The 72,089-nt window shown below is 34.0% G+C and overlaps 3 protein-coding genes and 1 long non-coding RNA gene across 4 annotated transcripts; all 4 read left to right on the top strand.

Moving 5' to 3' along the window:
• Nucleotides 1–19,679: 19,679 nt before the first annotated feature.
• LOC146745990 (synaptogenesis protein syg-2-like) lies at nt 19,680–26,556 on the top strand. Its single transcript, XM_085498869.1, has 6 exons — nt 19,680–19,746; nt 20,831–21,181; nt 21,272–21,535; nt 24,693–25,019; nt 25,754–26,050; nt 26,192–26,556. The coding sequence occupies exons 1-6, from the start codon at nt 19,680–19,682 to the stop codon at nt 26,554–26,556; spliced, it is 1,671 nt and encodes a 556-aa protein (XP_085354995.1).
• Nucleotides 26,557–31,877: 5,321 nt separating this feature from the next.
• Nucleotides 31,878–34,241, top strand: LOC146745991 (tyrosine-protein kinase receptor Tie-1-like). Its single transcript, XM_085498870.1, has 6 exons — nt 31,878–31,922; nt 32,846–32,968; nt 33,191–33,302; nt 33,418–33,514; nt 33,609–33,708; nt 33,799–34,241. Exons 1-6 carry the CDS (start codon nt 31,878–31,880, stop codon nt 33,844–33,846), a joined length of 525 nt encoding a protein of 174 aa, XP_085354996.1. The 3' UTR covers nt 33,847–34,241.
• An 8,071-nt stretch (nt 34,242–42,312) lies between these two features.
• On the top strand, nt 42,313–47,192 carry LOC146745992 (protein turtle-like). Its single transcript, XM_085498871.1, has 7 exons — nt 42,313–42,349; nt 42,817–43,146; nt 44,090–44,380; nt 44,523–44,822; nt 45,140–45,331; nt 46,294–46,593; nt 46,882–47,192. The coding sequence occupies exons 1-7, from the start codon at nt 42,313–42,315 to the stop codon at nt 47,190–47,192; spliced, it is 1,761 nt and encodes a 586-aa protein (XP_085354997.1).
• A 1,821-nt stretch (nt 47,193–49,013) lies between these two features.
• LOC146745993 (uncharacterized) lies at nt 49,014–49,437 on the top strand. Its single transcript, XR_014929555.1, has 2 exons — nt 49,014–49,082; nt 49,216–49,437. It is a non-coding gene; the product is annotated as an uncharacterized LOC146745993 (long non-coding RNA).
• Nucleotides 49,438–72,089: the final 22,652 nt, after the last annotated feature.

Consider the following 72,089-nt stretch of genomic DNA (forward strand, 5'->3'; position numbering starts at 1 on the left):
TCAGAGGCATATCTCCGACAATATTGATCAATCAAACTTATTTCAAACATCACACATACAATCGTTTGATGATCAATTTCAGTATAGCTAAATGGGGTTCATTTTAATGTTAAAAATTCATGAAAATCAACCATTCCGGAACAGGATCTCGGTTGTTTATAGGTCAATTTTGTTCAAACATGGTATAAACATTAGACAATATGGTGCCCGGATGCAAGTCATGATAATCAAAATGACCGACTCGTGGCCATTTTGTTACAGTGAATGCCGTTTTGAAGCCATATCACTGACATTTTCCTTGCTATTTATGTTATTTATTTGTATTTATGTATACGCAATAATATACTAATAATAGGCCCACTGGAATCATGAATGGGCCCTTAGAGTAGCCAGTCATAAACAACACCCACAGATGATTTTTTTGAATTTTGAGTAATGAAGCATGTGTTTCTGTGTTAGTATTGGTCATACTATATATTTCTGTGTATTAAATTCAACAGCAATAAAGATAACTGTCTTGTAATTGGTTAAATTGTTAAATCTTGTTCATAATAGTCTTGTTTTTGTTTGTGCTGTTAAACATGAGCTACGAATTTCTGTGTCATGATCGTTATTTATTAACATTAAATTCACATAATGGCAATCTTGAAAAAAATATTTTGGCCACAAATCCGTAAAACATCTCTCCCCGCTTTTTATTTTTACAATGTACAGTATAACTAACTTCTATTAGAATAATACATGAATATTATGTGTAACTATGAAAATAGTGGAAACATTGTTCTAATTATTCTATTTTCAGTTAAACCTGATAGTGCTAGTTTGTCTGGTTATACTGATGGTGTTACCAGTGGTAGCAATCTACTGTTAACATGTACAACAACAACTAGTAACCCATCAGCTACTATACTTTGGTACAGGAATAATAATATAATAGATGATAACGATGATAATATCAATATTGGGACTCTAACTGAAACTAATGGTGACTACAATGGCAAGATATCAGAACAACAAATAACAATAACAACAAGAGCTGAAGATAACCAAGCAGAGTATAAGTGTAAAGCAAGGAATTCACAAGTCACTGGAGATGTTAATTCAAATATTAAAGCCATTACAGTGTACTGTGAGTAATAAATTATTGACATTGTATTGTCAATTAATACATTTTTTACTACAATGTGATCACGCAGCTTCGGTTGTATGAAGGTCAAATGGCAGCTCATGTGTGATATATCATTTCGTAGTACTCACAAAATAACTCTTTCCGAAAATAAACAAAAGTGCGGGTGCAGTATACTTTGTTGTACACAAATATTGTAATGATAGTTTACAAGTTAAATGAGATTTCAGCATAATACAAAACGATAAGACCGTCTCACATGGCTTTATGCAAAATCAAAGAATTAATGTAAGCATGTTATAATGTAAGTGATATGTTCCAAACTTTTGAAGACGAACGGGTTGCAGATAATAACAGACAATAGACAATAACAGTTATTATTATTGTTCTAATTACTTGGACACAGCAAACTATAAACCCCCAATGTAATAGTGTAATCCTAGAAATTACAGAGACGCGGTTTAGTAAATTAGTACACACATTTCACTGTATGCTCATAAGTTACATTATGTCATAATTTTGCGGTATTCCTAATATTGACGACGTTCTCGGTATTTACAAAATGCAGAATGCTTTTGAAATTCGTAGCGATGTCGATGTCATAATTTACACCTAACGCTGGCCTGTCTATACCAAGTAGTTAGTTCTAGTATATGTGTAGTGAGTGATACGGTTATTACTATGTACTCGGACGCTGTGGTCGCACTGACTTACACTACAGTCGATATTCCAGCTGCTGTATTATCTTTCTGCATAGTTTACAGTAATCTTATATTATCACACACGTAAATACTTGCAAATGACCTAATGTGAAGTTTAAAGCAAGGAATTCACATATTACTGCTGATGGTTAGAACGTACGTGCTTGTTTCATTGTTTATTTGTCAATTGTGATGATGAAAACATTACAATCAACTTCAGAAGTAAAATTTTGTTCCATCTAAAATTTGTTATAATTCTTTCAATTCATTTATAATCAGTTTCTCCAGTCTACCCGGATGGATGCAGTACATTATTGTCTGGTTACTCTGGTGATAATGGTCATGTCATTGCTGGTGACATTTTGATCCTCACATGTACGTCGTGCAGCAGTAATCCGGATGCTAGTCTGATATGGAACCATGACAACCAAATGATCAACGTTCCTAATCAGCTTGTGTATATGGATAGTGTATACAGTGGAAGAAAATCAATACAAGAGATGACAATTACATTAACATATCATCATCATAATAATGAATTATATTGTAAGGCTGAGAACAGTCAGGTGGGACAAAGTGAAAAGTCAAATACAGTGCTCCTTAATGTACATTGTGAGTATTAACTCAGCTTTGTGTCTGGTTGGTCGTTTGTATGTGCCGGTTATGTGTGTACGTCTGTTCATGTAATTTAATTTCATATCATACATATGTACGTCAATCTATTGGATATGGGCGCCATTTTAGTTGTAGATTTTATTGTCCATAATCAGTTCTCAGAAACATAAAGATAAATTCTAATTATCTCCCTTGACGCGATGAAGATATTGTAATTGGCGTAACAATGATACTTCCCATACTCCATTATTACTTGCGCATATACTTGTTGTTAAATATTTTGGGAGAATATGTAGCCTTCATAGTTTCAAAGTTATTTTAATTGTTGTTGTAATGGGTTTTAGTAACCAAGTATTATGCTATACGGGATTGCATATTAGAATGTGTTTATGATAAACACAGTTATCAACAACAGTTTAAGTAGAAAATAGAATTAACTGAGTGTGCTTTCTAAACAAACAAACAAACAATTCTAATAAATATTAGACTAATAATTATAAAACAATTTTGGTTTAAATTGTATACACTCACAAATAATGTGGTTTATGCGTTATAATGAAGTACTACTTACAGATAATTGGATTGTTATACATTGTATTGCAGGAGATTGGTAATACGTTTACTGGACTTCATCTTATTTAGTTGTGGTGTCATATACTATTTTTCAGATAAACCATTTGTTGTGAATGTATCAAACAATCAGTGGTCGGTTGCCAGTCAAGGAACTGTAGCAGAACTACGATGTGAGATTGAAAGCAATCCACTTTCCACGGTAATATGGTATCGTCCGAATAATCAATCAATACATAGTGACAGTAGAACCAGCATCAAAACAGTGTCACATGGAACCTTACATAAAAGCATATTGACAATACAGGATACAATGCTAATAGACTATGGTAGTTATTCCTGTTTCGCAGAAAGCGATATTGGCAACACAACATTCATTGTCACGTTCAACGATAACAGTGAGTATTGTCATTTTTCCTATGTAATGTAAAACAGTAATCAATAATTAGAATATGTAGCGTGTGTTATCTACCGTTTGGGTTCATATTAATGATAATATCACTGAATTAATCTATACCCTACTTTCTATTTGTTTATGATTTGAACTGACAAATATACAATACAATTCACATATAGGCGTTCCAGATGCACCAAAAACCATTGTACCATTGTACCGATACTATGATCGTCTGTCTGTCACTATAATTCCCGAATATAATGGAGGAGATATAAATACAACATACTTTATACAATATCGTACCCGGAAAAATGCATCGTTCATCGAATTGAACACTGGTAGCTCAGAGATGTCGATTACAATACAAATACGTAAATTAGAATCGTCAACACCATATGAATGTAGAGCATATGCTGCCAACGCAATTGGTATAGGCCCACACAGTAATAGTATTGTAATCAGAACATTGGGTAAGTTTTATGTAAAAAAAGTAATGCTAATCCTGAAGTGTGGAAATTGGCGTTTGGAAATGACCATTTATTTATTTATTTATTTATTTATTTATTTATTTATTTATTTATTTATTTATTTATTTATTTATTTATTTATTTATTTATTTATTTATTTATACATTTATTTATTTATTTATTTATTTATTTATTTATTTATTTATTTATTTATTTTTGTAAGCATTTTTTACTTGATTTGTAAATATGTCTTTTCTTTTCATCAACATTATTAAAATGTCATTTAAGTCAATTTTACTTAAATAAATCAAAATAATAACCAACATTAAAAACATATGGATTTGATATTAATATTCTGAGCCTAATTTAGAAAACCAAAACTCGTAACAGTGCTTAGTGGTGAACATTAACTGGTGTTATGTTGTTATTATATGTTGTGTTCATGGCACTTATAAACTGGTATACTATCATTTTTGCTTTGACCAATAAATTACTATCTACCAGCTCAACCACAATACAAACTGTTTAATAAATATTATTCATTTTAACTCTACTTCTGGTTTGAAGTTGTTCAACTCGCATTTAAGTAACTACCTAGCGATAAATTCCCGTTGTTTGTTTTGCTGCAAAAATTTGTTATAGTTATTGTATATAGTATAAGATTTCCATGAACGAAAAGTAGGATAACACAAAGAATTTAAATAACGACGCATCAATGGACATCTATCTTAAGAATATTAAAACACTACACATAAAGAGCAAGTAGAAACAGTATCATACGCGCACCATATCTTCTCTATGGCCATTGTGAATATAATAACTAAAATAAAACTGTGATAGTTCACAACGACTCTACACACATACGAAATGAGTAGTTTGTAGTTGTAGTTTCTTTTTTAATTTTTGACCTCAAACACTGTCAGGTTTTTAGTGTGAAACGGGAATAAATGATATAAAGTACATATCACAGGTTGAGATGGTGAATGTATTGTCCTATATCAGTGCCAGGCTTCTAGATAAACGAACATAATTTACAATAATATTGATCAAGCTGAGGTGTTTATTTTGTGAATTTATTTAGAATGAAGTAAACATGACCAAACCGCAGAAACACTAATATGAATGTTATGTAATAGTAAACTCTTATATTTACATCTAAGTAATATTGTTTCAATAACTCAATTGCAACTGTTACTTTTTTTAGATGAGCCAATTGTGGAACTGAATCATGATACTAGAATACTGAGCTGGACACGTCACGAGAACGAGACATATACATGTGTGAAAATAGAAACACGTCACGTGGATGTCACATGGGATGTTATAGTGAAATGTATCGATAGAAATATACTTGAATACAAAGTGAATGATACAAATAGAGAATACAGAATTACATATTGCACTGAAGATGGGATTTGTGAAAGTCGTGAATTCTCTGCATTAACAAAGAGTATTAGTAATGGTAATATATTCCAGTTCAACTAAATTATATATCCGTTATTACAATGTACCGAATTACACGGTCAAATTATCCACTCCCGTACACAAGTTAGAAATGTTTGAAATATGCTCAAACTGTTGGCCATAAAACATAAAAGATGCATGTACCGGTTGAATCTACCGTATTGCAAGAGCTCCTATGTGTTTCTTTATTTGTTCTCCTTGCATCTAACTGGCGTAGACTAATTCGACAGAAACAGTATATTTCCTACTGAGAAACTGTGTCTACGGACATAATGATAATTAAATCTCCGGTATTCCTCACTCTTGTGACGTCATACTGGTATTGTGACTGCCCGTACAGCATTATCCTTCCGAGCAGCACGGCCGCTATTTCGAAATAGTCCGTCCGCGATGACGTCACACTTGTGTGAAATACCACGGAATTACATATACGTATTTACTGTCTCTGTATTAGCGACATCGAGCATTCTCTTACAATTGTCAACACAAATGTTCTAAACGCATTTTAACAGTATACACATTATATGTCATTTCAGGTTCTAACTCTGGTTCATGTAGTGTCGGTATTATTGTTGGGATACTTACAACTTTGCTGGTTACTACTATAACATCTGTTGTGATTAGTTATGTATTACACAAACGTCGATTGAACGAAGAAAAAAGACGATCTGTGAGTAACATAAATATTTCAAAATGAAACGTTGAAAATATTTTTTCTCGGCATTATAACTGTTTGATATAATTTTATAACATATTATTTTTAACAGGATGACGTAGATGATCAAGAGTATACTGGACTTTCAGAAATCTCGAGGGAAAAAGACCACACCTATGAAATACCAGAGAAAAAGGTAAAGTAAATTAGATTACTATCATGACGATTTGAACACCTTATTACTTTATACTACTGAGATATTATAGAAATATTGACCCGGGATAATGTTGATACAAATTTGTCGACCCGAAAGTAGCATTGTTAACCAAGGCCTAGCCGAGGCAAATATTAATATTTACCGCGGCTGGTGTCAATATCTGTATTATGGTGAATAAAAGACTCATATTGTAACGCTGTATTATAATATATCTCCTGCCAAAGTTTTCAATTGCAACATCCAGAATTTTCACCATTCCCAAGTAGCTGTTTTACCACACTTGCAATTGTTTGTATGTATTTATGTTGAATAATTCTTCTCTAAATTACTGTCACATTTGTGAAGGCACCAACTAGCTTTGGGCGACATTTCACAGGTCCCGATATTTACACATGACATGCGCGCACATAAACTCAGACCTAAATAAAACGTAATATAATATAACATATCTTCCCTTAAGGGGATGTTTTTTTTGCTTTTTCTTACCCAGACAGTCTAGATGGTGTTAAAATTTTGGAGTATTGTCAATGCTGGAACATACTCAAAAATCGATTTTAAAATATAGATTAAAAGTTCCGAAATTTTGTTCACATTGCTCTTTGATTGACAAGTCACTGTTGATGTTATATGTAAATGAGTTGATGGCCTCAGTTACGGTGCGGCGATGTGTTACTTCCTGTCCGCGACCCAGTTTAACTTATCTCAAGCGCTAACAACTAGTCTCGCAAACTAAAAAAAAAACAGACAAGACGTAAAATGCTCGGTTAATTAAAAATAAAATGTACCCCGGAAATTACAGAAACATCGGCAACGAGATGCCTTTTTCTAAACACCACGGAAAATCAAGCACTCTGCGATACCATCTTGGTTACCTTAATCGGAAACCCTCTTGTCAGCTAGCATGCATCTGTAGCGATGTCGCAAAGTACGTTGTATGGCCGTGCTCGGCGACCTCTGGTACTAAGACACTCTATGAATGAGGTATTTCCAGAGGTCAGGGTTCGTTTTAATTTGTGTCGACCCGTCTCGTCTGCTCGTAGTTGAATGAAACTTGTTTCAATTTACAATATTTGTCTTCCATTTCGACTTTTTCTCACCGGCGATTGAGTACAAAAACTGCGAATAGCCGTTGTGTAGCAAAATATTACGGCCCGCTTCAACCTGGCCCTCTAACTTCGCACGGTCCATTTCACGGGAGATCGTGAAAAACTGCGTCATACAGAGTATATTTTTAAAGGTTTGAGGAAAGGTAAAATTAGACTCAACCCACCCAATGGCGATCGTTATGTTTATATAACTGTATGAATATCTCATCGACTTTACGTAATATATTGTGTCCCTCCCTAAGTGGAAATGATAACACAACGCCATGACAGTTTTCACGCAAGGTTTTGAAACCGCGGACGATTTTACGTTCGTTTCCCTGGTATTGTAAATATTTTTATTTTATTTTTTTATCTGACGATTGAACATCAGCAAGCGTCGGTGTATGATTGATTTTGGCATGTCGTCGTGATGCAATAATCATTTTTGTGGACGATTAACGTCGCTTTCATAAAACGTTCGTGTTTTCTGGTTGGTTAAAGAGATTGAAAATTAATTAGCTCCCAGAATTTTTGTCAGTTTCTCTTGATATTTTCACACTATTTTGACAACGTCTCTACGAACAAAATGACGTCTGGGCTTATTTTTAAACTTTGTATTCTCGAACAATGACATTCGAAGTGTGAATTACTGCCCGGGATTGAATATACGGCACGCATCCTGCTTGACAACTTTGTAATATGAAAGCAAAACACATTACATATACGGCTGCACGTCCTTTTGTTAATAAACAAATGATAAACGTTGTGTGAAAGTTTCACTCAAAATAAACAAAAACTGGGCGAGCTATTTAGATTTGAACTTACATGCTAAACTGAAAAACACAAGTAGAGATAATGGCTAATTTGCATAACCATTCACTCAGTAAGAAGTTTGCTAATGCTCATAATAAAAATGGCTGTAACGGTTCCAAATTTAAACCTATTATCTTTTTGTAAAAAGTTAAATATGGTGCATAATATGGAGATCCCGTCATTTCGTTTTTTCGCCACCTTTCTCTTTTATTATTTATGTACAGCCTTGCTAAATCTTGCTAAGCATTCAAAAGAGAGGATGTTTGTATCTGTTTTCTATATTTTAAAATCGTCTTTTGAGTAAATCCACAATTCATAATGCTGCGAAATGTTAACAGTCTATAGCCAAAACTGTTTGGGTAATAACAAGCAAAACAAAGAAAATTCACTCTCAAGTGCCCACGAACCTGCATCTATACCTTAAGGTAGCGAGACTATTATTTGTGTTGAAAATTACGATTTTCACATGTATTTATTAATTGATGAAATGCACTATAAACTTTCATGTGATAAAGTCAACATAACATAGAATGTCATGTAAGTTGGTTGAAATGTAGATTTTCTGAAGGGAAGCAAGGCAGCCTCAGTAGTGTCTTCCAAAATCAACAACACAGGTTTAATCTGTGTGCCTATAAGTTTCAAAGATAAACTCAAGACAAAGAAATGTTAGGATGTGTTATCAGTAGCTATCTGACACATAATGAGTGTTTCCAAACATTTGAGTGGTTTGTCTCCGCCCATGTTTGTTTCACAGATTAGTCATTTGCATATGAATGTTTCAGATACAAGGTCACACAGCCACTGACAAAAAATCATTGATTTTGGTGTTTTCATATGCCGAACTTATCCAATTATAGCTAACCCATTCCTTTATTTTGTTGGTTTCCAATAGCTTTACACATTTGGATGTCCCTACGCATGTTTAAGCAGAACTTGATGGGAAAACAAATTGATTGTGCCGATAAACAAGCTTGGAAATATTTGCTATTACTTCATGGACGTTTTCTAGGAGTTTATGTTTTTCAAAATACAAGGTCTTTATCAAAAAATAACGTATACTTATTGTCGTCGGATTAACACCAAATTTTCACAGCTTTGAGGTGACAGTGAGAGGAACTTGAATGTGTCCAGACAAACTATTTCATCGATTATTTACCATCGAGTTGTGGTTTGAGTTGGGGGCAATGCGACTAAAACAGTAATTGAAATTCAGCAGTATTTTTTAAAACGCGTTGCTTGCATACAACTGACCAGATTTATTCAATTTACCAGACTATTGAAAAACTAGAATAAGTAAAAAAAATACTTCTTATCGCCAGCACGAATGCGTAATTATTTTTTTACAGAAAAAGTAATTTTTCACCTTTGATTATGTAACGGGTCATAGAATGCAGATACGGGCATGGCAAACACACCGTTGTAAAGCTTGAAGTATGTCGATTCTAAAAAAATATACTTTCCTGGGTCTATTTGTAGTCATTTGGTCACAATTAGAAGATGAAAACAAGTATGCAAATAATAGTCCCGCTACCTTAAATGAACAGTTCAGGTTAATGAAACCCACGTGTATGTACGATACAACAACAAGTGATTAATTAACCCTGATGAAATAAATAAAAAAACACTACACGTCGGTACACGACGTCATCAAATCCCGGAATGCCGGGCAAAGTTTAGGTAATCTGCGCTAGCTGCGTGCACTGTGTGGCGACTAAGGTGGAAACGACCGATATACGTTATTTGATAACTATCTACCGGTGACAAATATTCGCATAGGACATAATTCAAGTAATTCAATATATCTGGTTACAGTTGTTCGACCTGTTCACAAATTTCGTGTTCCGAGAATACGCCGACAAACGATAACGGTGAATTTTGTTCAATCATTACGTCTATGATGTTTTTGACGTCTGAAAAATATGCAAATATCTCGACCGTCAAATGCACAAATCTGATTGGCTATTGGAAACAACATTATACTGTACTACCGCATTGTTTATATTGTATCCTGATAATGTCATTTACTTATATATTGACAGGATGTTGACAAAGATAGGGTTTATACATCACTCAACCCTGCTACCAGAGAAAAAGAATATGAATATGAAATGCCACTACCAAGATTAAATAAGGTATAAATATATATCTGAATATTATATCAATTAGTGCTATACACAATGTACTATTTCTTCATCCACTGTGAATATAAGTCCCGGGAATGACCAACCTACTATTTAATTTACAGGGCACTTCTGGAAATACCTAGTCTCATAACAATCACATGAATCCGTGATATACCTATTCGAATACAAGTTTGTTTTTTGAATGCAGACACGAGGTGGTTCATAGACTGTCAGGAGGTTACGATATGATGGAGTTGTATTATGACGTTGTGATATGTTTTCACTTTCATCAGCACTTCAAATTAAGCAGATTATCACTACCAGGAGTTAAGGAAACTTGTATTGATGATTACGTTCACACAGTACATGTTGTTGTAATATAATTTGCATATCAAATGTATTGAGGACATTGACACTTGTTGCCAGTCTCTACTCCATGCATAAATGATCTTTGTGACCTATATTGTATATTATCCCATAATGCGTGTTGTTCAATTGTTAGCGCCATTGGTATAGTAACACTTATTTTCGAAATAATTACGTTGAGAAAAAGTTGATAACATAAAACATTTCGCATATATCTGCAAAAAATATGTTGGTATACAATTCAGAGTCATGACATAGTGCTAATATAAACGAATATATGTGTCTTATATGTGTATGACAAACTAATAGACTGGCATATTGTTAACCACGTGTTTATATAGTTTGTTAATCAAGTCGATTCAGTACTTAAATCGTGGAGTACGTAATTGATGTTGATCTGACGTCAGCACATAAAGCATGATAACACACTAGAGAAGCCTGGAAAATGAAAAGTTTCAGACATAATAGTAATAGATTTGTGTTTGAAGTGGTCTTGTTGTTATTAGGATCGTCTTGTTTCTATAACCATGCTAGTAAGTTGATGGATTTTGCTAAGCAGCTCTCGTCGTTTGTGGGTTTAAGTTGCATTCAAACTGCAAGAAATATCTCACTGACACCTGTTCGCATCTCACCTCTCCTAAAATAAAATAAATTGATCATGAGTGATTACAGAAACAAAAATTGTGTTTGATTTGGTGATTGAACACTAGGACTTTTAGTGGGGGACAGCTCTATTGCTGCACTATTTCAGGATTCGTGTTTAACTGATTGTAAAATGTTAATAACATGGTAATAACAATAATCATTGAAATGGGTTACAATGTGAGAAAATCAGCTTCAAGATTCGATGGCACAGTTTCCTTAGCTGATCATAGATGAGTACGAAGCTGGGCAATATTATTAAATAATAAAATTCGTTGATGAAATAACCAGACATACGTGTACCACTACCAGATAGATAACTACAAAATTATCGTATACCGGCGACACAGTATATCGCTGATTCACATGTTAAATGCTAAAATAATAATCTTGGACTAAGTACATTTCTAAACTCAAATAAATTATAGTTGATAATTTCGCATTTGGAAAGGAACAAATGTATAATATCGACTGAAACCTACACATAATTGTGTATCCATGAGGTAGCGCCATGTTGGAAACATAGACCTTTAGTAATGTGAAAAAAATGAAGTGAATGGTCAATAAAGGGTACAAACTTAAGCTTAAGCACACTATGGCGGCAGTAGTCAACAATTTGCTCACACAGTGTCTGAATTGTAGAAATCTAATTTGCATATCAAAGGTATTGAGGACATGAACCTAAGTTGCCAGTATTTACTTCAAACACAGTTGACCTTTGTGTTGACCTGTACTGTGTACCGCGTGCCACGGTATTCAGCAGTTGTTGAGCTTCAATACCCCCCCCCCAAACGTCAGGGTGGTGCAATAGTTTTATGTTATATCATGTGAAATGATGTCATTACGTCAAATTGATATATCATGACATTATGTGGGTTTACTATTATTTAATGTAAAATCTTTATTATGTGATGTTGATGTGTGATTACGTAGTAAGTGAAGATGTGTGACCTATTATGTTCATATTATAATGTCGTAATATCTACATTATACAAATGTTCACCCCAAGCCGAGGTTGACAATGGGCTGTGAGGGTCCCTAAAACTATATGTTCAAAGCTGTTTGGGTGAACATTGTAATAGTATAGTGAATAAATCGTAATATGAAAATTGTGGAACTCAATCATGGCAATCACCCGGGTCATCCTCGTTGAGCTGAGACATGTATGAGCTCTAATATACAAGTTGAAATAGTTCACGTGCAGTGATTGAATTCTACTGCAATTTTACTCGGTAATATTTATGGTAGCATTGAAAAAACTAATTTCAGCAGCTTCAGCCAGACGAGGAATTGATTTTACAAACACATGCGGTGCCATCCTGTGCGCAGCTATACGCTACACTGCGTTCCATTTCGTAATAGAACACTGACACGAGCATCCCACGGGGATGCACACTTCCAACAAATACAATGTACATAAATGTGATATACAGTCAAAACCCACAAAATATGTATCAAAATCCAACAAAACGGTGCCGTCAAAAGTAAGTCCACGACTCTCAGGATTTTTAGGTAGACGACCTGCGCAACGCACGACAAGCGCGACTAAAAAAATCACAGGAAATCGCTACAAAATCCTAGTTTTCACTCAAATAAGTCAAATAGTGAACGCAAACCTGGCAACTCAATCAGTTAAGGAATAATGCCACGTATCGTGTTCACTTGAGAGGTTACTTGCGTAAATCAGATAAATTCAGGAGAAAGGTACCCGGATGAAGGCAGACATACGAATATGGCTGCAGGTCGACACACGAATATGTCTACCTACATTGCGCGAATTTGATTGGCTGTCATGGTCATGAGATATAATAAAAAGTCATATCTACACAACGTAATTTTATATCTGCACCATGTAATGTCAAATAAATATAGCATGTCATATATCATTCATGTCATATACACATGTATAATGTCATATACACATCACGTACATACAAATACACCTACATCAAGTAATTTAATATCCTATGATGCTATATTACGTTGTGTTGAAAATACGCTATTACTGCATCATGTACCGTGATAACTATATCACACAATGTCTTATCTACATAACATAACATAACATAACATAACATAATGCTATGCCTACATTGCGTAACATGTCATATACACACCACATAATGATGTATTTTTATCATATAATGTCACATTTCTTGACTCTCTGGAATGGGACTATTTAACTGTCTAAAAGCATACGATTTAGGTAACTCGTTGATAAATTGGGTTAAAACATATTACACTAATATAGAATGTTCAGTCATTATTCATGGTAATACCACAGGTTTTTTTGAAGTGAAATAGGGGGTACGACAGGGTGACCGTCTATTACCAGCACTATTCATATTAGCCCTAGAAATATTAATTGCTGATACCCGTATAAACGGTTTTAAGATAAAAAATGAAGTGTTAAAAATGTGGCTTTCACTGACGATAATTTTTTGAACAAGGAACATTCATTGGTGCATTTATTTGACCTCCTAAATAGCTTTTGTAGCATATCTTAACATTATATGGCAACATACAAAGAGCCTTGCACTATCAAAACTTGTGTATTTAATGAGTATGACTATTGTATAATCACAAATTTTAACTAATGTAAATAGGAAAATATTTAAGTTCATCTGGAATATCAAGGTCAAAAGAGCACCTGACATTCTCGGGTTACGTGACACCCTACGTATCCTACGTATAAATATGAAAGCATATGTTAAAGCATAAATGTCAGAAATAATCTGCTGACATTTGCATAGATGACGTAACATTGTGGGGGTAAATTTGTTATTATATTTATTACATTATCAGTGTAATAGCCAAACAAACTATGAATACATTCTTCGTGCCAACTATGTGTGAGATTAAAACTACTACTATTATTATTATTATTATTATTATTATTATTATAATTATTATTATTATTATTATTATTATTATTATTATTATTATTATTATTATTATTATACTATTGTCATTTTGTTGAGCTATTGAAAATTGTGATCCGCTTGATTTGTATTTGGTTTATGAGTCACGCAATTTTCTTGTCGATTTTGAAGTACTCTGATTAAGTCGTTTGAAAAATAAAATAGCTATGATTACATTGATTTTTGCACGAATCCAACCAAGAAATAAATAAATATCTAGTGAGACGAAACTTTGGTAGTCGTGTTGAGTGTGTATAAACGTTAAATTATTAATTGGCTGTTGTGTGCTTAACGCCTTCTAGAAAAGCCAAACCAACTTGCACACCATCAAAATAACCAAATAACGAACATATTTGAAACCTATGGCGTGCATCCTGTATGGTAATAGCAACCAAACATAAAGTCCACGATTTAGAATATTCGCGTCAGTTCGGTGAAATAAGTAGATTTGCAAGTACAATTTAGAACGTGGGAGGCCGACGCTCCTGGGTTGGGTGATGAATCTGATTTCATATTCCCCCTTAAAAATGCAATGAAAGTTCAGTATTATCTCCCATATTTGTTTCAAACCTTATTCGAGATAGTTGTTCTCCAGCTTCCCCAGTCTGTTTCGCTGCTTTACTACCGGAGATAGACATCTGAACATTTGCCACACAATTCAAGCTCCGCCAACTATATATATTTGTGTATTTCGGTCGTTATCAGCCAGTCATGTAGGAAATGGTGTCAGTAACAAAGAAATAGTTAATATTAATAAATTAATAATTACATGCCAATATTGTCAACTGGCGTTTGCTGTTGTTGTATTTCCGTTCGTTCTTGATGTTACATTTTCGAAGTCGCAGTATACAATTCACAATTGCATTAACTGGTACATTTATATGTTGCAATTTCTCATCAGCAGGTGAATAGATTTTGTGTGCGTTACTTTGTTGCATCAACAAAACTTACAAAATGTGATTGTAGCAGAAGTGAACACTCGGAAATAAAGACCCCCGACAGTTTTTTATTTCTTTGTCGCAACAGAGTCTCAGAAAGAGTATATCTCATTATGACTACCCCCTTATATGTTATTTCTTTGTCGCAACATATTCTCAGAAAGAGTATATCTCATTATGACTACCCCCTTATATGTCTATGCAACTTACGTGGCCAATTCTTTAAAATCCTGATTGTTACTGTGGACAGAAACGAAAACTTGTCGCCACGCCTTTGTCGAGGTTACACAAGACAAACTTATAGTTTTAAGAAAATCATGCAAGCTTTCTTGAATGGTACGGATTAAATCTGGTTTGTTTTTAAGACCCGGTTCAGACACTTAGTACGAGCTAACGAAGTTTACGTGAATGCATAGTTATTCTGCAATCCGCAATTGAACTTGCTTTGGTATGGCTTCATAACCGTAGAACAAAGTAAAGATTCCTGTCTACTGTACTGAGTAATCCTACTTAAAATGACTGAAGATTTTGTATATGTTTAATAAGTTTAGGGGTTCCTTAGCCCTTGCTAAGAACTCATATGCAAACATATAAGCTTAAAACTTTGTCTGTATTTTGTGTAGCGAGAACACTACAATATACATATTGAATTCTGGTGGGAAAAGTATCAATTACATTGCTATAATTGGTCAATTAGGATGCGATTCGATTGGTTGCATAATTGACATGTATGATCTGGGGCCGAATGTCATTGTCTGTAATTTATCTTGTAAGGGAGACATATAATAGTGTCAGAGGATGAAGGTCGTATCCGAAATAGTCACCAAGCTCGGTGACTTTGATTTCCAACATTCTCCCGGGACTCGAAAATAAATGGAAAATTCGAGATCAAAAAGTTAACTCACAAAGAAAGTCGTCGAAAATAAGAAACAAAGTAAAACGCATAGGCGTTGAAACAATCATGGTTCTAGAAAATAACTTGTACTACAAAAAATATATACAAAAATCTATAGAGAATGCAAATGCAATGAAAGATATAGTAATGCAAAAACATAAAAATATTTCAAAAGGTTCTACAACAATTGACATTGTTCGATACAGTCAAGTTCCTTTAAATAAAAGTAGTATTCACAGGCTGTGCAACAAGTTGACTCAGAGCGTTATTTTTAATAGACAGTTTAGATTTGATTAAAGTCTGAATTACGGTATCGTGCAACAACAGCGGCAGACCGTTTTGGTCACGGTTCTGTTTCGTTACATGTACGTCGCGGCTCAGCAATTAAATTCAAATGCGTCGTGTCTATATTTGCGCGAAGTATGTCCATGGTTGTGATATCAGCGTTGATGTACATCCTTTCTCCACTCACAGATGTGTATCACGAAATTATTTCAAAGTTATCAATATTACTAATCGATTTTTGCTAGTCATCTTTACTCCCGACTATTTCCACATTCCAATAACTTAATTCTTCTTCCATACTTGTGTTACGTTATGTAATAGTAGCGTTAAAATTCGATGATGTTTCTTGGAGAATTGGACCAGAAAGTAACAATCCAAACTTAAAATTTACAACTGCTGGGCCTGCACGCAATCATCGACGAAATCGGTTCCAATCATTAAGGAGACAGTGAAAAAGTCAGTACTTGAAATAGGTAAAATTACGTAAATTAGGCAAGTTTAGAAAAGAAGGAGTGACAAAGTTGTTCATCGGCGTTGAGATTGCAGGCACTATCAAGGCAGTAATGGTACGTTTGGTCCCAGTAACATTATGTGGCGTGAGTGTTGCCATTTCTAAGGATCGCCTTGATTTCCAGAATGGCAAAGCATATAAAATACAACATGAGAGCACTGTAGTATTGAACATTTCGTCTACAGTGTCTGAATTGTGAAAATAAAATCTGCATATCAAAGGTATTTATTGAGGACATTAACCTAAGTTGCCAGTCTTTACTTCAAACACAATTGACCTTTGTGTTGACCTGTACTGTGTACCGCATTCCGTGGTATTGAGAGGTCGTTGAGCTGTATAGGTTGTAAAGTCTAGATAAGCGTTTCAATTCAAACAAGAGAACTGGTGATGGTTGTAGAACCATAACTGCATCGGCTCAAAGATTGTTATGTAATACAGGGGAATGTGATGGGAAATGTATTGTAATGTTACCTCTGTTTAACCTTCACTGGGAAGGACAGTATGGGAGTTGACTTAAATGACTGGTAGAAGCAAGGCTGGTCAAATTTTGCGAAATATTAGTTAGAGTTTCAAGATACACAATCGACACATTGTGGGATATCAAAATATGGATAGTAAACAGCACGTGATATTTCCAGAGATGTAGTTGAAATTGAAGCAAAGGAGTGGTCTATTAATCCATAAAACATACTCACACACATCCGTACATATCATTCTGTCTTATTGTGTGTGGGCAAAGCTGTTACGCAGACAATCGGAAAAAAAATGTTATTACTGTAAATAATTATGAACAATAAAAACTGAAATTTAGAAAAACTAAGAACATTTAATAAGGAAAATATGTGATTTGCTGTACAGTTTCCAGAAAATTATTACAAGTCCCAGAAGTACATACGAGTCGTCAAAACGTACAGTTTAGTGACAGTTGGGAATGATACCAAGATTTAACAATTCCATGAGAATATCGCAACGTTCGTTTAACACATGAAACAGATGTACATTGGTTGAATTTTGTATAGTTTCAATAGGCATACAAGCACCTGTATATATTTTCATATTGTGCAAATACCAACAAGACATGAAACCTTCTTGATAGTAAGTAACAAGTGTTGTATAAACCCGAATGAAAAGTCTGGAGTCATGGCGAATACTTCTAGCGAGTCACCCCTCTAAAATGTCATTACTGTGCCAATGACATTGAACTTTGCTCTTCCATAATCCAGCAGTTTCCATCTTCAAATAATCAAAATAACCTCGATATCCTGGCAAAGCATGTCCATTGTTTCACAACAAATGTCCCACGGGATTTTCGTCTTCACAATTTCTCAAGATAAACGTCCCAAGGTTGTCTTGTTTACTAGAAAGACATGTCTTTAAGCAGCATTTCTTGTATTAATTTCCATTGAACAACAAAGTAGCAAATACTGTTACTGAAACACAGACTTTGCATGAATTTTTCTCGCCGGTCATTCACGCAAACTGCAAACGAAGTGTTTTACCTCATCCATAGTTGTTGACACTTTGCAACAGCCTTGATGGATGTATTGTGACGTATTTTGACCCCCGGATTCTGCATTCTGGCTACATTTACTGCCCTTTCATACCAGTTCAATTTCCTTTAATTATTACATCTAAATTTCATGATATTTGATATTTAAAACCAACCTTTATTTAAAAGTCACTTTAGTTTTCACTTTTCTAAAATTATTTTACAGATCAAAAAACTTTTCAGTCCCATCATGCAATCTCCCATAGTACTTCCGCAGACACAGTGGCGATCGCCAACATAACTACAAATAACCTCGCTCTCAGGAGCTGAGGAATAATGACACACATACACAAAATGTCTTATTTATGTAATCTTCACAAATTAACAACAAATTTACTCACATGTATATGTCGAATATCGTGCTTTAAATGCCGTGATTGATGTTGTAACGTTGAACCCTTTCTTTTGCTTGACATCCTTTATTTTTAAATGATACCGAATACAGATCAAGGTACGAGTCTGATTTACATCGGTTCTTCACACAATTAGCCAAAGTCGTCTGCAGCAATCACATATACAATATGAGTTTCAGCTGTAGAAATGAAACTTAGATATGAATACGGTCGTAGGATACACTGCATCACTTCTGAAAATAACTTGAATACCCTAAAAACGTTGGCGCGATGTCATGATTTTCTGTTACATCATTTAAAGTTATGTCATTACGTCATGCGTATATCTTATCACGCGATGTAGGTATACTATTATGTGTAGTTTATCATCCGATATTGACTTTTCTTTATGCCCTGTGGATATATAGCGTGATATAACCATTCTCTTATGTGAAGAGGATACTGTATTATGTCATGTCTATATGGCATTACCCCGTGTAGATACATTATGACATGAAGTAGATATAATATTATGTGCCATAACATAACATGTCGTATGCACATCACAAAATTCTACATGTGTATCACGTGACGTAATATTTACATCAAATACTGATAATTTTACATCACGTAATGTAACATGTATTAGGTTATAACATATCTACATAACGAAATGTCATATCTACGTTACGTACTTGTATATATATATTACATCATAGATCAGGATCACATTAGGATTACCAAACGTCAGAATTGTTTAACTAACGTCTTATCTCCATCACATAATAATAAGCCTACATATATCATATCTTTATATGATATAATAACTCAATTATGTTACGTTATATATAGACATCACGTAATGTAAGTAAAATATGTACAGTACGCTGTCACCCTGATCTGTCGTTATTTTGAATACATGTTTAATGTTGCAATAAGTACACCAAGGCAGAACAACGTTGTTAACTGCGCGCTATAAGGTCATGAACCCGGAAACATTGAACAAAATGTCTACACCATCACATTATGTCATGTGGCTTTGTCTTGTCATGAGTATATCATTCATGTCAACCGGTAAGTAGCAACTTATTATAGCAACAAATATTATATTGAACAACGTAATTACTTAACATTGGTCAATGATCAATGTTATTGGAGAGACACTGTATAGCAGGCGTTGAACTCCGTGACAATGTTCATTGAAGTCGCTGAATTACCTCGGCGTCCTTGCAGTATCTCGAAAAATAATTGAAATTGTTTAAATAGGTTGGTGGGATTTCGATAATCAATGTGTGGGCATTCGAATTGCCATGGCTTAGTGCAAGATTAAAGATTGCGTGTGATAAAGACAAGAATTAAGACTATGTCAGTGCTGTGACCCTATAGCATGACCTCATTGAGTAAGTTGAGTGAACAAAAGAACACTGACATATTGTGTTAGAGTTGTGAAGTAAGTACTATATAATGGGATAGTTTAATAAATTCATTTGCAATTTGCAGGATAACCACCCAAAATCAACCAGAATAATTTATGTACAAATTTATGTTAATGTTTCATTCTCTTGACTTATTTATATTGCTTGCCTTTATTTGTGCAAGTAAATCTTGATAAAATCCTTTATTGTATTCTATTTTTACAATTTTGGATTTTTTTAATGCTATTCAAACTACTGTTTACATGTGAAACAGTCTGATTTGCCTGAAATTCAGTTTTTGACGCCTTTTATTGGCATTTAAATTTCATCACAGTTTTTGTAAATGCGTAATGCGCCTTCTAATCAGATTGCCTTCGATTATAATGTGTGTTAGACTGCATAAGCAGGTCGAAAAATGTATTACTCTGAAATACCGATAAATTTTAACGACGATGTTAATATTATGTTTACTTATTTGCCATACATTTCTATATTATTTATCTATTATTTTTTAACTATATTATTCGAACTTACGAAACTGCCTATTACTAAGTTTATTCATTAGAAACATAATTTAGTGTACAAGAACCAACCAGTGATTGTGCGACGAATTCGACAATTTCGGATATGGGTCTTCTAAGATAAACAAAAATAATGAAATAATATAGGGATAATTTTCCTTGATCACAGAGCTTATTTTCCGAAAGTAACACTACGTTTATTCTATTTTCAATCATCTACAGGTATTGCCATTCAAATTACAGGGCCCTCCGATATCCATATCTTAGGAGGTAATGACGCTACATTGGAATGTGTTATCACTGGATTCTCATCTCCTAATGTAATATCTTGGTCAATAGTCGGTAGTCCTAATTTGAGGATATTTACATTATATCCTAATGGGGCTGTGAGAGAAGATATTGATTATGATATAAATGAACATTCTGATTGGAGTATAGACCAGTCACGCACTAATCACTATGATCTGATAATACCAGATGTCAATATTGATGATGATGGAATCTATGATTGTGGGTTAACTACAGACACACCAGGAACAATAACAAGCCACTATGGAACATTATCTGTTACAGGTGAGAATTATATCAAATATTTTATATATTCAATATACATTCACTCAAATCATAAATATAAATCAATATGTGTATATACTGGAACCACAGTTAATATTGTACATGAATCTGAGTCTATGTTTACATGTAGAGTTATAGGCACCAAACCATCAGCTAATATAGACTGGTTTATAGGAACACAATTATATCAGGTGACACCAAGTGTAGTGAATGACGGTAAACTACGTGATACTACAAGTGTGTTTACATTTACATCAGACCTAGACAATGATGATAATAAACAACTACAATGTAAAGCTAGTAATACCGATGAAAGGTCACCAGTGACGACACATGTCAAGTTATACGTAAAAGGTAAGTCATCAGTGCGAAGAGTTTATTTTAAATTACTGTTTATTTGTGTGTGGATGTACGTCCAACAGATCGACATACTTTAAATGATTGTATATTGTAGAAACTGACATTATAGAAATTATGGTAAATTAAAAGGGACCACAAGAAATTTTAATAATAAAAACGAAAATATCTGTATTGGATTTGTCAGCACATGTATGTCTAATTTAATTCTGTTTCAAATTTGCTGAATATCATTTATGATATTATAGGCTTATATTATAATATATTTATATTATTTTATATTAAGGAGGCAAATGGGGAAAACTCATATTTGTATAATTGAAACGATCTTTATGAAAAACAAAAGAAAAAAAAAACATTTCCAATCGTATTAACCATGTCACTGTAACATTGAATGTTTGAGTGTAAATAATATGTCCGGAAGGGTAATCGTAATCGTCATCCGTTGTCTACAAATCTGTTGCAACATATTTAGTAAACAGAGCAAGTCTTGTCAAAAATATTTGTTCCAGATAAACAAAAAATGAACGCTCATAAAGCAATATAACACACTGTAGCACACTATATAAAAATAATATTGTAGACATATTAAAGGCACAAACGCCAATCGTGTAAAAAAATCAAAACAGTTTGTATTGCCCTACATCCCAGATTTCTTAATGATGTTCTAACAATGCGACATTGTTTTCGACACATGTTCACCTGAAACTGCCCCAAGTCTTTATTATACTTATAAATAAATCCTCAATGCCGACGGTATCATTTCAGTTTGCGGGATATTTCCATCGATTCATGCTCGTCGGTACATATATATATACTAGCGAAACTATCTATTCTCCTAAACCGGTAGACGATTAAAAACATACCCCATGACTCTTCCACCGAAACTTTTTATTATAGGTTTAATACACTTCAACTCGTACTCTTCATTTGATCTTCAACGTAGAAACAGTCTTTCATGGCTACGAAACACCGTAAACTTTTATTCGTCCCAGCAGATAAATTGGGCCCACTGTGCAGAAGTCCATTCGATATGTTGTCTTGCAAATTAAAACCGCGCCGCGATGTGTCGCAGTTGGAGTTTTGATTTCATTTAAGCAACACAGCCTAGAAGATTATCATCCTTATATGACCAGATTTGAAGGTGCACAACCCATCTTTTTTCATTGAGTTGGTTGAAATTGCCGCGCGAATCACGGACGGTGTTAAACCGTTTGACTAAACTAAACCGGATGAGTAGTCGGTATTTGCGTTCCGTTGTACGCCGTTGTCGACCTGATCGACGACGATTGTTCATACTACTTCGAAGGCGAAGTTTCAGCAGCTTGAAACGTAAGGACTTTTCAGAAGTCATCTTGCGAGTTCTCTGTTATTAAACTCCTCCATCTGTGCGCAGTGCTTCAATATTTCCTCTGGTAAATTCCAATATTCAATGTTTGTAAATAATTCCTGAAATACTGTTAATATTGTGCAACTACGTGAAACTATTGTGACCATACAAAACCAGTGAACAAAACCAGGAACAATGACACCGCATTTTTTACACATAGTGTTACAGATCAGTGCCTAAAATAGTGTTTCTGATATTTTGCCATGAATGTTTATAGGACAGTACAAGTATATCATAATTTGAATGTTACTATTTATATCCAAATACGTATAACGTTCCCGACCAAAATATTTACCTATATTTATACGTACCGAACTTATACTCGACTGTCAGCCTGGTTTATGGAAAACAATGTTCAGTGAAGTTGCTCAAATTGTTCAACTATTTTGTTGAAGTTGTTCAACACGTCACCGATACAGCATGTTCAGCTGTTTACAACTAAGCACCAGTAGTGATCAAATCTATAGTTATCTGCAACGTGTCTTGTTACCATTACAAGCAATGAATATTTAAGTGAAACCTTGTTTTCAAAGAATCACATACGAAGTTTCACTATTACAATTTGTACAGTAACAACATGCGAAAATAAATACAAATAAAGGACACACTATACAAATAAGTTATATCGCAATCGATTAATTTTACTTAGGCTTAACTTAGATCAGAATTTTGTCTTAGGAAATGCGTAATATATATGTAACTGTGTCGATCACAGCTACATTCAGTTGAATTTTAGATCGCGGTACTATATATGAACGCACAAAATGACCAAATATGTGAATAATGGATTTGTATTTGTCAATCATTTGATTCTGGATTATTCGCAAGCTCGTTGCGTAAAATTTAAGTATCTAATTAAACCCAAAGAACTGTTGTGGGGTGGTGCGCGTTGCCAAGATTACTCGTTTTCTGAGTGTCAACCTTACTCTTCAATAATACAACCAATCAAGTAGTCTCAAGTGAGTATGGGATCGGATTATGGGAATAATTCCTCGTTCAATATAAAATTGCGATTGTCGAATATCCACGATTTCTAGCAGGATGTAAAAAGGGTTGATTGTTATTAGACTAGGGGTAGCACCATTGTAATCACAATGTATCACAAGGTTTGTTCTTTTGTCCCGAATCTTCTGCTTTCTATATTATTATTTTTCCATCAAGATTAGTGTTGGTTGTAATTTCAAAACCGTACGAACTACCTTTGGCAAATTTATTTGTAGGGGTGCGCGCTAAATGTAGACAGGAGTATACAAAAAGAGTTACTATTGCAAATAGGACAGATCGTTATTAAAAATAGGATATCTCGTTTTTGCAAACTGGGTCTATCGTTAATACAAATAGAGTTGATCGCTATTACAAATATAATTGGTATTACAAAAAGAGTTATTGTGTTATTATATAGAGTTATATATTATTATATTTGGGGTTGGTTTTACAAATAGGGTATGTCATTATTACATATAGCGTTGTTAACACATATATAATTGATAGTTATTACAAATATGGTTGGTATTTGATCGTCATTACAAATAATTTGGATACAATTTTTTTTTAATTTTATTATAATAGATAATTGAAATGTATTGAATGAATTTTAATAATAGTGGACGTATCCCTTTCTGAATCCCTTGTTACTAGTATTGTTGTTCACAATTGCATTTTTTAAGAAGTTCATCAATATTTAATAAACAATCAAATTGTGTATTGCTGATTTTATATAACTTTATACTTAATATTCCTATTAATTATCCCTTACTCTTTCAGTTGCCATACCTTCTAATCCTGTGATATCTGATGCCAGTTCAGACTATACTACTGGTTCTACTGTTATTGTTACATCTGGTAATTCATATACGTTTACATGTACTACTGCCGAATCTAGACCTGAACCTACTATAACTTGGTATTTAGGAAGTACTGAAAGGACTGGAAATCAACCTACTGTAATACCAAATGGGAAGCTGTCAACAACAGTCAGGTCATTGACTTTTACTCCTCAATGGACTCATCATGATGAACAATTACAGTGTAGAGCTGATAATGACGTTACACCTCAATATAAACATACACATATTGTGCTTGATGTTTATGGTAAATATAATTCATATAAATATAGATACACACATAACATTCTATATATGCAGACAGAGCAAAACTTGACATGTTTACTATGTGAACACTATCTCCTGTACAAAATTGTGCGATATATGGCCAGGCAATCGTATATTTTTTATCAAACATTCACAAAACATGATGTAATGTCGTTTTAACAATTGTACTTGGGTATTTATTTGTCACTAACTTATTATTACCAGCAAGAAACACTTATTATAATATGATAAATATATAAAATACTATGCACTTACATTACATGATCGCATGGACTGGTGCATATTAGGGGTTGAAACAATACTGTACTTCCAAGCCATAACAAGTATTAGCTGTATTATCTCAATAACTTCATACTATTACATACTTAACTCGTTTTGTGTAGAATTAAACACAATAAGAGAAACAAAACTATATTATACAGGCAATATATTATGTCAATCTGTATGGAAACAGGATAGCTGCATTGAGAATAAACAGTATAAGCTTCGTCATCTTGCACAGTGAAGGCAAATTGGTTGATGGTAATATGATTCACTTGAGTGCATGATTGCAACAGATATATTCGATTAATGGCACTGTTTGTATTCGTTTTTTTTTTTAATTATCCTTGTAATCTGGAACTAAATATGACATTGATATTACTAATGATATATTGTTGATTTTCAAGCAACTACAATTCATAACACTGAATGATATTTTTCACTTCATCTCAGTGGGTCCTACAAAACCTACAATCAGTGGATCCAATGCCATAACAGCTGGTACAAGTGCTACATTTACATGTTCTACTACATCAAGACCAGAATCTACATTAACATGGTATATCAATAATACACCACAGTCAACAAACAACAATACACCACAGAACAACAATGGGTTGATAATTACTAGCAGTGATCTGATGTTTACATCTAATTTGGACAACCACGATGGGAAAAAATTGAAATGTAAAGCTGACAATGAGGCAGATACATCAGCAAAAGAAAAAGAAATAACATTGGAAGTCCAAGGTATTGTAATATTATAAATGCCTGTCATATTACATAATTGTTCATTTTATCAGTTTTCATCAATTTGTTGTTCTGCTGGTTTCTCATTTGATGTTACAACTTTGTGTAAATTGTTTTGTTTTGATTTTCATTTCGTTCCAGTAATCCCTTCTAGCATCGCGATAGCATCAGCCTCCACTGGTAAACTTATTGTATACAATAATATAGAGTCAACAATCACATGTACATCTATTGGTGGTAAACCAGTGGCTACTATGCAATGGTATATCAATAACAATCCAGCCCAACATGATAGTGTACAGACACCAGACAACCAACAAGATAGTAGATTGAAAGATACCATAAGTACACTTGTATTGATACCAACTTATACAGAACATCACAACAAAACATTGAAATGTGAAGCAACAAATGATGCGACTGACAGAGCTCAACCAATCAATGAAGAGGTTTTATTAGATGTCTGGAGTAGGTTTAATGAGTTGATAATATTTATAATAATATAAATAATAAACAAGGCCGTAGATAATATAAGAACAAACACGTTGCACTGTTATAAAAGTTATTATATAGATTATTTTAGTTGACATTCAGACATGTTCTGGTTGATGAATTTAACAATGACCTAACTATTACATGTATTATTTGTTTTAGTTTTCCCAGACCAAGTGTACATTGATGGCTATTATACAGATGACGATGTAACAATGACAGCTGGCATAGAATATCAACTAGAGTGTACTGCAAGTAAAGCCCACCCCCCTGCTAATATAGAGTGGTATAAAAACAATGTTAATATTACAACTTATAGCAATAGCAGAATAGTATGGGTTAGTGATGGTAGAAAGGACACAACAAGTAAATTATCAATTACACCAAAAATAGAAGATTTTGGAATAAAGATCAAGTGTGAAAGCAACCATGGTGCACAGTCTACGACACAACATGTATTTGTTAATATGATTGTACAATGTAAGTATTTATTCATTTTTGTGTAAATAACAAATAACTATGCATTACGTGTGTTAAAAAATTACATCATAATTATTTAATGAAATAATTGTGTGCCTGCACTCTGGAAATTGCTCTGATCAAATCAATAGATGCTACTACATGTTGATACCAATTTATACTGTTTGATTCCTCGACCTAGTCATCTATGTACTGAGTATTGTTTATTTTAAATATCTAGAATATTGGGAACAATACACTTTTATGCTTAAAGGAAATATATAATATTTCTACGATCAGTGTAAATGTGTATCAAATAATTACACATAAAGTTACCTCGGCGTAATCACCCCAATAAATATTGAGTTGGTATACAGTTTACCGCTGTATTATCATATAAGACGCATATATATATATATATATCTTATTCACTGCATCACTGATTTTAAATGGTTAATATGTTGGTGCCTGGCTGGTCATTTCAAAATATATTAAATTAAGTTTTTCAACTAATGTATCCCACAATCACAGATTCTGCAGCAATCTGCAATGACACATTGGAAGAAAGTTCAGCAGATCAAGGTCAGAATGCTACCATTGTGTGTAAATCTATGGGATATCCAATACCTGATATTAAGTGGTATGCATGGACTGATGATGGTAGTAAAGTGGAACTTACGAGTGATATGAGCAGAGTTGTGATAAAACATGAACCATATTCAGTTAATAGAACAATACAAAGCACACTGTATATACTAAACGTGATACCTGAAGAAGACCATGGTGTATATACGTGTCATGCTAGTAGTATTATTGGTAGTGATGACTACAATATTACACTAGCTGGTAGAAGTAAGTAGTGTTATTAAAAACTATTTGTCATTCTGAACTTGTTTACATACCTGAACCATAAATATCGTTTCAATATCAGGCTGTTGAATCCAATAAAATTGTAAGATTGCGCTGATTACATTGTGTTAATCTGTGTCTGCTTACAGGAGAACCAGATTCACCCACCAATGTGAGAACAACGGGTATATCATGGGACTCTGTCAATATTACATGGGATATAGGATATAACGGTGGATCATCACAATGGTTTTATATGTCATACAGACAGATATATGTCAATGATTTTATCAGAACAAATAAAGTTGAGATGCCACCTTATCACATCGATGGCTTGAATTCATCTACTGAATATGAAATATATGTAACAGCTGAAAATGTGATAGCCTTGAGTGAACCAAGCGAGACGATCATATTTATAACTTCAGGTAAGAAAGGTTGAAAATGGTTAATTTCCAACTATTTTAGCAAGTATATATTCGTGACAGACGAGCATACATTGTCAAAATATACAATACACTATTCAATTGTATCACAAACAAACTATGAAAAAAGAAATTACTTTGATTTTACCATCACCTGTTTCCTCATCTTTGTAGTAATATCCTTCTTTCTACTGCATATGGAGTATACATTACCCCCTGGATATGGTTATTACGAGAAACGTGTAAAAGTAACTTTGCCCAAATCGTATTGATGTACAAAATCAATACAGCGTACAGAGACACATACCATGACCCGCACTCCTTCATTCTTTCATACTGCTACTGCCAGATACCAAAATTATAAAATCATTGTTTATTATGGTTTGCAATAACCTCAAGTAAATTAATATCGTGTCTGTCGTTCTGCCAATAGAAGCACTAATCAGCAATGAGCACCCTCCTGAAAACGTTCAAACTAATCCTGGTATTTACATTGGCCCTTTGGTTGGAATAGTTGCAGTAATTGCAGTGGCCACCGCAACGGGTGTAATATACATGAGAAGAAGGGGTAAACAAAACAAAGGTAACACATTACAATAAAAATTAAATATATTCATATATACATTCCTGAAATTTTTTAAAACTAAGCAATAACACAGCGATGTATTAGAACTATATCATATCGAAATGTATAGAACACGTTAGACAATAAACGTACTATGTCTTTAATCACGTGTTCCACACACATGTTTTAGATATGTTATAGATAAAAAACATTTAGAAAACTATCACTGAAAGTTGTCTTCGTCTGGATTTGAACATAAATTACATTTTGGTTGCGCAAATGTGGTTGAAAAAAATACTGTACATGTACACTTTGTTAACATCGTCACTGTACTATTTGTCAGACACGACATTAGAAGAACGACAAGACCATGAATTGCCAGAGAGAACATCAACAGGTAAATTAGAAATCAAAATGTTATTACATGACTATCTTCATTAATATCTGCATTAATATGGCCAAACAATCTATAAGTATTTTGGGATACATACAGAGGATATTGCTGTTGATTTTGTTAAAGTAGTTGTCCCACGAGGTATGTGCAGTGAACGACACACGTCTTCTTGTTCAAAATTCATAGAACACTTAATGGTTGACGAGGCTGTGATACTGCATTGTGATAATATCGATGTGAAACGGTCAATCTTTTTTTTTCAATATTACTGCCTATTGTAGTCAACATTTTTAATTTATGAACGAATTTAGATTGTTCAATATATGTCAGAAACAAATCGCAACTTGATTTATGGTTTTGATTTACCTGTCTGATTAATTGAATGGTTGGACACAGTGTTGAAATATATGTTCCGAATATGTTTGCGCAGTTCAATTACCAACCTCCAAAAACTTCTATGTTTCAGCTACTTACGAGAATGTTAGGCCAGAATTAACAAAAAAGGTAAAATTAATATTATTTTTCGTTCAATCAATTCAATCTTACTATAGATAATTTTACCAGCAAACCAGTCATAGATCAATGTATTGTATCAGCAACATGGATTATATTAAATATGATTGTTTGCTTTTGTATCAGCCTATTAACGATGGCAATGTGTACGCCTCTCTTAACCACGACGGAAAAGAAAATATTTACATGGCTGCAGGACAACAAATATTAGAATTTCCCAGAAATGATATAAGCATGAAAAGTATAATATATTCTGGTCGATTCTATGAATTGGCAAAATGTGTTGCTTGGAGTGGAACAGGTGGTCAGTCAGATGTTGTGATTAAGAAGAATATTGGTAAGTAATGTTATGTCTCTCATGGATACATGTTCGATAGTTTATGCTATATGTGGCTCTATTTGTATGACGACATATCTATATGGGTCTTATTTAACCATCGTATATTGCAATTATCGTGTTTGACTATTATGTCATGTGAATTATAAAATACAGTGCGATTTGCAGGTTTTAAAGTTCATGTAATATGTTCTGTGTTGTAGATCCTTCGAACAATCAAATTGAGAAAGAGGTCTCCAAAGAAATTGGAATAATGCAGTATATATCAAATCATAATAATATTGTAAAATTACTTGGATGCTGCACAGACAAAGGTGAGTGGGCGACACATCATCGTGTCAGGGAAATAAAATAAGGTGAATCACAGTAATTGTTTATTAATATCTTGTTTATACACAGTTCCAAAATATATAATAATGGAGTTACAGTCGTCAGATCTGAAATGTTATCTTCATTCTAAACGTAACGAGTCTGGATTAAAGGATATTACTCAAAGTAGACTGTTATCGTGTATAGTAAGCAAATAACACCGAATAAACGGCAAGGTAAAGACTATGTCTAATTATAGCAAATACGTACTGCGTGCGTGACTCGAACCGGCGCTCGCGTACGGCACCTAATCGCCTAGCTTCACGCCACTACACGTCTTCCCCTCGGCCACCGGGCATCCCCAAAAAAGGATGCTTAATAACCGAGCTTATTACGTGCAGAGAACGTGAAACCCGTCCGCGCGATACGCGCCACACAGCATGGCCAGAATGCGGCAAAGGCCTTCAGATCTGGCTGTAGTAGGATGGTGAAAGTAACGGTACAGCATTTTAACAGTGAATAAGTACTGAGAAATAATTTTTAAACTCATAGTTGCTGTCGACATAGGAAGTAAAGTAAGCAAATAACACCGAATAAACGGCAAGGTAAAGACTATGTCTAATTATAGCAAATACGTACTGCGTGCGTGACTCGAACCGGCGCTCGCGTACGGCACCTAATCGCCTAGCTTCACGCCACTACACGTCTTCCCCTCGGCCACCGGGCATCCCCAAAAAAGGATGCTTAATAACCGAGCTTATTACGTGCAGAGAACGTGAAACCCGTCCGCGCGATACGCGCCACACAGCATGGCCAGAATGCGGCAAAGGCCTTCAGATCTGGCTGTAGTAGGATGGTGAAAGTAACGGTACAGCATTTTAACAGTGAATAAGTACTGAGAAATAATTTTTAAACTCATAGTTCCGAGGGGAAGACGTGTAGTGGCGTGAAGCTAGGCGATTAGGTGCCGTACGCGAGCGCCGGTTCGAGTCACGCACGCAGTACGTATTTGCTATAATTAGACATAGTCTTTACCTTGCCGTTTATTCGGTGTTATTTGCTTACTTTACTTCCTATGTCGACAGCAACTATGAGTTTAAAAATTATTTCTCAGTACTTATTCACTGTTAAAATGCTGTACCGTTACTTTCACCATCCTACTACAGCCAGATCTGAAGGCCTTTGCCGCATTCTGGCCATGCTGTGTGGCGCGTATCGCGCGGACGGGTTTCACGTTCTCTGCACGTAATAAGCTCGGTTATTAAGCATCCTTTTTTGGGGATGCCCGGTGGCCGAGGGGAAGACGTGTAGTGGCGTGAAGCTAGGCGATTAGGTGCCGTACGCGAGCGCCGGTTCGAGTCACGCACGCAGTACGTATTTGCTATAATTAGACATAGTCTTTACCTTGCCGTTTATTCGGTGTTATTTGCTTACTTTACTTCCTATGTCGACAGCAACTATGAGTTTAAAAATTGTTATCGTGTATGGCTGACATTGCAAATGGAATGGAGCATCTGTCTAAATTAAAGGTTGGTTTCCCATGCTAATTATAGTTCCAAGTTCATTACATGCTATTTATATTTCCAGGTTTATTACATGCTATTTATATTTCCAAGTTTATTACTTGCTATTTATATTTCCAAGTGTATTACATGCTATTTATATTTCCAAGTTTATTATATGCTATTTATATTTCCAAGTACATTACATGCTATTTATATTTCCAGGTTCAATTCATGCTATTTATATTTTCGAGTTCATTACATGCTATTTATATTTCCAAGTTCATAACATGCTATTTATATTTCCAAGTTCAATTCATGATATTTATATTTTCAAGTTCATTACATGCTATTTATATTCCCAAGTTCATTACATGCTATTTATATTTTCAAGTTCATTACATGCTATTTATATTTCCAAGTTCATTACATGCTATTTATATTTCCAAGTTCATAACATGCTATTTATATTTCCAAGTTCAATTCATGCTCTTTATATTTTCAAGTTTAATTCATGCTTTTTATATTTTCAAGTTCATTACATGCTATTTATATTTTCAAGTTCGTTACATGCTATCTATATTTCCAAGTTCATTACATGCTATCTATATTTCCAAGTTCATTACATGCTATTTATATTTCCAAGTTCATTACATGCTATTTATATTTCCAAGTTCAATTCATGCTATTTATATTTCCAAATTTAATTTTATGCTATTTATATTTCCAAGTTCATTACATGCTATCTATATTTCCAAGTTCATTACATTATATTTTTATTTCCAAGTTCATTACATGCTATCCATATTTCAAAGTTCATTACATGCTATCTATATTTCCATGTTCATTACATTCTATTTATATTTCCAATGTTGTACACATGCCACATCTGAAAAATTGCGTGAGTGCATGCTGTTTAAAAAAAACTTTGTCATTTATTCTTATTTCAGATTATTCACAGATATTTGACCACTGAGCATATCTTATTGAATGGCCATAGACAATGTAAAATATCCAATTTTAGCTACGCTAGTGACGTCATCGACGACTTACGTTTCTTTGAAAAAACTCAGGTATATAAATATTCTAGTATGTGTTTTATATTTTTCAATCAGCTATGTCTAATCCTACGTGATAGATGTTGTGGAGACATACACGGTACCGTAAACGAAAGAATTAATTAAGTATAGCTAAGTGTATTCTTATTTAATTTATTAAATTGACTTCATTTCATCTATGTATACCCTTAATGGACAGGATTCACCATTAATGAGACATCATGCATTATTTTCTAGAACAACTATCCATACCAATGGATGTCTGCTGAAACATTGTTGAACAGAAGATTTACATTGAAGAGTGATACCTGGTCTTTTGGTGTCGTCATGTGGGAAATTGTGAATCTCGGTAAATATATGTATTGATTTACATAATATTTTATATTTAAAACTGCGACAAGTCAAGTGGGAGAAATAGTGTATGATAATTTCATACCCACCTGTGTTATTCTGTTTAACACCAGGTGCAGTGCCATACCAAGGGGCGTCTGAGCAAGCAGTGACAAGCATGATACGAGAAGGAAATCGAATGCCAAAACCAGCACATTGTGGAAATCATATGTAATTATAATTTCTGATATTGTCAATGCTTTCAATACAGACAATATCCCACCAATGAGAAATTTACCTTGACACAATACATATTTCTATTTAGATTCCAATTACTTACTTCGTGTTGGAGACGTCATCCAATAGACCGACCATCTTTTACTCAACTAAGAAATTCTATTAGCCAGATAATTCAAGACAAACACGTAAGTAACTGATTATGAATATATTCGTCATTATGAAACCGTAGTGCAATTCCTGTTGATTGACAAACTTTTATTATTTTCGTTACACAGGTTCATATTAACGTTCCATTACTTGAGTCGCCATATGCAAATGTTTGAATACGAAATGTCAATGACCACAAAAGTATCATGCTGGAATGTGTCTGAATTAAAATGTAACAGGTACTTCCTCGTGGCGTAGTTTTATGTTTTTTAATTACTTGTGTAATGTAAGTGTTGTGTAAGACTTTGTTGCATTATTCATATTTGTATTGTTGTAAAACATTATAATTATGATTCACTGTAGGTTTCTATTTGGGATTGTAATCTGTTTTTTTTAGTTTACTATTTATGTTATTTTGTAATTATGGACTGTGAAAAATAACCTCTTGTAGGATGAGTTTTGACCTCGAGCCTCACAAATATAATATTACTGCAAATAATGTATTGATTTTAATGTGAATGTCAATTCCTAAACATATTTGTATATAAAATGAGTTGTCGTGTCCCTGATATGCATTAAAATGTTGTGAGTGTTTGATGTATATTATACGCATCTCGGTCGTAACTGACGTGACCATGTGATTGTAAGTATGGTAACATGCCTATTAATTGTTGTTACTGTTGTTTATCATAATGTAAATGAAGCACCTAATTTATACTAATTTGTATTAAACCTAATGTTTATGTACTATTTCTTATTATTGCTATGCTATACTAAATGAAGTATTGAAGTCTTTGTCGATTTATGAACAATTTTACATAATCAAACTGTGATTTTATATGGGACGACCATACGAGAACATATCATATCCGTTGGCTTTGATCGAAGTTTGTAAACATAGCCACACAACTTTGAATTCTGCACTAATTTGAATTCACGGTAAAAAGTCAGTGAACACATTATTATACCCGGAATGCAGCAATAGAATGTTGTCTATATAGTGAGTAAATACATTGTAGTGATGTCGATTTGTCATTTTCATTTCAAGTCTCACGCTTAAATGGTTCCCGCTATGTTAAGTGTTTAATAAAGATAAGATTAATAGGGTGATAGTGTGTATTGTTTATATACAGTATATATATTAATATATTGTATATTGTATTTGCAATATCATTTGTTGTTGCATGTTTGTATTACACAAGTCTCTGAGGGAAACCACTTGTCTTCTATGTGGATAGAATTATTATTACCTGCGACACCATGGCAATGCTCACTTGATTAATTATGTATAACGAGTATCTGTGTCACACTGCTCATTTTGTTGCGTCAACGCATTGACTGGGTGACATAAACAAAACACAGACTTTATGTGATTTCAAAGCAAACTTGTCTTACTTTAAGCTATGCATCTCTAACAAGGGTCGCCCATGAAACAGATCACATGAAGTGAGTTTATAACGAGATATTGCTTTATATTTTGTGTAAAACAATAACGCTCTGGATATTTATACATATGACAATGCTTTCATATGTGCTAAACCTGTTCTAAATCAGTTCATACACGCATTTGTCAGACTTAATACTTCCGGGTTTACATGTATTACCTAAACAAGGCATGGATAGTGAACGTAATATTCCGTCTAAATATTTTTTTCACATAACACATTAGTAAATGTGAAATTAGGCACTTAATTGTTTGCTCAATTAAAATAAATTATATCAGTGAGAAATATCAGCTAATGACATTCATTTGGATGGGTTCTAAAAAAATAGTAGTAGTTTTGTTCGGAAAATAGTTACTACAATTTTGTAAACACATAAGAACCGGTTCACTACTGTGAAATAAAACAAATACGCTAGGTTTATATAATGTTTTACTAATAGTAGAATATGTTACAAGTTTTAAATAAAAGTTCATTCTTCTACATTAGAAAATCATAATTTTTTTGTAAATTCACTGATTTTGTCTTTGTGACCCAAATCAAAAGGGAAGTAACCAAAGTGTTTATTACCCCGTGGTTTGACCATAAATTGAGGATGTTGATCAGTGAAGTACGTATAAATATGTCAGGACTGAATCTAAGGAGCTTGTGAGACTATAGGTTTCAAGACTTCAAACCTTATTTGCAACACATCATTGTGTTCCAATGAGCGAGTGTATTACATTTATGAGTGTCGCCGCCATGTTGGATTCATACTGACTGTTAATGGTGTGAATTGTTGAAGAGCAACAACTTTCAGATCTAAAGCAGTCATATACACCAGCAGCTAAAACAGGTGTTATGAATTGGGGTCAAAGAGCACAACACAACTCGTGCACACTATGGTAGCAGCGATTTTACTTACACAGTGTCTGAATTGTAATAGTCTAATCTACATATCAAAAGTAATGAGGACATGGACCTAAAATACCAGTAGTTACATCAGACACATATGACAATTGTGTTGACCTGCATTGTATACTGCACCCATTGTTATTCAAAAAGCGTAAGCGTAAGCTATATGGTATTATTTATGTTCAATAGCTTGACCTGTAGACGTAAAACAGTCTTTATTGTGTAATAGTGGAACATGTGAATAATAGCCAAGATTTTTAAACATGGCTGACGTGACACTCAACACCTGTGCGCAAATATATGTTAATATTACAAAAATGTTTTGTTTTGCTTCACGGGGATGTATGGTAGATAGTTGACATGAATTGCAAAAGATGAAGCAGTGTTCTAACAACTGCTATCATACTGCCTAATTATTCATTGAAAATATTCGGAAAATTAGTAATTGTGTTCAGGTCAATATTGATAGTTAGCGGTACGAATATTATTGCTCAAAGCTTAAGGTGTTAAGGACATAAATAAAAGTATCTACTTTTAACTTAATTGATAAATGACCTTTGTATTATGAACCACATACCATGGTATTAAATGGCAGTTGTGAGTTTACTATGAGGTGTATATTAGCGCTTGCATTCAATACATATTATACACAATGAAATATCCATTCTGTAAAGTTTCCAGATAAATTAAATGCCAGTATACAATTATATATGTTTTTAATTTGTGTTAACAGCCGTGGTACAATATTACATACGACGGGTAAGTACGTGAATGTAATATGCAAAAAAAAAATAATATATACGGTTTGCTTACTTCGAACAGGACTAACATGTTCCATTCTGCGATTGACTATAGCCTATCGATCACAAGTATATGCATCATCTATGTATTTTTCCCTATATTGAGTATATATTTACCTAAGGCATTGGTCGAACTTTTCGGCGGTCTCTCAGCTATCGAGCTATCGACCACTTACCTGGCATAATTCTATATACAATAATAGCTGCTAAGTAAAACCCATTACAATTATGGGAGATTACTGTACTCTAATAAACAAATATAACATATCATGGTGGTCTGTATTTAAAAACACAAAGGACATTGACTCTTCAAAGTAGACAGAATTGTGTATGTAAGATATAAACCAGGTATGCCGCCATGTTGGATTAATAGTTTGTTAGCAGTGTGAATAGTAAAAAAAGATTACTCTGTGATCTATAACAGCCGTTAATACCAGCAACACTGAAGGCTGTTGTCGTGAATTAAGGTCAAAGTACAACCATTGAAAGTAGATTCTTTGGTAACAAGGTGTCTGGGTAAAAGGGAAACAGAGTGCGAGTTGTTGAAATGAATTTGCATATCAAAGTGGCCAGTCTCTACTTCATGCATACATGACCTTTGTGAGCTTTATCTAAGCAATAACGCCCCCTACCCATCCGTCAAAAGGGGGTATACCACGCGATACTGTACAATTTCCGACATATATGCATTATCCGTAGGCGTGTGGCGGGGATATTGCTATTATAGCAGTATATTGACATTTTGATAAATCTAGTAAAGAAAACGTTTATTTGTATCTACTATAAGATATTTATTATGGCCCTTGTACATGAATATTTATGAAAACAGTATGTAGTTGTACACTTAAAATACACACGCAACGCAGTTAAAATGAAACACAAACTTTTGTTCCACGTGCAAATGAAACGTAGTATCCACAGTGAATAGAAAGGCGTAAACACAAAAAAAGCATAACAAAAGATGTCCTTTCCGACCTTTTACTGACTATGTCAACGCCATTTGAAATACATGGTCGGATACAATTTGGATCAATAACACAACAAATTGTCCACGTTTTCATTCTGATTTTTGTACAATTTGGACTGTAATTGGTCCATTAACAGTTCAGCTGTGAAATAAAACAAATGTCTGACTTATCATACTGCTTGTAGCTGTGGATATTTGACGTTCAGCGGTACTTGGTTCGACGGACGTTTGAAACATGGCGGGACGGGTGGTTCATCACGACCGGCACGGCGGTCTCAGACCTAACGTCTGACTTGGATACATCTTTGGTATAACCACAGTTTTGTGACTGTATGTCATTCTTCTGAGGTAAGTTTGTTGGTATTAGATCTGATGCCCTCCTCGTTTTCGTGACAGGACACGTACACATATACCTTGTCTCATCTCTGGTCTAATCAGGTTTGTGCACGCCGTCGCTCTAATACAGTGGTTGGTGTACACTCGAGACAAATCTGTAGCTTTCGAAATTACCTTCATCATCTGCCTTAATTTGTTGGCAAATTATAATACCATGTATTGGCGTCGAATTCTGCGTTATCCCGTAGTCTTCGAAACAGATGGCAATTACCCGGGTGCAAATTGTGTAGAATTCGAACACCGCTGTGGGACACCGCTGGTTGTGGTGGCATACATTTTCCTGTGTCTCGTTGTTTTTTTATTGCTGGTTTTTCGTCTTTCAATAACGTCTATTATTATATATTATGGTTATATAATTGTTTAGATGTTTTGAAATCGGTATTTTTTCCAATACTTTCCAAAATTCAACCACTATATTTCCCTAGAAATCAAATACTACCGTGTGTATTTATACTGTATATATTTCCACACGTAAACCTGTAGTCAATTCGTGTTCCAGAGCAACTTTGTTTAGCGTAACTGTGCATTATTAGCCAATATTATATCAAAATTATATTATATTATTTTCAAAATAATAACGTTAAGAAAAAGGTGATATCATTCAGAAAAATACCTCAAACATTTCTGCACACAATATTGGGTATACACTTTTAGAACCATTGCGTAGCGTTAAAGTGAACGGTTATTTTTACCCCGCATATGTATCGCAAAATAATACTGTTAATCATGGGTACTTTGTTATTGTTCAGTCGGCTCAAATTGTGTGGCATTTTTCTGTCAGTCAAAGATTGGTTCAAAGACAACGGACCTTCTAACAATAACTTATACAATGTGTTAGATGTATGAACGAGTTAAGTATTTTTGTTGGTAATAAGTTAATTTGTTAGCATATATACTTTATACAATACTCTATGCAATGTTAGTCAATACTTTATACAATAAAACTGAACAATGAGGTCATTTATGCTGTAACATCCCACCTAACTCGAATCACTCTGACATCTAAACCAATGACATACCATAAAGATATTAATTTTGTTACCTAGACATAATACATGTACCTCACGGGAAATTCACAGTACTGGGCAATATATGAGTAGAATTGTGCCGTAAGTGCCAGTTAGGTCAGGTTATATACATGTACATGACTACAGTCACATTCCATGGACACAGGGGAATTCGAAAGCTATCAATAAAGTTGTACAGGTTTGAGGCCACACCAACACGCACACTCGCTCGCAGGCATAAACACATTCACTTCAGCCTTATGAGAATAGTGACAATCGTGGTTAATACAATGGAGACGACGCCAATTTCATCACTCGATAATGTCCGTGAGTTCTTGACATGGGAATCAATAACCCATGCAGTCTTAGGGTGGAGTCAATGTAAAGCATAGCAGGAATTAGTTCAGATTTGTAAACAGTCACATTAAAATTCGTTGTCTCCAAACACAGTACACAAATAATGGATACGATACACTGCAAATAATATTTATATTATTGTAAAGAAACTGTATATTTGACAAAAGTTGTGAACTCAGTAATTTTGTGCCAAAAAACACATAGAGGATGAGGTAAAATATAGTTGATGATGAATGTGATGATGATTGTAAAATAAAAAATATTTAGGATAATTAAAATACAAAATTATTCAATTGTTATAATAACATTTGTAAATTAATTCTGGTTATGAACTTTAAATTCAATTGATTAAAATTTAGGAATAGGGTTTTCAATTTTTAGAAAACTATATTTGTTTAAATGAAATAGTGTTTCACACATAAAAGTGAAACTTACACGTAATTATGTATGCAAGTCAAAACTGGGATGCCGCCATGTTTGAATAACACAATTTCAGTCAGAAATGCCAGTAGCTGGAGACGGTTAGCTTGAATGGAGATCAGAGCGCAAAAAAACATACACTCAAGCACACTGTGGTGGCAGTAGTGACGATTTTGCTCACACAGTGTATGAATTGTGGAATTCTAATCTGCATATCAAAGGTATTGAGGACAAGAACCTAAGTTGCCAGTCTTTACTTCAAACACTAATGACCCCTTTGTTGACCTGTATTGTGTACCACATTCCATGGTATTCAACAGTCGTTGAGCGATTAGTGTAAGGTCCACACTAGCATTTCCATTTAACAGTATGACACATTGACAAAAAATCAATAAAAGGGTTTTTCTAATTGTAGTCATAAATAAAATATAAATTAGTGCATGTGTAATGAAAAGCTACACTAATAAATTGTGTCATTGTAATTTTGCAACGACTCTATCTTTCGCAGTCATGCACATTTTAAATAATATTATGCATTTCGATAAGAGGGAAAGTTATATATATATACTATAATGTAATCTCTTTATTTGTTAGGACTACTCAATCGAGTGAAGAAATGACATACAATGAACACCGCGCGGGCGGGTTCATATTTAATGAACTTCTTTGACTTCGCCGTTTCTCTTTTAATGCTGCACATGTATTATTTTGACATAACGGTATTAAATTTGTCTACACTGTACCTAAAAAACCTGAATTTATCGGCGGCGCCTTTTACCACCCCTCTAGGTGACACATGACATGATATGTTACCTCCTTTTTCACTGGGCAAAAACCACGGTCTGAACAGACAGTGATTTCTTTTTTGGTGAAACTTGTTGCACTATCGTAAACATCGCGCAGTTCTTATAGGGAATGATATCATTTCTTTACACACACTGTTACCTGCATTATTGACTACGCTTACTATTATTTGAGTCAAGGGTATAGCAATGATACCCTTGACAATTTGTGTACACTATAATAGAATTATCTACATAAATAACATAATAAAATAACACGATCATATAACTCCACGTGTATAACTTTTACATTTTATATAATTTATGATTAGTTCACGCACACACGCACAGAACGGCCACGTGATGTGATGAAGCTCGGTATTTCACTGTTCACCGTTTGCCGCTCATTTGTTTCAAAACGTTGGTAATGAAATTGATATAATCTTGTAGATTAACTTTTGGTTTCATCCACTGTCAACTGTTCATGATAACTGCAATAACAACTAACACGGTTTCGCGCTTCATATATAATTATTTTCACTATATTTTATAATTTTACACTGCATTATTGTTAACAGTGTACATGACACTGTTATTATATTCTGACATTTCACTCGACTTAGACTAATGTTACAAATTTACAGCTGACTCACATGAACAAGTATTGATAAATTAACAATACACGAGGCAAGTGCATTTGTTTAAATACTGATTTTTGTGAAGTGGGATTGAATAGGAAACAAACCTACACAACACAATACATCATATCGCATTATGTATATCGATAAAAGTGGAAGTTACAGATAAAATTATTCTTATGTTCAGCATAGTGCACCTAGCCAGCTCATTAAAAAAAGTTGACCGTCACTACCACAAAGTTAAGTGCGTGGAGAGGTCAAAGTGTACGAACCCGGAAACACAGCTAGTGAAATAACGTTAACTATTTTTACAGTCGGAGTAGCTTTCCCCATTGTTGTCTCCAGTAAGTTGGTGTGATTTTATTCGTATAAATATTACAAAACATTTCTATGTCAGTTTTTGCTAATCTCGTCGACATCAATCGCATTTAAATACGTCTGAAAAAATTGCACACATACGGAAACCGCCAAACAGATGCCCTTCTCATTGGTAGTGTGTAAATAAAAACGTGAATCAAATTTTATATATTTAAATCTGAGCAATATTAACTTGCCTAGCGTATTTGCTCACTTCAGTGAAGGCGTCGGCGCGATTTAGTTTGCCCTGTCACCGAAACACTTGGTATTTGTTTTGGAAGATGGGTTTTACCCATAATACATAATATTCATATTTAGTAAGTATAGTGAAAATAAATATTAAAAACTATACAGTCAGATAAAAGCGCTCTACCTCTGTGGTATTTTATATTGATTAATACCTTTCCCGAATATTTGCGACTAAGTCGTGTTCTGACTATGAAATCACCATTCAATTGAGCGATAAACAATCAAGATGTTATACAAATATTACATGTACATTCTAGAGAAATATATAGGCTACTTTCATGGAAGTGGTCCACTTCACTGAATTCATGTGAAAGTTCATTTGTTTGCAGAAACATGTTGACAACCATTGTCTTTCTAACTACACTTGCAAGTAAGTATATGTACTTACGATTTAAGAGTCAGTTTCAAATACGAACTCAAAGGTGCACACGAAAATGTCTTATAAGAGAAAACTCGGTAGAGATCATGTATATGATGAAAACATCATTTCATATTAATACCATGAGTGTGTCTACATGTCAGGAGTATACGACATAATGTCAATTCAATGCACCACCCTGGGATCAAAAATATTCGGTCCATAATATCTACTAGTCGATTTAACCTCTATTATACATATAATAGTTAAGTACAGTTTTTTCGTCAATTCATCCACGATAACCACTACTACGATGTACGAGATTTATACAATTTTAGGAACACCTAATATGAAAACTTTGTCTATAGATCTTATAATTAATCAACAGATACAAAGTAGAATTGTTGTATATGATTCAATTGTTTGGCCGTATACATGTATATACTCGAAACAATTGTATTTTTATTATACATTCGTAGTTGCAGCAGCGATCACTGTTACTGTACCTGAATCACCTGTCACTTCAATTGAGACCACATCAACAGTATTGGAATGTACATTTACTACAACTAGCAGTAATCCACTGATTTCATGGTATAAAGGGAGTAGTACAAGTACAGGTTATCTGATTATACAAAAAGACAATTCCGGGGTTTTCCCTCAGCCTGGAATCACAAGACATGACATTCAAAACCAAGCTAGTCTACTTATAACGGAAACACAGTTAAGTGATGCTGACAAGTATTGGTGTCAAGTAGAAGGTTTAGGTGATCCCAGAGATGAAAAATCAATTACACTCACAGTAACACGTAGGTATCCTTTTTTTGTGCGCATACTCATTTTCAGCCAATCAGGCGTGCCGTAACAGCGAGTATTTCCTTGATTTACCCAGAACTCTGTGCGAATCCCCCTTGATTCTGGCTGCTGGCAATTTTCGTTTATCAAATCGTCGGATATCATCAGAAAACGCGGGATTTATGCAGTTTTGAATAAAACCAAGTTAGCGATTATAAACAATGGTTATTAACGTAACACCTGATCCCGTCTAAAATTTTCGTATCACATTTTAAGGTAAGAAATCGAAATTTGAAACCGACAGGGTGTCGATTTACTAGGTGCCATGTTTCACAACTTGTTTATTTATATACGTATAGCGGATAATTTTTTTTCAAATAATTAGTATTTATTGATTTTCAGCCCCCAAGTGACTGTGCACTGTAAGTAAGAAGTAAGGAGCAGGTTATGCTCCATCATCGCCAACTTCGGTTCCGAAATATTGGTTGATAGGTTGATAGGTTTATAGCCGATTTGTGTTTGATTGCCTGGCGACAAGTGGATGGGGCGGGACAATAACACTGGTTGTTAGTTACAGTTATGCATAATAATGAGGTCACGTAATCATATTATTAATCATATGTTTTGCCTATTGCTTTCATTATAGCACTGGTTGCGTATTCCGCTCTATAGCAGTGCTTGCAATATTACAGATATCCGTATTAATGTGGTTACCTGAAATTTATAGTTAGTATTTAATATACAACTATGCCTGTTTATAATGTAGGAGGTGAACCAAAAAGCAACATGGGATAAATTCTGCATTTCAGTTTCAAGGAAGAGACTAATATTTTAAAGTCGGATCAGAACTTTTTATATTCCAGTAAATACTGGTATCATTGGCATAAGATATATGCAAGGGGAATGTTAATATTCCTATTACACAATATAAATAGATGTTTTCTTATATATACATAGCTGCAACACCACCATCTCAGCCTACAATAAGTATTACAGCTGGCAGTAATCCATCCAATGCAGGCAATATAATCAGATTAAAATGTACGTCTACTGGAATTCCCACTCCGAGTTGCAGCTGGCTAAGAGATAACCAACCACTACCTGCAATAACTAGATATCAACTCAGCAGTGATGGCAGTGCATTTACTATTAATCCCAGTGACAAAGATGACAATGGAAAAACATTTACATGTCACGTGACTAATGTTAAAGGAAATAAGGATGAACACATAATACTTAATATAAGGTGTAAGTAAATAGCCATGGATAGCTAACATATACAAGTTACATGTATTATAACAACAATGTACGACTTCTTGCATGGTACCGGTACTCGAAAAATAGTTGTACTAAAGTATATTATTACCTCCACGATTGTATTGATTACTAGATGCTCCAGATAATCCAGATTGCACTTATCAGACTACCACTTCATTATCTTACCTACTCGATGACGAAATGAAAATAAAATGTCAATCAACTGATGGCAATCCATTAGCGACATTACATTGGTATCATGGTAACAATCAGATACAAGGTTTATCATCATCTACAAATGGTAACACAGTTTCACAGGATTACACATGGAATCTGAATAGAAATGATAATGGGGAAATGTATAGGTGTGAGGCGACTAATGTTATACAAATTACACCATTACCATGTCAACTTGGACCATTCAATGTCTACTGTAAGTATATATTATATATAGAATTATATAGAAATGATAATCAAGTAATGTATACATGTAAAGCTACTAATGTTGTACAAACTACACAATTAACATGTCAACTTGGACCATTCAATGTCTACTGTAATTATATCTTATATATGGAATCTAAATAGAAATGATAATCAAGTAATGTATACATGTAAAGCAACTAATGTTCTACAAACTACACCATTAACATGTCAACTTTGGCCATTCAATGCCTACTGTATGTATCCTAGTTATGGAATTTTATTTCAAAATCGTTAGAATTATTAGATCAACATTTTCGTTTACAGTTCCAGCAGAGAGTGTGACATTATCGGGCATAACCAATCCTGTGAAGGAAGGTGAAACTAAAATACTAACTTGTACCACATCAACCAGTAATCCAGCATCTCAGATATCATGGTTAAAAGATAACAATGTATGGACTGCTAATACATATGAATCTATTACATCTGATGTTACAAGAGATGGAGATTATAATGGTAAAATAAGTGAACAACAGATGACAATATCCATACAAGCAGAACATAACAATAAATCATACCAATGCCAATTAAGTCATACAGACATTACAGGTCACGTGACATCTACTGTAATTCATCTAACTGTGTATTGTAAGTAATTTAGAAATGTATTACAATTCACATTTGTTGATTTCACGGCCATGGTTACTTTAAAGCGGGAGGGTCGTCACCTGCGCAAGCGACGATAACAACACAAGCTAAAAACGCAAATGCTTATAAGTAGACGCTTGTTTGTAAACAATGACATGCTATTTTCATCTGAGCATACGCAGGTGACGACTCTCCCACTTTAATTGCATGTACAAAAGCTGCACTATATTTTCATGGTAATGTTAAACAACATTATGTTGTGTGTTCTTTTGAAACAATTTAATAGAACACAAGTTTGCCGTAAAACAAAAATTGTAATATACGGATTTGTATTTGCTCTCTCCCATTATACTACAGTAGAAACCTGTTTATGCAAGCAATATTTGATTATGTGACATGAAAAGTTTATTTTCTTTATCACGCTAAACCGTATTAATAATGATTAATGAGTGTAATGAGTCACAATATCGCGTTTTACGGTAAAGACTGACTATCGACGGTTTTCTGAATTGACTTGTATACCATTTACAATATTTACATGATGAACACAATTAACTGAATTTGCTTTCCAAAACGAAAACCACTCCTCCTTCTCCTAGGTTTTAAAAAACAACTTTGTCTTGAATAATTGCCACTGTTATTGTGCGCTGCAATATGAAAATAATGTCATAACATTAAGGGTTATACTGTATATGCATTCTTATGAAGTACTACTTGATTAACATGGTGTTATTTAAATAATAATACGTTAACTATTTTTGATCTTATTTAGTTTTAATCATGATTTACAGCCTACTTGATAAACAGCAATACATTATACTTTTTTTCAGATAAACCATTTGTTGTGAACGTACCACACAATCAGCGATCGTATGCAAGCAAAGGGAGCGTTGCAGAACTACGATGTGAGATTGAAAGCAACCCTCTTTCATCGGTAATATGGTACGGTCCGAATAATCAACCAATAAATAATGACAGTAGAGTCAGTATCAAAACAGTGTCACGTGGAACCTTACATGAAAGTATATTGACAATACAGAATACAATGCTAAGTGACTATGGTAGCTATTCCTGTTTTGCAGAAAACGATATTGGCAGCACAACATTTATTGTCACGTTCAACGATAAAAGTAAGTATTGTCATTTTTCATTTCTACACTTGCTATTCTATGCAAATTAAAAAGAGCAATCATTATAACTCAATGATTAATAAATTCATTGCAAATATATTAAAGTAAATTTTGAATATTTGATTGTGACACCATGAAATTGGGGAATACAACAAGTATAAACTACAGTTTGAGTCTACTTACATTACTGGATTAATCTTGGATAATAATCTAGATAGCGCGATAGTTTTGTAACCACTGCTTAACTTGTTTTTATTATTACCTAATAAATGTACAATTCACACATAGGTGTTCCAGATGCACCGAAGTCCATTATTCCAATCACACGGTACTATGATAGTCTGTTTGTTGTTATAATACCCGGACACAATGGTGGAGATACAAATACAACTTATTTTATACAATATCGCTCATGGATAAACGAATCGTTCGTAGAATTGAACACTGGTAGCTCAGAGACAACCAATACCACAATAGGAATATTAAAATTAACACCGTCAACACCCTATGAATGTAGAGCTTATGCTGCCAACACAATTGGTATAGGACCATACAGTAATAGTTTTATAATCAGAACATTAGGTAAGTTGAAACATTAAATGAAAATATTGGTAGATTGTTGCGCTAAAGGACGCACCAACTCCACTTTGCATATTTGTTTTATCTAATTCATTGTGTGGCACATGTAGCAGAGTATTGCAGATATAGTTATTCGTGTTACATGTTTAAAGGTAGTGGATTGGTTTTCTTCCTTTACTTACAAAACAGCTTATTACTACGATTTTACGCACTCAATTTTTCACCGTTTATGTGCGAATTGACGTAATCCGAAAATCGATCAACAGATATATATACTATAGCAAACCTTCCTATACACAGATAAACAAACATAATCAAAAACGATGCGCCAGTAAATCTAAAACGTTAAATAAGTTACTTGTGAATCATAAAACACTACGATAAAAATTTTCAGTGTTCGACATTGTGACATTCTTTCGTTTTTGAAAAAAAAAATGAGAAGATAATTCAGAAATTTATATTTTGATTCATAACGAAATGTATTTTTGCCTTTTATTTATTTTGAATTATGACTGAAGAAATCTGAATGAAACTATAAACTATGCAGTGTGTTGAAAAACAATAACGATAACAATACTGTAGTTTATTGCATAAAAACGAAAGAATTTCACAATGTCGAAAAGTCTTTATCGCAGTGTTAGTATTTAAATGTGAGTAACAGTGTTATGATTATGAATGGATTTAATTATGAAATTACAAACCTTATAATTACATCAATCTAATGCAGTTTTGAATAAAGTAATGGTCACAATTGTTATAATTAATTCACAATTTACTGTATCCATTTTTAGATGAACCAATCGTAAAACTGGATCATGTTACTGGTAAATTGAGCTGGACACGTCATGAGAACAAGGAATATACATGTGTGAAAATAGAAACACGTATCATAGATGTCACGTGGGACGTTGTAACAAACTGTGTCAACCTAGAAGTACTGGAGTACAAAGTAAATGATACAACTAGCGATTATAGAATCACATATTGTACTAAAGATGGGAGTTGTGAAAGCTATGCCTTCATTGCATTACCAATGAGTATAAGCAATGGTAATAAACCGACTTGAATTGTTACATTCAGCATGATAAATGTTAAATATATTTTTAAGTGATATGAGTTATTACGTACAGAAATATTGTAATTATTATTATTATCAATATCATATATAACACACTTTTTTACGATCATAAGCTGAACAAAATGAGTTTCTACGATTTGTTATCTGCGTTGCGAGCTAATTTATGACTGTCAACACTAATATTTAAAACGCATGTTCCTGCTACACATTCTCTTTGCAAATAATTAAAAAAAGTTACATGCAATTTCATTTCACACTGGTTGTAATTATAATAATCATGATATTTCAGGTTGTATCTGTGGTTCATGTAGTGTAGGTATTATCGTTGGTATACTCATTACTTTGCTGATAACTACTATCATTGCTGTCGTGATTAGTTATGTATTACATAAACGTCTATGGAGCCAAGTAAAAACCCAATCAGTAAGTAATTAACATGCATATTATGAAACATTAAAAATGATTCTTTTCCTCGGTCGATAACACTAAACGATATTTCTGTCAACATATTATTTTAATTAGGCTGCCACGGATGATCGCGAGTATACAGGACTCTCAACCATCCGTAGGGAAAAGGATCACACCTACGAAATACCAGAAAAAGGGGTAAAGTAAATTAGATTACTATCACTACTATCAACTTATTACTTTATATTGCTGAAATATTTTATTGTATTACCTTATTGCATTTAATTAGTGGTATCCTTATATCGTCATTCATTTACTTATATATTGTCAGGATGCTGACAAAGATGTCGGTTATACATCTCTCAGCACTGCTACCAGAGAAAAAGAATCTGAATATGAGATTCCATTACCAAGACTAAATAAGGTATTAGTACCAGTATACACCTTTGTAAAGAAAATAATTAAGACAAATGTGCCATACTAATGGAGACACATTTCCCTTCTATACACTGTGTAAACAAGTTCTACGATTGACCAATCAAATTGTTAATTTACAGGAAACCTCTGGAAATACCTGACAGAAAATCTCATGAACCAGTGATACACCTGAGACAAATTCAACAGTAGTCATGTAAACAGAGTTTCAATTCCTCTTATATCTCCGCTATATTGGTTCATCTGATGGACCTGGACATGTTATTGATTGATCAGCAAATAGAACTACAGTGATAATAAAATGGTCGTGTTATATGCAAAATATAGTAATATGATAAACGACAGCAATCATATTTTGTATTGAATCGTACTTGACTAATATAAAGATATATTCTCATATTTCACTATTTCCAATTTTTATGCAAATCTGTCGATTACCAGTCCACATTATGCTAATTATATACATATTTTATATATTTGAATCTCTCGATGTAAACCATATGATAAGTTCATACATTCATATTTCTGTGACTTGATCAGAATATATAATCATTATATATTACCATATTATAGGATACATGGAGTAAATGAATAAATGTAAAAATGACATATAACACTGTATAGCACAGATTAGTACAAAAACAACAATAAGACGATATTTCTTCCCCGAGACAATAATCAATAGTTGTTGACCGTTTTATCACATACTTTTTTATTCCACCTACTCTGAACATGGCATACTTTATGACATGGAATATATGTCTGCTCTTAAGCAAAAACAATGCACACTGTTTTTGAGCGCATATCTTGCCATCGCGTCGTAGTAACTTGTAATTAATTAGTGGGTATTGTAAGGAAGTTATATTTTTTTAAACTTAAACGAATTAAAATGTTGCTATACTACAGTTGGAATTGACTTGTTAGAACGCGTCTACTATCTCCCACTTCTCAGTTATTCGTTGTAATAACCGCGACGTGTTTCTTGAAGGTCACCGCTCATTTGAGTATAATAATAAAACAAGAGACTATCAAATGAAATGGCTGAAAATTGTAATAGAGAAACGACCGTGTAGTGAATATATTTTTTTTACTCTGAGTGATGGACTTCAAATTTTGAAGAGATAACGTGATATATTTTATAGTCACAAAACCCACATTTGCAATAGCAAACATAGTAAAAAATTATCATGCGGTGCAACGAATGATTACAATGCAGAAATAAATCATATCTCTCCACGAATACTGGATGCACATCACAGATGCACGCTAATGTGACTGTCTGATTCAAATTAAGTGACGCTGTGACTGATACTATTACTTTAGAAATTCTGAGATGGTAAAAACGGTGTTTTTTATTGTTTCCTTCAGTATTCAGCTGAATTTTCTTAATTTTCTCAGGATAATTAATATTGCTGAAATTTTGTTTTTCCCTGGCAAATATATGTTTAAATGAAACAGTGTTTCCTAGTTACAAGTAAAATCAATATGACATTATCTATGCAAGTTAAATATGTGATGCCTCCATGTTGGATTCATAAAATTTTACGGATACGAATTGTGAGAAAACAACAAGTGAGAAATTTAAACCTGTCAAAAAAAAAAACTGCTGAAAACATCTGATATGAATTTAGGTCAAAGTGCAACGAAGCTTATACACAACTAAATCACTCTGTGGTGGCAGTATTGAAGATTTTACTCACACAGAGTCTGAATTTTGAAAACACAATTTGCATATCAAAGGTATTGAGGACACGAATCTAAGTTGCAAGTCTTTACTTCGAACACGAGTAACCTTTGTGTTGAACTGTATTGTATAGCACATTACATGCTGTTTAATGGTTGTTGAGCGGTTGGTGTAAGATTCAACCAAGCATTTCCATTCAGAAAAATGATACACAGACACCAGGCCCACTACAGCTTCTAAAAAGAAAATTACAAATCAATTGACAAACCAAGCCCACGTCAATGGGAACACCCCCTTACCGAATTTCGGGATCCGCCAGTTAACACCTACATTCTTCATTCACAGATAAAATAAATATTTACGCTCATTCGTATATGTCGTCATTATGTGTAAAATATTCATCATGCACAAAAAAGTAGTGCTTAAATACAAAGGTATAACTTTGAATATAATTTATACCACTTTCGATCGTGTGACCCATAGTATATTGGTATATTTTTGTAAATTCACGCGTTTTTTGTCTTTATGCTGATAGTAAAACGCCAGTAAAAAACAGATCAAATCAGCGTTGTATGTTATAATATCGGTTTTTAGTTTTCGGAAAATTACACTTACGAGTGAAACCTACACGAAATTATGTATGCAAGGTAAGCACGAGATTATAATATGTTGGATACATACACTTTCAGCGATATAAATCGTGGAAAAACTGAAACAGTCATGAATAAAATACCAGCAGCTGAAGACATGAATTGAGGTCAACGCCTATACACACTCAAGCACACTGAGGTGGCAGTATTGACAATTTTGCTCACATAGCTTCTCACATAAATTCAGAGTTGTGTTCAGAGTATTGCGACCTACTCTCACGAAAACAGTGGCGTTACATTTGCAAACCTACACTTTCTCGACGTGTTTCTAATTATACATAATCCAATGTATATATGAAGAAAAGCAACAACATATATTGTACCATCTTAATTTTGCAACAACATTGATTCCTGCAATTATGTGCAATTTGCAATTGAATATGTCAATGTTTGAACGGATCAACTAGTTCACTAGAACCATAAACACAAGTGTCAACACATGCACACTCGTCACTCATTAAGTGCTAACCATTTCAGTGTTGAGGATTAATTCTGTGAAGAGATGGTGTATACGAACCAAAACACGTTTTGATTAGGTTACTATGGCGACATTTGAAATTTTGGTATCAGTAATCGATGAATAGTTTCAAAACTAAATCGACGTCAGGAGCATATACCAACTAAATGTGTGCAAAGAGACAGAAAACGTTTACCATTGGGGTAATGAAAACCGAACAATAGATTGCACCTAATGGTTTCTCATGTTTCAAACAGTTAAATTACGTAATTACATATATTTGCGGAGTGAACGTGGTTAGAATTTGTCAATACTAAAATTCGGCAGTTTCGCCATAAAATATGTTCATTGACATATTGTTTTTTCAAACATGTGTAGGTTTGTGTTGGCCCTCCAAAGAGGGCGCTATAACACACACGTCATCGATACAACTAAGACTGATAGACATTTTATTAGTTGGCGACTAAGGTCATCTCTGTCAACAATGAACAGTTTGGGAACACGACTCCTTCACTATTACGACCACTGCTGGTTACTAAAAAACGCATGTTGTAACAGTACCCGCATTTAACTCAGTTACTTTGATTGCGATACCAATTAACTGACTAGTTCACTTTGTGAAATGCTTTAGAAACATCCAGGAAGCTACTGAAGACACTGCTATCAACACGGCGCATTGAGAAGACCATATATAAGCCGATGGAGTGATTAGTTTTGAATCCAAATTGATTGCCTGTTCGCCATAACCAATAACAGCCACGTGCAAAATCGTGATCTGACATCAGAATTCAACGTCTTTAGTTTATTTAAGTGAATTAACGATGTCATCGTAGTAGGTATTGACCATATTCTGATGATGAATATTTTTGCATTCAAGCTCCGTCCAGTTTTACTCATTTAACGCAACTTCGTGAGAATATATGTTGATTTCATTACGTGTGTATTATTAATAACCAGTGTAATGACAGTTCCTGTGAGTCAAGTGACATTGAGTTAGTAACTGTAAGTTGAACTTCTGGTTTCCAATCGCTCAGAGTAAATGCATGCAAGATTCTTATTGTCCGAAATATATCTTTTTATCATACCAGCCGTGGTGCCCGGTCCTTTCAACGAAGTAAAAATATGGATATTCACCAGAGACCTGCGCGTTCCTGTGAAATTATTCAGCTTACTAAGAGTACGACTGTCTAGAATAAAGGCGCGAGGTTTGTGTGTCTTTGGCTTAACTTCAATGGTATCAGATTCGAATAATTACGTTGCATGTTGCGTTGACGACAATTGTGGTATGGTTTGAAGTCCTCCGTGTCCACATCTTGTAATGCACTTGACATAAATGTACGTTCGTGTGCACCAGCTTTGATGTCACGCTCACGTATTTAACTTGAGACGAATGACGGACAAGTATAATCTGAATTTAAATCAGTCTGACTATAACAGCTATAATTCAGTGTATCCCATTCATAATTGAATGAGATGCAGATTTCACTCTTAACTTTCTGAATGACTCCTCGTGTAGTTTGAAAATGACACCATGTTTAAATTCATCAGAATTTCATTGCACGCGCATTTATTTCACGATTCAATTCAAGATGGCCGAATGGTAGCGATTTTAAGGCCAGAAAATATACATGAAAATTAAAAAACATTTATTGTTATTCCAGAATTGGCCCGCACTTGTTTGAAAATGGGATGCATGGAACACATTGAAATTTTGATGCATGTAATTTGATTTTCTTCATTGTTTTGGGGATTTGACATTAATGTGAGCTTTGTCTCTATGACATTATTTATTTAACGAATTCTGTAAAAATGTGACAGTTAGTGCTAAATGCAGGATCAAAACTCTTATCTGTTTTAGTAGTAAATGTTCAAATACAATTTTTTGGTCGTAGGGTCACAGAAGACGAATATCATTTTACTATGGTATGTCCAAAATATGAAGCACTTAGACAAAAATTCTTACCAACAATATTATTTTTCACCACACACCAAGATGAAATTCATTGAATTGCTGTAGAGTACTAACTCATATATTTTATTAAGTTTGGGTAAATATTGGTGAACAATTTTCATTACAGTGAAACTGAAATGAAAGTATAATTTGAAGTATCTTGTAATTTTAAAGCGACCGTGTGTAATTTTAGTTTTGAAATGTCACAGTACGTTAGGTAGGTGGCCATATAGTGCAGAATAAAGAAATAATAATAATACAAATTTCGGTTATATTAATGTAATTATTATAATGAAGTGTATCATAAAAAAAATTAGTCAATGATTAGATATTTCCATTGTGAACCTTTATTGTTTTTTTATGAATATCTATAGAAAAAGCTAATTTGTTAGAGAAAGTAAATGAGTGCGCCCTCACACATATCTTTCCCATATGCTTTAGTTCAGGTGACACTATAAAAAAGCTGGGTCGGCCTCAATAAATCATCCATACTGAACTGTTGTGGCCATGGTAATGAGTGGTTGATATCCAACAACAAAGACACAATGATTTACATGAGTATTAGTAGTACTAGAGCGTGGGTGTGTGCATGACAGTGTAAAATTAACGACCTGTCTTTTCGGAGCGTGTCGAACTGTACATACAATGCTATTTACCAAGGTATTTGATGATATGATCTGTTTACATCATTTGAATATGAATACATTGAATGGGAAAGTTGACCTCAGCGATGACCTCAGATAAGCAGACACAATACCTGAACCTCGCATGTTCATATATTCAGGGCTCATACCACTAATTGAATTGCCATAGACGACAATGTTAACATATGACGAGATTGCTATATGAAAATGACAAAGAAAGTTGAAAATATGGCTCAAAAATGGGAAATCAACATGCCAGTAATCAACCATATGAAAAAAACTAACATGTTGGCCAGCTCAAACTCTTGCAAATCTCAGGTAAACAAGACACACCTACTGTATTTGGATTGCACCAAGAGAAATCACTGGAAAAACACCAAGATTAGAACATCCATTAACACACAGAATAAACCCACAGGTACACAGCCGCTAAGTAGTAAACAAAAGACCACATGTTGGTCTCACCTCTGACCCAGGTGATTACGCCCTCAAACAGGGAGCACCTGAGAAAAATAATATTTAAAAAATTTCATTGGTTCTTGCTGGGCATTGGTTAATTGGTGGCATGAGACCTTCAGAGAAATAAGAAGGTTTAATAAAGTTCTTGTTGATCTTATATATGATGGAATATCATTAGACGAGTAATTTCCCATGCAAAAAAAATCCCCAAAATGTAAACCCTGAGAGTTATTTATCAAAATCTACCACTTGGTGGCGCCCTATACCCAGACAATTAGTTGTAGAAAGTGGCAACATACACACTCAGCATAACACCAAAATAGATGGTAGGCAATGAATATAAGCCTGATTATTAGATGCAGTACTGTAAAATATAATGTTCTCATTCACCACAAACAAGTACAGACCAACGTTTGGCATGATTAGTAATTTTAATTAATTTCTAGAAATAATACATAGAATAATGACAATTAAAAGTAGTTTATCACTGTAATTTAAAAAAAAAAAATTCTACTGAATCAAAAGTCTCAGTTCATCAGCTCATTATTTCTCCAATTAATTAAAAACAAAAAAACAATTCCACGGTATCTGCATTTAGGCCGGAGACCTGTGACGGGCAACCTTGGATATAATAAAACACAACAGTGGTTTGATTTACCATGGCCACACATAGAATTTGCTCAACATAAAATACTTAATCAAATCTTATGTGAAAAAAAGTAGTTCAACGAAACAATTTTATGATTTAAAAATAAATAAAAATATACAAACAAGAAAAGGATCTAAATATAAAATACTTGTATTACACATCCCTGATCAAATTAAATTCAAATCAACAGGATTTCTGATTAATTGGGGGGGGGGGTACATGCACTGTTCAATAATAAACTCAAGATGGGATTAATTAGCTAACTATTCACAAAAATTCTGAGAAAAGAGCAATAATTGTGAAATTGAAAGAGTTGTACTACTTGGCTAATATACTGACAGTATGCAAATCTCTTGTCAGTGACAAGATACACAACACAATTTTGAGAATTTATTTAAATATTTGGGATTTTGACCTCATTAAACTTTGAATACGGTACATTAGAAATGACCGCACTACAAATTGTTAAGTTTGTCTGCCATAATGTGAAAATAAGACAAAAAACCCATAAAATGGGGTTAAGCATTTTTCTCAGAATTCCTAGAGCCATTGAAATTAGTGGTGACATGAATAATTCATTGATGAATGAATAAAATTTTTGGACCAGTTTAATAAAAACATTTATATTTACAGACCACAGCCCAACCACAGCCAATTAATAAGATTAGGGCAAAAAATATACCGAATTACAAATTTTCAAAATCTTCAACCAAGATATAAGAGATTGACAGAAATGGGTGAAACGCATAGCAAAATATAACATTTCTGAATAAAAAAATTACTCCATTGTGTCTAAATAGTTGAATACAAAGCAAGAAAAGTGGTAAAATAAAAATAAAAAAGATTCCCAGTTACTTTGCACTATACCTGCCAAATCAATGGAGCTGATCTCATGAAATGTGTGCTTGAACACACAACCTCATAATTATCAGATCTATGCAAGGTCAGGAGAGGTCAAAAATTATAATAATTAGGTCAAAGTAAACTTTGGTTATGTAAGATGAGATCTGCCAAAAATGACTAAATTTCAGTGAATAAAGCCATAATTATGGTTAAAACAACAACCTCAGGTGGTCCTAGGCAAACTGTTACTTCAGGGCTCATACCACTAATTGAATTGCCATAGACGACAATGTTAACATATGACGAGATTGCTATATGAAAATGACAAAGAAAGTTGAAAATATGGCTCAAAAATGGGAAATCAACATGCCAGTAATCAACCATATGAAAAAACTAACATGTTGGCCAGCTCAAACTCTTGCAAATCTCAGGTAAACAAGACACACCTACTGTATTTGGAATGCACCAAGAGAAATCACTGGAAAAACACCAAGATTAGAACATCCATTAACACACAGAATAAACCCACAGGTACACAGCCGCTAAGTAGTAAACAAAAGACCACATGTTGGTCTCACCTCTGACCCAGGTGATTACGCCCTCAAACAGGGAGCACCTGAGAAAAATAATATTTAAAAAATTTCATTGGTTCTTGCTGGGCATTGGTTAATTGGTGGCATGAGACCTTCAGAGAAATAAGAAGGTTTAATAAAGTTCTTGTTGATCTTATATATGATGGAATATCATTAGACGAGTAATTTCCCATGCAAAAAAAATCCCCAAAATTTAAACCCTGAGAGTTATTTATCAAAATCTACCACTTGGTGGCGCCCTATACCCAGACAATTAGTTGTAGAAAGTGGCAACATACACACTCAGCATAACACCAAAATAGATGGTAGGCAATGAATATAAGCCTGATTATTAGATGCAGTACTGTAAAATATAATGTTCTCATTCACCACAAACAAGTACAGACCAACGTTTGGCATGATTAGTAATTTTAATTAATTTCTAGAAATAATACATAGAATAATGACAATTAAAAGTAGTTTATCACTGTAATTTAAAAAAAAAAAATTCTACTGAATCAAAAGTCTCAGTTCATCAGCTCATTATTTCTCCAATTAATTAAAAACAAAAAAACAATTCCACGGTATCTGCATTTAGGCCGGAGACCTGTGACGGGCAACCTTGGATATACCAAAACACAACAGTGGTTTGATTTACCATGGCCACACATAGAATTTGCTCAACATAAAATACTTAATCAAATCTTATGTGAAAAAAAGTAGTTCAACGAAACAATTTTATGATTTAAAAATAATTAAAATTAAAAATATACAAACAAGAAAAGGATCTAAATATAAAATACTTGTATTACACATCCCTGATCAAATTAAATTCAAATCAACAGGATTTCTGATTAATTGGGGGGGGGGTACATGCACTGTTCAATAATAAACTCAAGATGGGATTAATTAGCTAACTATTCACAAAAATTCTGAGAAAAGAGCAATAATTGTGAAATTGAAAGAGTTGTACTACTTGGCTAATATACTGACAGTATGCAAATCTCTTGTCAGTGACAAGATACACAACACAATTTTGAGAATTTATTTAAATATTTGGGATTTTGACCTCATTAAACTTTGAATACGGTACATTAGAAATGACCGCACTACAAATTGTTAAGTTTGTCTGCCATAATGTGAAAATAAGACAAAAAACCCATAAAATGGGGTTAAGCATTTTTCTCAGAATTCCTAGAGCCATTGAAATTAGTGGTGACATGAATAATTCATTGATGAATGAATAAAATTTTTGGACCACTTTAATAAAAACATTTATATTTACAGACCACAGCCCAACCACAGCCAATTAATAAGATTAGGGCAAAAAATATACCGAATTACAAATTTTCAAAATCTTCAACCAAGATATAAGAGATTGACAGAAATGGGTGAAACGCATAGCAAAATATAACATTTCTGGATAAAAAAATTACTCCATTGTGTCTAAATAGTTGAATACAAAGCAAGAAAAGTGGTAAAATAAAAATAAAAAAAGATTCCCAGTTACTTTGCACTATACCTGCCAAATCAATGGAGCTGATCTCATGAAATGTGTGCTTGAACACACAACCTCATAATTATCAGATCTATGCAAGGTCAGGAGAGGTCAACAATTATAATAATTAGGTCAAAGTAAACTTTGGTTATGTAAGATGAGATCTGCCAAAAATGACTAAATTTCAGTGAATAGAGCCATAATTATGGTTAAAACAACAACCTCAGGTGGTCCTAGGCAAACTGTTACTTCAGGGCTCATACCACTAATTGAATTGCCATAGACGACAATGTTAACATATGACGAGATTGCTATATGAAAATGACAAAGAAAGTTGAAAATATGGCTCAAAAATGGGAAATCAACATGCCAGTAATCAACCATATGAAAAAAACTAACATGTTGGCCAGCTCAAACTCTTGCAAATCTCAGGTAAACAAGACACACCTACTGTATTTGGATTGCACCAAGAGAAATCACTGGAAAAACACCAAGATTAGAACATCCATTAACACACAGAATAAACCCACAGGTACACAGCCGCTAAGTAGTAAACAAAAGACCACATGTTGGTCTCACCTCTGACCCAGGTGATTACGCCCTCAAACAGGGAGCACCTGAGAAAAATAATATTTAAAAAATTTCATTGGTTCTTGCTGGGCATTGGTTAATTGGTGGCATGAGACCTTCAGAGAAATAAGAAGGTTTAATAAAGTTCTTGTTGATCTTATATATGATGGAATATCATTAGACGAGTAATTTCCCATGCAAAAAAAATCCCCAAAATTTAAACCCTGAGAGTTATTTATCAAAATCTACCACTTGGTGGCGCCCTATACCCAGACAATTAGTTGTAGAAAGTGGCAACATACACACTCAGCATAACACCAAAATAGATGGTAGGCAATGAATATAAGCCTGATTATTAGATGCAGTACTGTAAAATATAATGTTCTCATTCACCACAAACAAGTACAGACCAACGTTTGGCATGATTAGTAATTTTAATTAATTTCTAGAAATAATACATAGAATAATGACAATTAAAAGTAGTTTATCACTGTAATTTAAAAAAAAAAATTCTACTGAATCAAAAGTCTCAGTTCATCAGCTCATTATTTCTCCAATTAATTAAAAACAAAAAAACAATTCCACGGTATCTGCATTTAGGCCGGAGACCTGTGACGGGCAACCTTGGATATACCAAAACACAACAGTGGTTTGATTTACCATGGCCACACATAGAATTTGCTCAACATAAAATACTTAATCAAATCTTATGTGAAAAAAAGTAGTTCAACGAAACAATTTTATGATTTAAAAATAATTAAAATTAAAAATATACAAACAAGAAAAGGATCTAAATATAAAATACTTGTATTACACATCCCTGATCAAATTAAATTCAAATCAACAGGATTTCTGATTAATTGGGGGGGGGGTACATGCACTGTTCAATAATAAACTCAAGATGGGATTAATTAGCTAACTATTCACAAAAATTCTGAGAAAAGAGCAATAATTGTGAAATTGAAAGAGTTGTACTACTTGGCTAATATACTGACAGTATGCAAATCTCTTGTCAGTGACAAGATACACAACACAATTTTGAGAATTTATTTAAATATTTGGGATTTTGACCTCATTAAACTTTGAATACGGTACATTAGAAATGACCGCACTACAAATTGTTAAGTTTGTCTGCCATAATGTGAAAATAAGACAAAAAACCCATAAAATGGGGTTAAGCATTTTTCTCAGAATTCCTAGAGCCATTGAAATTAGTGGTGACATGAATAATTCATTGATGAATGAATAAAATTTTTGGACCAGTTTAATAAAAACATTTATATTTACAGACCACAGCCCAACCACAGCCAATTAATAAGATTAGGGCAAAAAATATACCGAATTACAAATTTTCAAAATCTTCAACCAAGATATAAGAGATTGACAGAAATGGGTGAAACGCATAGCAAAATATAACATTTCTGGATAAAAAAATTACTCCATTGTGTCTAAATAGTTGAATACAAAGCAAGAAAAGTGGTAAAATAAAAATAAAAAAGATTCCCAGTTACTTTGCACTATACCTGCCAAATCAATGGAGCTGATCTCATGAAATGTGTGCTTGAACACACAACCTCATAATTATCAGATCTATGCAAGGTCAGGAGAGGTCAAAAATTATAATAATTAGGTCAAAGTAAACTTTGGTTATGTAAGATGAGATCTGCCAAAAATGACTAAATTTCAGTGAATAGAGCCATAATTATGGTTAAAACAACAACCTCAGGTGGTCCTAGGCAAACTGTTACTTCAGGGCTCATACCACTAATTGAATTGCCATAGACGACAATGTTAACATATGACGAGATTGCTATATGAAAATGACAAAGAAAGTTGAAAATATGGCTCAAAAATGGGAAATCAACATGCCAGTAATCAACCATATGAAAAAAACTAACATGTTGGCCAGCTCAAACTCTTGCAAATCTCAGGTAAACAAGACACACCTACTGTATTTGGATTGCACCAAGAGAAATCACTGGAAAAACACCAAGATTAGAACATCCATTAACACACAGAATAAACCCACAGGTACACAGCCGCTAAGTAGTAAACAAAAGACCACATGTTGGTCTCACCTCTGACCCAGGTGATTACGCCCTCAAACAGGGAGCACCTGAGAAAAATAATATTTAAAAAATTTCATTGGTTCTTGCTGGGCATTGGTTAATTGGTGGCATGAGACCTTCAGAGAAATAAGAAGGTTTAATAAAGTTCTTGTTGATCTTATATATGATGGAATATCATTAGACGAGTAATTTCTCATGCAAAAAAAATCCCCAAAATTTAAACCCTGAGAGTTATTTATCAAAATCTACCACTTGGTGGCGCCCTATACCCAGACAATTAGTTGTAGAAAGTGGCAACATACACACTCAGCATAACACCAAAATAGATGGTAGGCAATGAATATAAGCCTGATTATTAGATGCAGTACTGTAAAATATAATGTTCTCATTCACCACAAACAAGTACAGACCAACGTTTGGCATGATTAGTAATTTTAATTAATTTCTAGAAATAATACATAGAATAATGACAATTAAAAGTAGTTTATCACTGTAATTTAAAAAAAAAAAAATTCTACTGAATCAAAAGTCTCAGTTCATCAGCTCATTATTTCTCCAATTAATTAAAAACAAAAAAACAATTCCATGGTATCTGCATTTAGGCCGGAGACCTGTGACGGGCAACCTTGGATATACCAAAACACAACAGTGGTTTGATTTACCATGGCCACACATAGAATTTGCTCAACATAAAATACTTAATCAAATCTTATGTGAAAAAAGTAGTTCAACGAAACAATTTTATGATTTAAAAATAAATAAAAATAAAAATATACAAACAAGAAAAGGATCTAAATATAAAATACTTGTATTACACATCCCTGATCAAATTAAATTCAAATCAACAGGATTTCTGATTAATTGGGGGGGGGGTACATGCACTGTTCAATAATAAACTCAAGATGGGATTAATTAGCTAACTATTCACAAAAATTCTGAGAAAAGAGCAATAATTGTGAAATTGAAAGAGTTGTACTACTTGGCTAATATACTGACAGTATGCAAATCTCTTGTCAGTGACAAGATACACAACACAATTTTGAGAATTTATTTAAATATTTGGGATTTTGACCTCATTAAACTTTGAATACGGTACATTAGAAATGACCGCACTACAAATTGTTAAGTTTGTCTGCCATAATGTGAAAATAAGACAAAAAACCCATAAAATGGGGTTAAGCATTTTTCTCAGAATTCCTAGAGCCATTGAAATTAGTGGTGACATGAATAATTCATTGATGAATGAATAAAATTTTTGGACCAGTTTAATAAAAACATTTATATTTACAGACCACAGCCCAACCACAGCCAATTAATAAGATTAGGGCAAAAAATATACCGAATTACAAATTTTCAAAATCTTCAACCAAGATATAAGAGATTGACAGAAATGGGTGAAACGCATAGCAAAATATAACATTTCTGGATAAAAAAATTACTCCATTGTGTCTAAATAGTTGAATACAAAGCAAGAAAAGTGGTAAAATAAAAATAAAAAAGATTCCCAGTTACTTTGCACTATACCTGCCAAATCAATGGAGCTGATCTCATGAAATGTGTGCTTGAACACACAACCTCATAATTATCAGATCTATGCAAGGTCAGGAGAGGTCAAAAATTATAATAATTAGGTCAAAGTAAACTTTGGTTATGTAAGATGAGATCTGCCAAAAATGACTAAATTTCAGTGAATAAAGCCATAATTATGGTTAAAACAACAACCTCAGGTGGTCCTAGGCAAACTGTTACTTCAGGGCTCATACCACTAATTGAATTGCCATAGACGACAATGTTAACATATGACAAGATTGTTATATGAAAATGACAAAGAAAGTTGAAAATATGGCTCAAAAATGGGAAATCAACATGCCAGTAATCAACCATATGAAAAAACTAACATGTTGGCCAGCTCAAACTCTTGCAAATCTCAGGTAAACAAGACACACCTACTGTATTTGGATTGCACCAAGAGAAATCACTGGAAAAACACCAAGATTAGAACATCCATTAACACACAGAATAAACCCACAGGTACACAGCCGCTAAGTAGTAAACAAAAGACCACATGTTGGTCTCACCTCTGACCCAGGTGATTACGCCCTCAAACAGGGAGCACCTGAGAAAAATAATATTTAAAAAATTTCATTGGTTCTTGCTGGGCTACGAGCAGCCATTGGTTAATTAGTGGCATGAGACCATAAAAGAGCAAACAGTGACATGCGTATTAATTTTATTATGATTGACTGGAATTCAGAGCTAATAATTTTCTCATTTGTATACAAAAACTATTGCTTATCATGAAATAGATTTCATTTCATCTTTTCACTTGTATATGTATTTGGACTGACACTTTAATAATTAGTTGCGCAATGTATCTACATTTAGGCTATGTCTGTATTATTACTGCATATAGCATTTATTGATTGATAATATAATCACCAGATTTTTGGCTGAAACTTAATTATTCTATCATTGTGTCCAACTAATGTCTACGTCATAATCTTTCTTGATATTTAAAACAGCAATGCTTTCCTTGACAACCTGAATTAGGTAATATGCCCTAGTCATCGACATTCGCAAACATATTTGTGTGCATACATGCATTTATCTCTACAAGGGGGCCCTGAAAGATTGCCATGATTGAGTTTGATGATTTATGTTTTAAGATTTATTCGGTATAATAATACAAATGTCCATCCCATCAGCGGTGTATATACATTTTTAGTGATTCCCATACCATTGTTGACAATGAGCTCTTCGGGTTTCTATGTTAGGATGAACATTTGTATAATGTTATATCTACATTACGTAGTGATCTATCTGAATCACAAGATGTTATATCTACATGTACTATAATATCATATCATAATAACGTTATATTCACACCACATAATATTATATCCATACCACATAATGCTACATCTACACTACTTAACATAACAACTATACAATGTCATATCGATATCACGCAAACGTTCATCCCAACAGGGGTGGACATTCAGTTAGCAGTGCAAATTATGGAACACATAAATCGCTATAACAGTCAAAAATACCAACAAATGAAAACGGATGTCATGAATTGAGGTCAAAGTATGGAAAGTAAATTTTAAGCCAACTGTGGGGCTGCATCTAAATATATATAGACACAAATCAAGCACATGTGACATTGATTATTTCGCTTTGCAGAATCTTTACTTCATTCATAAGTAATATTTGCGTTGTCCGGTAATGTGTACCACATTCCAGGCTATTTAACAGTTGAGTGGTATGTGTAAGGTGTATACTAAGCTTTACAAACGCTCGTATGTATGTCGTGATGATATAGTCTACCGTCGAAATATAGAAAAGTGCGAAAATGCAACTCTAGTCCTAACAATATTATTAGAATGGCATCGATATATCTAGCACCGAAAAATCAAATGTGCGTTCCGTATCAACACTCTTTCCAAACTCAGCACTCATGGAAACGTTAGAATTATCCCTAATTCAGGTTAAACTACGTCAGCAACATTAAGGCGTTCAAGGTACACTTTGCCTTGTTTGAAATGAACGCAGAAGCGCGAGAGAGATGGAAATAGAATCTCGATACCAAAACGTGCTTCGCTGTCATTTATTGCTATTACCCCTCGATATGTCACTAGGAGCGAGAAAACGACGTAAAATAATAAATTTAAATTTTGTACGGCTCCACCTGTCCGGAATACATTAAATCAACAGTACATTAAACAACAGCGTATTATCCTGGATTCAATGCTTAACACATAGTTACGTACGTACTCGACGGGCAAACCTTAATTAATTAGGTCATATGATATGAGAATAGGGAACAAGAAAACGTTTACAGCCGTTACTATAAAACTATTAAATTGACTGTTCAAACGGTATTTAAGATGTAAGATATATATGAACTGTTACATTTCTTTGTTTTCTGATAATTACGACTCTGTTTTGTTTGTATTTTGCTGCGCTTCTGCGACCACGACCTACTAAATAACCTTACAGGGTCTACAGGAATATACATGCATATCCCGCTCTCTTCCATTAACACTCTCGCAGAACATGGTATTTACAAAAACGGTACATAAATGCGCGTGTCTGTGTAGACATGGGATGTCACACTCAGGCCGAGAATTTGTGTAACCATCTCTACTAACATTTGAACTCTTTGACTTAGCGACCATTGGAATAGCATTTAAACCTATCATGATACCGATACGAACATTTACCGGATTTGGACATTCGTATTTGGAATAATGAGAACGTCCCCTGTACTGATCCTGTCATCAGTGCACAATATGCATCTTCAATCCGACCAATACTGGTTAAATAAATGAATTATATGGTATAAACCGTTGGGCGTAATGTAAAATTACAGTTAGTCTACCGCCAGCTACAATGCCACTCGGAGATCCTCACGACCAACGGAAGGTCATGAACCAGGAAACGTCTTCAAGCATGTTGCATATCTGGTTAAGTGTTGTCCTGTGTATTTCTCTTATTTTAACAGGTATGTTATAGTATCGCCTCCTTATTGTCACACATGCTACTATCGGTAATTATTTCAATCTAAACAATTATCATTGGTACAAAATACATGTAATTAGAGTGACTTAGTATTATAATAGTACAGTTATAATCCCAGTGGTTTCGTGTATTCGTGACCAAATAGCTTCTGGTCAAAATTTAAACACACAAAAGCGTTGCTCGACTAAACCTAGTCAAACATTTATGTGTGTAGACGTTGTAAACAAGGAGGGTGGTGGTCTTCAGCCCTTTATTGTTGTGGTTTATTTGCTATGTCAATGAGTGATACCTAATTTATTTCGTCATTATTTCACCTAGAGGGAATAACTTTACTTATAGTTGTCCTATAATCAACTATAAGTAATACTATCGTCAGTTTTGAAGCCGCTTAAGAAAGGTTGATACAGAAGTTCGCGGGTGTTGATTATTCGGCGCCTGAGTTTGGCACAATATTCGGTCGTAGCAACAAGTCAATCAACTCGGCACAAAAAATACAAAATATACTGCCACTGCTTTGATGCCGTGAATGCACTCGTTCGAGCAAGTTATTTTTACCTGCGCCCAAACGTTGGAAAATAAAATTATTGCAGCTGTCCCAACCATACTAGCAAATAATTTCCCTGATTGGATTGCAATATTCGTACTATCGTCGGAGGAAGAGCTGTTGCTCTGACACCACAACCTAAGCTATAGTTCAAACCAAGCTTTTTTTATTGAAACGGTTGTGTGTGCTACAGACCCGTTCGTAAACAACCAAAGCTATAGTTCAAACCAAGCTTTTTTTATTGAAACGGTTGTGTGTGCTACAGACCCGTTCGTAAACAACCAAAGCTATAGTTGAAACCAAGCTTTTTTATTGAAACGGTTGTGTGTACTGCAGACCCGTTCGTAAACAAAATATACACGCTCGATATTTATTTATTTATTTATTTATTTATTTATTTATTTATTTATTTATTTATTTATTTATTTATTTATTTATTTATTTATTTATTTATTTATTTATTTATTTATTTATTTATTTATTTATTTATTTTCCTATTTATGATTTTTTTATCGTGGTATTATGTAATTGTTAGTTCGTAGTTGTAGGTGTGTTTTAGTCCTATAGAATACCTGTCGATCCAATAAGCGTTCATTGATATAGACTTATTGTTGAGCTCAGTTCGTGTACTCCCATTCAACTCAATTCATGGAAACGATATTTAAATTCGATGCTATTAAGGAGCTAATGTTTAGTAGAATTATCTAAATGTATTTACAACCATTAAATCATTCAATAGACACATATTATTGGTAAAGTAGTAGTGGGCTCAGCGAACTCACCCAAATTGACAAAAAACAAAAATTTGAGACACATAGATACTCGGAAGACATGATCACATGCACCTCAATGGTTAGGAAAACTCTCACTCAACTCCACACTTCCAGACACTGACACTTAACAAAGTTATTTAAAATTCGAAATGACTATTCATTCTTCTACATATGAAAATCACCAACAATAAATGACAACCCAGACAAGCACGCTAATGTGAGTGCATAGGCCGAAATAACTCCCCGCTTTCATGGTGTTGGTAATATAATTTGCATATCAACAAATAATTCTCTAATTTTCACTGTGTCCACAGTTTGTCCAATAGTAAATCTTTATGGTTTTTCAGTAGAATTATTGACGTTAAGCATGAAGACGTTTGACTGAGTGTATTTGATTATGTACTAAATTACACAACTATCATGCAAAAATCTGAAACCAACACTTTTGATCACACGAAAAAGAATTGACCTATTATCGCAAGTAATGTATACATGTAAAGCTACTAATGTTGTACAGACTACACCATTAACCTGTCAACTTGGACCATTCATATATTTGTTTTGTTCTGCCTTTAATGTCGTAATTTTCAAAGACTCGATTAATCCGAAACTATTTGTACGTCATTCTACAGCGTGAATAATGTGTTAACATGCATACACTGATTGAATAGTGCAATGCCAATAGGACGACAGGACTGCTTAACAACACTGGGTATGTGTACTATACACTTGCAGTGTAAGGGCAAAGTTCATGAACCCGGAAAGTACAATTTAATCAACCTGACGCGATTGGCAAAAACACCATGTTTACACTCAGCGTCCTTATTATGTGTACTATTTCATGTAAGTATAAGTTTTGTATTCCGTTTCTTACATTGTGAGAAATATTGCATTGTGAGTAACTTCATTACAATCAGGACACGGATATATATTGGTTAACTAACAATGTGACCAAATTATGTATATTTCCATGCTTCGAATTGGTCATGCTTCACGCCACTACACGTCTTCCCCTCGGCCACCGGGCATCCCCAAAAAAGGATGCTTAATAACCGAGCTTATTACGTGCAGAGAACGTGAAACCCGTCCACGCGATACGCCGGTTCGAGTAAATAGTACGTATTTACTATAATTAGACATAGTCTTTACCTTGCCGTTTATTCGGTGTTATTTGCTTACTTTACTTCCTATGTCGACAGCAACTATGAGTTTAAAAATTATTTCTCAGTTAGTATAGGTGTTATGTTTAGTATTAATTACACTTACTCGTATTTCATACTGTATGCTCGTACAGTAGGCAGAGGCATTTACATCATGTGGCATGCGTACTGTTTTATCGCAGTCATTCGCAACTAGCTAACAACAATTACGCACATGATGCAATGACAATAAATTGCATAAATTACTTGGTTGAATTTTGATTTAAGGGTAGCCATATACAGCCTCCAGCCCTTCTACAGGTTTTGTCAATTACATTTTTATATGTCGTCTCTATTTAGTTAACATATTTGTATATTATTTTTGTGAGCACTTGGTATGCTGCATTGTAAAACATTTTGCTGCAGCATACAAGTAATTACCTGTGTGAACAAATAAATCTAGAGCAAATTTAAGTTTAATATATCATGATAGAATTATTGCGATTTTAATTAATCTTTTACATTATATTTTACATCATATTATTCCCTAAAGATGAGATTCCACTTTGCAGTCGGAGATAAAATGGCAAACATAAATGGCTATTGCTATGCCATACTACGGGGACCCAAAGTTCTAGTATAAGCCTTCGGAGTTCACTGGAACCTAAACCCTAACTAGTATAGTATAGCATAGTATGTCAACTGTTTCGATACAGTACACTCAAAACGCACCTTATATTCAGTTTATGAATTAAAAGGTTTAATGATAGCTGCAAATGAAGAGACATGCATTGACTTTAGTACAAATAGTAGCGCTCCTAATTACAAAACGCTTATATAATAACTAAAAAGTAACATGACAAAAATGGATTTCGTACTATGGGAGAAGTGTCATTATATAAAATGATTATGTGACATTTGTTCAATTTTGGGTGTAGTTTGGAACCTGAATGTTTGGTACAGTCATCACACCTAGGCTCATTCAAATGCAGCAACTATAATTGGGAAAACTCTTTGTGACATCTGGTAACAAGGTGGATTTATATATAGGTGACATCTATCATTAAAGTCGGACTTCAAGATCAGCATAGTGTAACGTAAAATACGGGGTTGGGCCTTTATGGGACTAATCTGCATTCATGAGCCGGGAACATGTCTACAATACAGGTCTAAAAATATACTTTTCTAGTAGCGTGCTTATCCTATAAGTCTTCTCTCTTCAGCTCGTCCGCTGCCACGGGGTGAGGATCGTTTGGTGAAAGCATAAAACAACAACTGAGACACTACAGGGTAGGAAATATAACGGTAACGAATACAATCAAAACAACACAATATATAGGGTTTCCTTAACTAAAATAAATAAATGCTAGTCACTGGATCAACAAGGAATGGGGAGATACATTAAACAAATGAAACTTAGGACCTGATCGATGCTGTAGGGAAGACTCCACTCTCCAGTGAACAGAAATGTACAATGTTGCGTTCCTTCGTATCTGGCATACGACCAGAAGTTGCACTACGATTTATACTCGTGCTCTGTGTCAACTGCACTGCTATATACTGCTACTGGTAGCACTGGTACAACGGGTGTGAGCTTGAGTGGTTCCTGTTGATCAGGAGGGATTACTACACAGCACGCCTGCAAATGTACCGCTGTATCGGGTACAGTTCACTGGAGTCAGGAATCAGCATCAAAAGATGTTACAGGATCAAGTCAGGTCACCTTCCTTTAGGTCACTTAAATATTACAACTAAATTATGGCCATGCAAGCAATAAAATGTATCCAGCGGACAAATCAGTGCAGAGAGAATCCAATTTTGATAGTGGAATAAACCACTCTTTATCCAACCTCTGCCAATTTAAAGTAGGAGACCCGGGTCAACGATGTAATATCTATTTTCATTGCCAACAACGCTGGGCTTAGCACATTGCATTCCAAGGTATTTGACAATCACCGTGCCACTGTCTGGGTCATACCATTATGCCACAGGGTGGAGACAGAATGTTTGTATTTCAAATTCTGCTGACAACACTGCCCAGTGTCTGTATCAGCAGTCTAAAAATAAACATGTGCAATGTGTTGTTGCAAAGTATCTAAACATGTGTCCTGTTCATTCATACATCAAGGACTCTGCTTTTTAAAAGTACTTTTCACTTTTTAAAAGTATTTTTCACAATTTATGTCACAATAGGTTGTCATGGCCACGGGTAATGGCTAAGCACAACCACTGACAGTGTAGTTTAGAGACAGCTCTGTGGCCGTTAACCAAATTTTATACTCAAGTAGCACTTAGCTAGTTGTACTAATTAATTACTGTGTTTAGTTACACTGCTGATACCACAAGTAGTAATGAATGAACGTCCAGGGATAATACAGTTAGGGTATTCTCACAGTGTATTCATTCCTTCAGGGCTCATAAAACTAACTGAATCTACATAGACGACAATGTTAACATATGACAAGATTGCTATATGAAAATTATGAACAAAGTTGAAAACATTGCTAAAAAATATATGGGAATCAACATGCCAGTAATCAACCACATAAAAAACTAACATTTTGGCCACCTCAAACATTTACAAGTCTCAGATACATAAGAAACAACTAGTGCATTTGGATTTCATCTAGAGAAATCACTGAAAAAACACCAAGATTAGAACATCCAAATGCACACAGAATAAACCCACATGTACACAGTCGCTAAGTAGTAAACAAAAGTCCACATTGTGGTCTCACCTTTGACCAAGGGGATCACGCCCTCAAACAGGAGGCACCTGAGAAAATATAAATTAAAAAAATGTCATTGGTTCTTGCAAGACATTTGTTGATTAGTGGCATGAGACTTAAAGTACACTGTCACGTGAAATTACCGGATCCTGAAGGACAGCTTGAAAAGAGTGATTCTACACTGGCAGTATACCACTGGAACCTGCCAGGTTGTCGACATGTTGCGCGATAAGGGTTTACAACTTTTTTATTCAGCTTGCTTGCTGGGGACGTCTACTTCTTGTCTGTCACATACTCGTGCCTTGGTACCCTATATTTTAAAATCGAATTTTGAGTACGTTGACAATTCTATCTAGCTCACTATTTAGTTTGGGTAAGAAAAATCAAAAAAAAAAAAGAAAATGTCACTCCGAGTGCCAACAAACCTGCATCTATACCTTAACTGACTTGCTCCCAAGCAGATTCAGTCAGCAGTAGGCTTATTTTACTTAAATTACGATTTTTGAATAATAATAGTCCATATTCAGTAAAAATAAAAAAGCATAGCTTAACTGAGTACTCGCATCTCGTTATGTAGTTCTGCTTTGATTACATTTTTGCTTGGTTCAGGTGACATGGCTTACGAAAAAGTTGCATTAACAATACAGCGTTCAATCTGCCGAGTTTAACGGTCACACATCACGTTTTGTACATAAACATATGTTTGATGTGATATGGTATAACACTCGAAACTAAGCTTGTCAAGTAAATAACCTAAAATTTACACTGTTTATTCAAAGCGGTCATACTTTTCACGCCGGTTTATTTCAAATTATCGATTTTTTCATAACTTCATCGGCCATGTACCAAACGGTTTGTTTTGATTTTTATAAAACCAACACAATAGCTATCTTAAACACCTAAAATATCCGAATAATCTCCCGACTGTGAGTCTGTTCAGCCATTTGAAGAGTAACATGTCTAAAACTACAAAAATCACGATTACGAGAACAGTTCTTGTCCAATTTCATTGATTTCTTTTACAAAGATTGAACTCAAGATTAATTAAAAACAAAATGTGAAAACGAATTTATTACATAATTCGTCTTCAGCACTTTGTAAAAGAACCAAGCAATTCAGAAACATGGGCATTTTTCTTATAGCGCCACACCGCTGATTTTGACGCCGAAAATCGGTTCCATTCATAAATGAACAGCAAATCATGGTAGGCAAGAGTGAAATAGTGTCCCACAAATTTCACT

The sequence above is a fragment of the Saccoglossus kowalevskii genome, chromosome 5, assembly GCF_978046115.1.
Source record: "Saccoglossus kowalevskii chromosome 5, keSacKowa6.1, whole genome shotgun sequence".
NCBI classification, from domain to species: Eukaryota; Metazoa; Hemichordata; class Enteropneusta; family Harrimaniidae; genus Saccoglossus; species Saccoglossus kowalevskii.

Bases quoted from the DNA above. Each gene is read 5' to 3' on its own strand.
- LOC146745991 (XM_085498870.1), top strand. From the start codon at position 31,878: ATGGCTGACATTGCAAATGGAATGGAGCATCTGTCTAAATTAAAG. The intron at 32,969-33,190 runs GTATATAAATAT...ATTATTTTCTAG, and splicing joins GTTTCTTTGAAAAAACTCAG to AACAACTATCCATACCAATG. The intron at 33,303-33,417 runs GTAAATATATGT...GTTTAACACCAG, and splicing joins GTGGGAAATTGTGAATCTCG to GTGCAGTGCCATACCAAGGG.
- LOC146745992 (XM_085498871.1), top strand. From the start codon at position 42,313: ATGTTGACAACCATTGTCTTTCTAACTACACTTGCAA. The intron at 43,147-44,089 runs GTAGGTATCCTT...ATATATACATAG, and splicing joins AATTACACTCACAGTAACAC to CTGCAACACCACCATCTCAG. The intron at 46,594-46,881 runs GTAAGTATTGTC...ATTCACACATAG, and splicing joins TGTCACGTTCAACGATAAAA to GTGTTCCAGATGCACCGAAG.
- LOC146745990 (XM_085498869.1), top strand. From the start codon at position 19,680: ATGTCTACACCATCACATTATGTCATGTGGCTTTGTCTTGTCATGAGT. The intron at 19,747-20,830 runs GTAAGTAGCAAC...AATCATCTACAG, and splicing joins TATATCATTCATGTCAACCG to GTATTGCCATTCAAATTACA. The intron at 21,182-21,271 runs GTGAGAATTATA...CTGGAACCACAG, and splicing joins TGGAACATTATCTGTTACAG to TTAATATTGTACATGAATCT.